The sequence below is a fragment of the Oryctolagus cuniculus genome, chromosome 1 (genome assembly GCF_051225735.1).
Source record: "Oryctolagus cuniculus isolate XC-2025 breed Fujian yellow rabbit chromosome 1, ASM5122573v1, whole genome shotgun sequence".
NCBI lineage: Eukaryota > Metazoa > Chordata > Mammalia > Lagomorpha > Leporidae > Oryctolagus > Oryctolagus cuniculus.
Window position 1 is genome coordinate 111,737,018 of NC_142867.1, and position 64,501 is coordinate 111,801,518.

General features: G+C 48.7%; 4 protein-coding genes across 16 annotated transcripts in view; 1 reads left to right on the plus strand and 3 right to left on the minus strand.

The window, feature by feature from the left end:
• Positions 1-1,893: 1,893 nt before the first annotated feature.
• Positions 1,894-37,914, minus strand: ARCN1 (archain 1 coat protein complex I subunit delta). The gene is made up of 10 exons (XM_008250462.5): positions 37,760-37,914; positions 22,777-23,040; positions 22,158-22,337; positions 21,829-22,034; positions 20,995-21,159; positions 15,331-15,496; positions 14,362-14,509; positions 13,592-13,700; positions 8,510-8,714; positions 1,894-3,797 (listed from the first exon to the last, which is right to left on the minus strand). The coding sequence occupies exons 1-10, from the start codon at positions 37,760-37,762 to the stop codon at positions 3,708-3,710; spliced, it is 1,536 nt and encodes a 511-aa protein (XP_008248684.3). The 5' UTR covers positions 37,763-37,914; the 3' UTR covers positions 1,894-3,707.
• A 5,047-nt stretch (positions 37,915-42,961) lies between these two features.
• On the plus strand, positions 42,962-57,290 carry IFT46 (intraflagellar transport 46). Of its 7 annotated transcripts, XM_089313409.1 has the most exons (13): positions 42,975-43,234; positions 43,754-43,836; positions 46,421-46,497; positions 46,681-46,734; positions 47,278-47,396; positions 49,856-49,930; positions 50,089-50,182; positions 51,667-51,795; positions 52,605-52,726; positions 53,060-53,126; positions 55,939-55,999; positions 56,204-56,289; positions 56,966-57,290. In XM_089313409.1, the coding sequence occupies exons 5-13, from the start codon at positions 47,278-47,280 to the stop codon at positions 57,059-57,061; spliced, it is 849 nt and encodes a 282-aa protein (XP_089169535.1). In that variant the 5' UTR covers positions 42,975-43,234; positions 43,754-43,836; positions 46,421-46,497; positions 46,681-46,734; the 3' UTR covers positions 57,062-57,290. The 7 variants fall into 7 exon arrangements, 4 of the variants coding, with proteins under 4 accessions (XP_008248682.3, XP_089169535.1, XP_069903287.2 ...); XM_008250460.5 differs by lacking the exon at positions 46,681-46,734 and having other exon boundaries at positions 42,962-43,234; XR_016220937.1 differs by lacking the exon at positions 46,681-46,734 and having other exon boundaries at positions 42,973-43,234; positions 51,667-52,247; positions 52,380-52,726.
• A 1,872-nt stretch (positions 57,291-59,162) lies between these two features.
• On the minus strand, positions 59,163-62,623 carry LOC100340032 (transmembrane protein 25). 7 transcript variants are annotated; one of them, XM_070047197.2, is made up of 6 exons: positions 62,287-62,623; positions 61,838-62,004; positions 61,514-61,544; positions 61,302-61,402; positions 61,070-61,149; positions 59,163-59,488 (listed from the first exon to the last, which is right to left on the minus strand). In XM_070047197.2, the coding sequence occupies exons 2-6, from the start codon at positions 61,905-61,907 to the stop codon at positions 59,306-59,308; spliced, it is 465 nt and encodes a 154-aa protein (XP_069903298.2). In that variant the 5' UTR covers positions 61,908-62,004; positions 62,287-62,623; the 3' UTR covers positions 59,163-59,305. The 7 variants fall into 7 exon arrangements, 6 of the variants coding, with proteins under 6 accessions (XP_069903298.2, XP_069903302.2, XP_069903301.2 ...); XM_070047201.2 differs by having other exon boundaries at positions 61,838-61,927; positions 62,287-62,439; XM_070047200.2 differs by having other exon boundaries at positions 61,838-61,930; positions 62,287-62,425.
• A 9-nt stretch (positions 62,624-62,632) lies between these two features.
• LOC127482690 (tetratricopeptide repeat protein 36) overlaps positions 62,633-64,501 on the minus strand; it is a 5,321-nt gene continuing 3,452 nt past the window's right edge. Inside the window, exon 3 of the mRNA XM_051835998.3 lies at positions 62,633-62,910. Within this exon, the coding sequence (XP_051691958.1) occupies positions 62,651-62,910 (260 nt within the window). The 3' untranslated portion in view covers positions 62,633-62,650. The remainder of the gene's footprint in view (positions 62,911-64,501) is intronic.

The following is a 64,501-nucleotide window of genomic DNA, read 5'->3' on the forward strand; positions in this document are numbered from 1 at the left end:
TTTGGATCAGCGCGGTGCGCCGGCCGTGGCGGCCATTGGAGGGTGAACCAATGGCAAAGGAGACCTTTCTCTCTGTCTCTCTCTCTCACTGTCCACTCTGTCAATTAAAAAAAAAAATAGACTTGGCTTCTTACCAGTCATTAACTCTCCAGGGTAAGATGTCAGACTGCCACCTGAAGAGATGCTGTTTGCCCTGGTAATCACAACACACTACCTCTGGGTCTTTATATAAGAATTTCATGCCGGCTCTCAGAGAAACTTTTTTGACAGGCAGAGTTAGAGAGAGAGAGAGAGAGAGAGAGAGAGAGAGAGAGAGAGAGAGAGAGAGGTCTTCCTTTTTCTGTTGGTTCACCCACCAAGTGGCTGGTATGGCCGGCGTGCTGTGCCGATCTGAAGCCAGGAACCAGGCACTTCTCCTGGTCTCCTATGCGGGTGCAGGGCCCAAGCACTTGGGCCATCCTCCACTGCCTTCCCAGGCCACAGCAGAGAGCTGGCCTGGAAGAGGAGCAACCAGGACAGAATCCGGCGCCCCCAGAGAAACTGAGTCACAAATAAACTTACCAAAGGCGTCAAGAAGCAGGAATGGGGATGGGGAGAATGGTTGCAGTAAGACAGTAAAAGGGAATCAAATCAGAACTTCTGCTTCGATTCCTCTAAGGCCTACAAAACAAGCCCTAGTTCCCTCTCACTGAGACCCAAGGACCGCTAGTTCTATCGCACTTGTCCACCTTAGGAAAAAACAGCTCTGTGGGGGCTGGTGTAGTGGTGCAGTGGGTAAAGCTGCTGCCTTTGATGCTGGTATCCCATGAACACAGGGTTCAAGACCTGGCTGCTCTGCCTTCCATCCAGCTCCCTGGCTCTCCCTCTAACTCTTTCAAATAACATATTTTAAAATTAAAAAGTTTTGTTAACTAGGTAGTCACTGCATCTAGTTTCCTACTTGACTCCTGTCAAATGTGAACTTTATTAAAGGCTATTCTATATCCACCCTGGAAATCTTAGATCCTACCCACTATGAACAACTTTAAATTAACTGGAGGACAAAGTTTCCTCGGTCAGATGCATGAGTTGAGATGTGGGGCTTGAAGCTACTGAATAAATGAAACATCTTTTTTAAGAGGACCTCCTGTCCAGAGGTGTGTTCCCTACATCCTCTACATGGAATGAACGAATCCAGAGGAGGAGCCACAGCCTCCTACGTGAAACAGAATGCTGAGTAGGACTTAATTCTTTTGCTAGTTGGCCTGGATGCCGCGGAGGGATCAGCAGCCAGTCAGGACAGTGGCATGGTTTTAGTGCTCTTCCTGTCACTGAAGTTAGTTTCAGAGAGGCAAGTATCATTAGATCAGGGATTCACTATTAAAACAAACTTTTTCATTCTACATATTATTCATCAGGGAGAGTGATTTGCCTTCCAATTTGTTGATACTCAGTAGTTTCTCAAAGTTAAAAAAAAAAAAAAAAGAGAGAGAGAGAGAGATCCAAAGGAGGCTTTTCTGAGGAAACTGATTCCTAAGTTATCTCATCCTTGGATCACTTACTCTTACCACCGTCTCAGGTGCAGAGAAGGCTCCAGGACATTACGCTGAATAGGAAACCTCATTTTATTGACTCTACCACTGCCCCTGATGAATTAAGACTGCAACCCCGCAAAAGGCCATAAGTAACATTCAACTCAAAAGCTGTGCAGTCAAGAGCACCTGTGTATGATGTGTGTGTTTAAATGCCGAAAAAAACAAGAGGGACAACATCAGGGAGAAGTAATACTGTTAGACAGAGATTACTTAAAAAAAAAAAAAGCCTGTATCATTAATTTTTAATCTAGGATCCCATTACAGCGTCCTCTATCAGCAAGCAGACACCTATGTGTGAGTCAAGAGTCCAATAAACATCTCATTTTATAATACTCTTTATTTGATTAAAGAATTTGCCTTCTGTGTGTACACTGGAATGTTATATTCCCTATGTATTTTACAGGGTTACAAAATGTCTCTCAGTTTAAATATTACCCCAAAAGTAATTTCAGAAAAAAAAAAGTTTTTGTGAAATTAAACTTCACTTTAAAAAATCAAATGGACAAGGAACTCTCAACAAAACTGGATTAATAAGATTTCTTGCCTACTTAGCTACATGACAGACTTCTTTTCCTAGTCCCCTTCTTCAGAAAAACCTCATGTGGAAACCAAGCTAGAGATAAGGACTCTACCTGATGCAATCAGGGAAAGGGAAAGGCCAGAAATTTCTTTGGCAAGCGATTCCATCCATGGCCATTTGTGTGAGACTGCTTTGCTCCAAGTACAGATGCCCCCCCTCAGAGCGGGAGTGGTACTCTCCAGCAGGCGCGGGGTGCAGCAGGTCACCTGCATCATCCGTCTTCCCGTTGCCAGTGCCCGCAGCCTCGCAGCAATGCTTCACTCACTCTCGTCAGTCAATACTGGGTTAAAAGTCAAGGCTGGGCTGGCTGCTTGAAAAAGTAATGGATGAGATGGAGCTGAGAAGCAACCACTACACGATACTCAGTGGGGAGGAAAAGAAAGGAGTTCAGAGCTAGGAAGAGACAGGTAGAAATTGTCAGGCAGTGTGGAAGAAAATGGGATATATATGGGTAATCCCTACATAGCAATATTACCAGCTGCCTCTTGAAATACGACGAATCTAGTGGTAGAAATGGAGTTTCTTTGATAGTTCAAAGGGCCAGTGGGATTGGTTACAGAAACTCACTGAACCGCAGCCTCCAAAATTATAACCTCAGTTCTGCCAGCAAGGATGGGACTGATGACTGAAAAGCCAGGAAGAGGCAGGTGGTGAACTTCAGGAATGTGAATGGGTTACAAAGAATGTGAACTATTATGTTTCAGCTTAAGTGTTCAAAATGTGGAGAACTGGAAGCCTGGGTAGCATTAGTAGAAGACATGATTGCAGATGTGTGTGAAGTCCCTATATGGACATAACCATTCTTCTTTAACACATCTTGAAGAGAGGGCTGTGTCATTTGAAAGCTACTTTTCAGCTATCTTGAATATTGACACAGTGGGAGACACAGTACTATTCTAAACTGGAGGGACAGGCCTTGAATGGAATACCTGGCAAAGAAATGGAGGGATGAATGGATAAGGGGAAATGACGAAACACAACTGTATCTTTGAATTTCTACACCTCATTCTCCTTAAAAGCAGTTCATTTGCAAAGTCCAAAAATCAAGAATGGGTTAAACTTGTTCTAGGAGTGCCAAACAATTACAATGTCTATATACAGATGATCCCAGTGCTTGATTGAATGTATGCAAAGAAAAAAAAACTGAAGGTACAGGAAAGGAGAATGAAAGATTAAAATCTTCTACAAAAAATCTTTTTTAAAACAAAGTATGAAATATAACTATATTTAGGAATTAAAATAAAGGAGCAACTTAGGCAAATGCAGAGGAGGTATTTAATTGGGGGCATTCTCTGGAGTTTGCTGGCCAGTAACATCTGCCAAAGAAATCAGCAGCCTTTCCCTTTATGTCTGTGTCATTTCTCTGTCAAAGAATGTCTCTATGACACTGAAACACTGGGGGCGAGTTGAGGGTCCTTGCATGCACAGAATTGTGCACTGTATCAGAAAAAAGGGGTCTCCGATGGCTTTAAATTTGGAAAAACTCTTCAGCCACTGTCAGCTTCTTCTTTATTAATTTCGAAATTTTCCTTTTCGGTTCCCTCTTCTTCATATTACAGAATTTCATACCTATCCACTAGGAAAGTGGTCTCTGTGGAAAATCTGACGGGGCTGTTTCCATCTACCTGGGTCACTTTGGTAACCTAGGAAAACAGAAAAAAGAGTTAGGTAAAGAAGGAGGTTGAGTCTCCAAGATGCTGATTACATTCTCATTACAGATTCCTTAAAAGCAGTATTAAACAACAATTCAGAAATATGGTCCAAGTCTTTGGGCCCCTGCACCCATGTGGGAGACCTGGAAGAAGCTCCTGGATCAGACCAACTCTGGCCGTTGTGGTCATTTAGGGAGTGAACAAGCAGATGGAGGACCTTTCTCTCTGTCTCTCCCTCTCTCTGTAACTCTATCACTCAAATAAAATTTTAAAAAAAGGAAAATCATTACTTCATATTTTCTAATGAGGATTTTTTTTTCTTGCTTTTTAAAAAGACAGAGGGGCCTGCGTTGTTGTGTAGTGGCTAAAGCCTCCATCTGCAATGCTGACATCTCATATGGTCGTTGGTTTCTGTCTTGGCTGCTCCACTTCTGATCCAGCTCCCTGCTAATGGCTTATAAAAAGCAGCTGAAGATTGCCCAAGTACTTGGGTCCCTGCTACCCATGTGGGAGACCCAGAAGAAGCTCCTGGCTCTTTGCTTCAGTCTGTCCAGCTCCAGCCTTTGAGGCCATCTGGGGAGTGAACCAACTTATGGCCACAAGGACAGGGGCTGGGCCAGGCCAAAGCCAGGAGCTTTTTCTGGGTCTTCCGTGTGCATGCAGGACCCCAAGGACCTGGGCCATCTTCTACTGCTGGCATCCCATATAGGTGCTGGTTTGAATCCTGGCTGCTCCACTTCTCATCCAGCTCTCTGCTAATGCATCAGAGGATAGCCCAAGGACTCCTGCACCCATGTGGGAGACCAGAAGAAGCTCCAGGCTTTGGATAGTCTCCCTCTCTCTCTCTGTCCTTCATTATCTCTCTATAACTCTACCTTTCAAATAAATAAAAAAAAATCTTAAAAAAAAAAAAGTGCAGCCAAACAGCAAACTCAGTTACTCAAACATGTGATGTAGGTGTCTTCACTGCTAGACCAAATGCCTGCCCTTCTTTCTTAAATTTATGTTTATGAAAGGCAAGTAACACAGAGAGAGGGAGAGACAGAGAACTCTCTTTCATCTACTGGTTTACTCCTCAAATGGCCATTATAATCAGAGCTGGGCCAGGCCAAAGCCAGGAGTTCCATCTGAGTGTCCTACATGGGTGGCAGGGGTCCAAGTATTTGGGCTATCTTCTACTGTTTTCTAGGCACTTTAGCAGGGAGTTAGATCAGAAGCAGATCAGCTGGGGTTTGAACCAGTACTCTGATACAGGATGCCAGTGTCACAGGCAGTGGATTAACCTGCAGCACAATAGCAGCCCCAAATGCTGCATTCCTAATGAGTTTTTTAAAAATAATTTATTTTTAAGATTTATTTATTTATTTGAAAGTCAGAGTTACACAGAGAGAGAAGCAGAGGCAGAGAGAGAGAGAGAGAAAGAGAGAGGTCTTCCATCTGCCAGTTCACTCCTCAATTAGCCACAACGACTGGAGCTGCACAGATATGAAGCCAGGAGCCAGGAGCTTCCTCTGAGTCAAACCACGTGGGTGCAGGGGCCCAAGGCCTTGGGCCATCTTCTACTACTTTTCCAGGCCATGGCAGAGAGCTGGATTGGAAGTGGAGCAGCTGGGACTCAAACTAGCACCCATATGGGATGCCGGCACTGAGGTGGTGGCTTTACCCACTACACCACTGTGCTGGCCCCTCTAATGAGGTTTTGAGAGAGCAATTGTGTTATCTTAATCTTTGAATGTTCCCAAACAGAAAAAATGTACCCATTTCTATCTAATGTCATAAGTTTGATAAATGGGTCCCAATACTGATGGTGTCATGCCACTAACAGAGAGAGAACTGTTCTTTGGAATCCTCTAATAGCTTCCAATAGCTTCCTCTGAAGCTATAACTTCCAAGCTGCCGCCTGCAGTGCTGGCATCCCATATGGACACGGCTGCTCCACTTCCGATCCAGCTCTCTGCTATGGCCCAGGAGAGCAGTAGAAGATGGCCCAAGTCCTTGGGCCCCTGAACCAGTGTGGGAGAGCCACAGGAAGCTCCTGGCTTCGGATCAGCACAGCTCTGGTAACTGCAGTCAATTGGGGAGTGAACCAGTGGATGGAAAGACCTCTTTCTCTCTCTCTCCGGCTCTCCTCTCTCTGTGTAACTCTAACTTTCAAATAAAATAAATAAATCTTTAGGGGCCGGTGCTGTGGTGCAGCGGGTTAACGCCCTGGCCTGAAGTGCCAGCATCCCATATGGGCGCCAGTTCAAGACCTGGCTGCTCCACTTCCGATCCAGTTCTCTGCTACGACCTGGGAAAGCAGTGGAAGATGGCCCAAGTGCTTGGGCCCCTGTACCCACATGGGAGACCTGGAAGAAGCTCCTGGCTCCAGATTGGCTCAGCTCCAGCTGTTGCGGCTATCTGGCGAGTGAACCAGCGGATGGAAGACCCCTCTCCCTTACTCTGACTTTCAAATAAATAAATGAATCTTAAAATAAATAAATCTTTAAAAAAGGGGGTGGGGGGACATGAGACTGGCATTGTGATGCAGCAGGTTAAGCTGCTGCCTACAACAGCTGATCCCATTTGGGCACCTGTCCAAGTCCCAGCTGTTCCACTTCCTATCCAGCTCCCTGCTAATGCACCTGGGATAGCAACAGAAGATGGTCCAAGTCCTTGGGCCCCTGCCCTCCATAGGGGAGACCTGGATGAAGCTTGTGGTTCCTGGATTTGGCCTGGCCCAGCCCCAGCTGTTTGCCCATTTGGGCAGTGATCAGCAGATGGAAAATCTCTTTGTCTCTCCTTCTCTAACTCTGCCTGTCAAATAAATAAATAAATCTTCATTCTTTAAAAAAAAAGATTTATATATTAATTTGACAGGCAGAGTTACACAGAGAGAGAAAGAGATACAGAAACATCTTCTATCCTCTGGTTCACTCCCTAAATGGCCACAATGGCTGGAGCTGGGCCAGGTAAAAGCCAGGAGCCAGGAGCTTCTTCTGTGTCTCCCACATGGGTGCAGAGACCCAAGCAGTTGGGCTATCTTTCACTGCCTTCCTAGGCGCATTAGCAGGGAGCTGGACTGGAAGTGGAACAGCCAACTGGCACCAATATGGATACTGGCACTACAGGCAATGGCTTTAACCCACTGTGCACAATGCTGGCCCCAATAAATAAATCTTAAAAAAAAAAAAAAAGAGGGGAAGACAGTAACAAAAATTGGGTTCCAGTAACACAATTCCAAAAACTGGAGGAACAGAGGCGGTGTTTGGCACAGCAGTTACGACACTGATAGGATGCCCCCATCCCATATCAGATGGCTACCTGGGTTTGAGCCCTGGCTCCGTTCCCAATTCCAGCTTCCTGCTAAAGCACACTGTGGATGGCATGATGGCTTATACAGCTGTATCCCTGCTACTCATATGGGAGACCCAAACTGAATTCCAGGTTCCTGAGTTTGGTCTAGCCCAGCCCTGGTTGTTGTAGGTATTTGGAGAATACACCAGCAGATGGGAAGTTGTGGCCATGCTGTTGTGCAGCAGGTTAAGCCACTGTTTGTAGCACTGGCATCCCAAATGGGTGCCAGTTTGAGTCCCAACTGTTCCACTTCCAATTCAGCTCCCTGCTAGTAGCCTGGGAGAGCAGTGGAGGATGGCCCAAGTCCTTGGCCCCCTGCCCACTTGGGAGACCTGGAAGAAGCTCCTGGCTCTCCTGGTTTCAGCCTGGCCCAGCCCCAACTATTGCAGCCATTTGGGGAGTGAATCAGTGGATGGAAGATCTGTCTCTCCTTCTCTCTCTCTCTCTCTCTCTCTGTGTGTAGCTCTTTCAAATAAATAAATCTTTTTTAAAAAAAAGAAAAGGTTAAAAAAACAGGCAACTGGGGCTGGTATTTGTGGCAGTGGGTTCAGCTGTTACCTGCAATGCCAGCATCCCAAATGAGTACCATTTTGAGTCTGATCCAGCTCCCTGTTAAGCACCTGGGAAAGCAGCAAAAGCTGGTCCAAGTCCTTGACCCCCTAACTCCATGTGGCAACCAGGATGGAGTTCAAGGCTCCTAGCTTCAGCCTGGCCCAGCCTGGGCTATTGTGGGCATTTGAAAAGTGAACCAGTCAATGGAAGATCTCTTTTTTTTTTTTTTTTAATATTTTAAAAAATTTATTTGACAGAGTTAGACAGTGAGAGAGAGACAGAGAGAAAGGTCTTCCTTCTGTTGGTTCACCCCCACAAATGGCTTCTATGGCTGGCACGCTGCACCGATCCAAAGCCAGGAGCCAGGTGCTTCCTCCTGGTTTCCCATGCGGGTGCAGGGCCCAAGCACTTGGACCATCCTCCACTGTACTCCTGGGCCACAGCAGAGAGCTGGACTGGAAGAGGAGCAACTGGGACTAGAACCCGGCACCCACATGGGATGCCGGTGCCACAGGCAGAGGATTAACCAAGTGAGCCACGGTGCTGGCCCAAGATCTCTCCTTAGTAACTCTGCCTTTCAAATAAATAAAATAAATCTTGAACATTATATAATCCATAAGTACTTTTATACATATGCAGATTGAATTCTTTGAGAGGAAAACTGAGGTAAGCAGGGAATTGAACACGATCATACAAGTCAGAAACAGCATACGCTGGGGATATATGCATATGATTTTGTACTGCTAAGCCATGCTATCTATCCAGCATCTACCTTAGTGCTTTCCCCATATATGCACTCTATTAAAATGGGTTACCTGTATATTGCAGTAATTTTTTTTGGAGATGAAGGAAACTTGAACAGGGAAGAAGTCATTGGGCTGTCCAGCAATGCTAAACTCCAAGCTGCCACTCTTATTTTTGGCATCAATCACTGGCAGGCACCACTCCAAGGTATTTCGTCGACTGTCATGTCGATATTCCCCATCGATCTCACCAATCACAGGTGCACCAACACCAGACCTGTCACAAGAAACATCAAGTTAACCGTCCGGAGCTAGAACTCCACACCAAGGAAAATCAATCCCAAATTCGATTATGCTCCTGAAATTCTGTCCTCTGGAACTGCAATTTTTGTGCAGTTCTAGAAAAAAATAGGCTTCCTAATAACTTCAAAGATCAAAGACCTGGCACTTTGGCTAAGGGTTCCACTCAATTCCCTTTGTAGACAGAAGATACAGGCAACTGCAGGTACTTAGCAGGTATGCTTGTGGGTTGTTCCAATTTAGACTAGATCTGGGAGCTGGCAGGGGACTGAGGTTGACAAATGTGTGAACTGGGGTATATTTCCAAAAACCCTGCATTAACAGTTTGCCACCTTTTTAAGAAATTCAGTTCATTTCATAAAGATGGTTGAAGAAAAAGCAGGTTGATAATATTAAGGGAAAACTTAAGTACCAATAAAGATCAATTTATGTCTTTAAGAGGATGTGTTTTCAAAAGATTTTAGAATGTTTTCAAACTGAATGAATGAAGTCCACGCCAGTGGGCTTATGTGATTTACAATCTAGTAAGTGGACTGCAGTAAATGAAAGCACAATTAATTACTCCTGGGCAAAAGAGAAACATGTCGGGAGAGAGATACATAAGTTGTCCTCAATCTGCAAAAGAACCAGGGCTGGTTAAGATGTACTTTGCACCCCAACATGGGGCTGAGAGGCAGTGTCACCTACTCCTACACATTCTAAATTTACCAACTTTTAATTCACTAGCGACACTCAATGCTTGTTTAGGGGCAGAGTAAATAAGGGAGACAAAACGTTAAGGTTGGCATAAGAATATTAACTCTTCCTTATAGATTTTAATGTCCTTTTTTTTTTTTATGGTCCTTTCTGTCCTTGCTCAAATTTCTCATTCTGATACGTCAGTCTTAGACAATAGTAAACGTCTTACAGTCTCTTCTGGTGACTACTGCAAAACTGAACTAAGACACAGGAAACCACCATAACCACAATTATGGGGTAGATGGAGAAGCCTAAAAATTGTGGAATCCTAAAAATAGTCTGGTAAAATAAATCTTGACAAACAAAACCCCACCTGTCACCAACACCCAAATCCTACAATAGTTCAAGGCAGCCTTCTGTTGTTCCGAAAGAACTGAGCTGTGCAGACTAAGATGGTTACTCCATTAAAGGAAAACTGGTGGAGCTGGTGCTGTGGCACATGTGGGTGAGGCTGTTGCCTACAGAGCCAGAATTCCATATGGGCCCAGTTCAAGTCCTGGCTGCACCACTTCTGATGCAATTCCCTGCTAATACGCCTGGAAAAGCATTGGAAGATCCCCCCAAGTGCAAGACCCAGAAGAAGCTCCTGGTTCCTGGCTCTGGATTGGCCCAGCTCTGGCCATTGTGGCCATTTGGCGTGTGAATCCCTGAACGGCAGATATCTCTCTCTGTGTGTAACCCTGCCTTTCACACAAATAAATAAATGTGCTTATTAAAACAAAAAGGGGGCAGCGCTGTGGCACAGGAGGTTAGACCTCTGCCTGCCAGAATCCCATATGGGCACCAGTTCATGTCCTGGCTGCTCTTCTTCTGATCCAGCTCTCTGCTATGGCCTAGGAAAGAGAAGATGGCACAAGTACTTGGGCCCCTGCCCTCATGTGAGAGACCCGGAGGAAGCTGTTGGCTCCTGGCTTGGGGTGGCTCAGCTCCGGCCGTTGCGGCCATTTGGGGAATGAGCCAGTGGATGGAAGACCTTTCTGTCTCTCCCTCCCTCTGTCTGTAACTCTACCTCTCAAATAAATAAAATCTTAAAAAAAAAGGAAAACTAGTAATAAAGCACATTTTTAAAAACAGAAGTAACAGTGACTAAAACCAGATCTGACAACATAAAGCCTTGAATTATTAAAAAGGGAAGAAAGGGGCAGACATCTTGTACAGCAGGTCAAGCCACTGCTTGGGATACACACATCTCATGAAGTTCTTGGGATCCAGTCTCAGATACTCTGCTTCAATCCAGTCTCCTGCTATTACCCCTGGGAGACAGCAGAAGATGGCGCAAGTACTTGGGCCCCTGCCATTCATGTGGGAGACCCGGATGGAGTTGTTGGTTCCTGGCTTGGGCCTGGCCCAGCTGTGGCTATTGCGGGCATTTGGGGAGTGAACCTATAGATGGAAGGTCTGTTTCTCACTCTTTCTCAGTCACTCTGCTTTCAGATTAATTATTTTTGAAAGTAATTTAAGGGTTCAGCGTTGTGGCATGGTGGGGTAAGTCACTGCTTACAATACCAGCGTCCTTTATCACAGTGCCAGTTTGAGTCCTGGCTACTCTGCTTCCAATCCAATACCATGCTAATGCACCTGGGAAGATAGCGGAAGATGACCCAGGTACCTGGCCTTCTGCCAGCTCACAAGGGAGATCTGGAAGAGTTCCAGGTTCCTGGCTTCCTTTGTGGCCATCTGGGAGTGAACCAGTGGATGGAAATCTCTTTCTCTGTTTTTTCCTCTCTGTCACTCTGCTTTTCAAATAATGAAATCTTTCATTTTTTAATTTTTATAGAGAGGGAGGGACATAGAGAGATATTCTCTTATCTGCTAGTTCACTTCCCAAATGGCGGCAATGGTTGAGGCTCAGCCAGGCCGAAACCAGGAACCAGAAGCTTCTTCTGGATCTCTCACGTGGGCAGGGGGCCAAGGACACGGGCCATCCTACACTGCTCTCCCAGGCCACTAGCAGGGAGCTAGATTGGAACTAGAGCAGCTGGGATTCAAACTGGTGCCCGTACAGGATGCTGGCACTGCAGATGGCATCTTAACCCCCTGTGCCACAGTGCATGCCCTCAAATAATCAAATCCCGTTTTAAAAAAATATTTTATGTATTTATTTATTTTTAAAGACTTATTCATTTGAAAGGTAGAGTTAAAAAGAGGCAGAGGCAGAGAGATAGAGAAGTCTTCCATCCACTGGTTTACTCCCCAAATGGCTGCAATGGTTGGAGCCAGCTTCTTCTGGGTCTCCCATGCAGGTACAGGGGCCCAAGCACTTGGGCCTTCCTCCACTGCTTTCCCAGGCCATAGCAGAGAGCTGGATCAGAAGTGGAGCAGCTGGGTCTCGAACCCATGCCTATACGGGATGCTGGCAGTGCAGGCAGTGGCTTTACCCACTATGCCACGGTGCTGACCCTTTATTTATTTATTTGCTAGGCAGAGTTACATAGAGAGAGAGGAAGAGACAGAGAGAATGGTTTTCCATCCACTGGTTTACTCCCTAAATGGCCACCAACAGCCAAAGCTGAGGTGACCCAAAGCCAGAAGCCAGGTGCTTCTTCCAGGTCTCCCACACGGGTTCAGGGGCCCACACACCTGGGCTATCATATACTGCTTCCCCAGGCAATAGTAGAGAGCTGATTCGGAAAAGGAGCATCTGGACTCAAACTGATGCCCATATGGGATGTCGGTGCCATAGGTAAAGGCTTAGCCTACTATGCCACAGCACCGGCACCAAATAATTAAATCTTAAAAGAAAACTTCTTAAATTTTAAGGGAACCGGCCTGTGCCATGGCTCAATAGGCTAATCCTCCGCCTGCGGCACTGGCACACCGGGTTCTAGTCCCGGTTGGGGCGCCAGATTCTGTCCCGGTTGCCCCTCTTCCAGGCCAGCTCTCTGCTGTGGCCAGGCAGTGCAGTGGAGGATGGCCCAAGTCCTTGGGCCCTGCACTTGCATGGGAGACCAGGAGAAGCACCTGGCTCCTGGCTTTGGATCAGCGCTATGCGCTGTCCGCAGTGCACCGTCCACAGTGGCCACTGGAGGGTGAACCAACGGTAAAGGAAGACCTTTCTCTCTGTCTCTCTCTCTCACTATCCACTCTTGCCTTTCACCAAAAAAATTTCAAGGGAACAAAACTACAAATTAAATTATTACCCTTTTTGGTCCTGCAACATAATTTTTTTCTGCAGAGCAATGTGACAGTAAAGGTGCACTAAGAGTACACTTGCAGGTACCCACAACTGCTCAATCTTGTGGGGGCTGGGAGATAATGAGTGGAGCTGGGAACTCACTGATGAACAGTGTACACTTACTGGAAACAGTACTGAGAAGATAAACCCAACACAGGGAGATTCCCTGTGATCCTAGACAGCAGGCCAGTTACGTGTACAACAGAACTTATGGCACTACATTTTTTAGGATGATAGACATTTTTGTTAGCATGATTGTACTGATGGTTTTACAGATCTATGTATGTCAATACTTACCAAGATACAATTTGTGTCGTTTACTCTATGTCAATTATACTTCAATAAAGCTGTTAGGAAATTTACTGAAACAAATGTAAATATCTTGTTCCCATAAGAATCAACAGTTCCCTTAACCACATACGCTCATCTTTAGTGAAAGTTTACAGAATAACTAAAAAGGGAAATTCAATCTAACAGACTTCATTTCTCTGAAAGTTGCTCAACAAAATAGAGCAAGTTTGACTGACAAGTGGCTCCTCCTTCTGGACATCTTCATTACTACACAAACATGCTGAGGACCAAAATCTGAAAACAGAGATGCAGAACTTACAATAGGCTTTTTGGTTTGGCTTGAAAGTCAATAAAAACTTGGCCTTTCCAAAGTGTACAGCCCAGTGCATTGTGACTAGGGTGTGCAGTCTTGCAGACATTATCAAAATCAAGTCATAAAACATTTCCATCATCCCCGCGTCCTGTGGCAATCAAGTACCTTCCTCTCTACCACCTGACTTCTGTTAGTCATAGGGAGAGAATCACATAGTGGGTAGCCTTTTGCGTCTGCCTTCTTTCACAATTGGCATTTTTAAGAGGCAAAAGGAGTTTCAAAACCAGTTCTGTAAGCCCACTGTAGGGAACACAACTACACTGAAGACACCACTTACGGAAGTGGGATGGTGATAACCACGTCATTCAGTTCTAAATTATCTTCTTGTAGTTCATATTCTATATTGACATCACAGCCACTTCCACTTTCTGAAGGCCAGCAATTAACTGAGGAGAAAAGCAAAGCCATCATTCCATAATTATTACAAAGAGTATAGAAAAGAAAGCAAATGAAATCTTATCGATAGGCTCACATCTAAAAAATTTTAATGTAAATTATATTTAAAACAAGTTTTAAAATTAAAAATTAGAGACTATGATTAAACACCAAATCCATTTTCAAAATCCTTCAAGGCTTCCATGGCCCACAATCTAAACTTAAAATAGGGTACTGAATTTCATCATTTATTTTCAAAGTCAGAATTACAGAGAGAGGGAGAGAGAGATATCTTCCAATCTCTGGTTCACTTCCCTGATGGCTGCAATGGCCAGCACTGAGCCAGGCTGAAGCCAGGAGCTCTCCCACATGGGTGGCAGGGGCGCAAACCCTTAGGTCATATCCCAGGCCATTAGCAGGGAGTTGGGTTGATGGAAGTAGAGCAGCTGGGATATGAACCATACGGGATGCTGGTGACACGGATGGCGGCTTTACCTGCTATGCCACAATGCCTGCCCCTACCTAATGAGATCCCAATTCTTTTGATTTTGATAAAAGATCATTTTGTCAAAAAGAACTTCACTATGGCAATGAAGATAAGAGGGTATAAGCCAGAGCTTTTTTTAGATCTCAATGCAGAGTAGCTTAGTCAAACAGGCCAGAGGCACTTACTTGTCAGTGGAATAAAAGATTCTTCTGTGGTTTGTAGTCTCCACTTTAGCACCCCTACATCACTGTTGACTGGAAATGACTTCTCTGGATTCTTCAAGCCAATCAGAGACTCTGCAGTGAAAAGTTTTTTATCCACATTTGGATGGGTCTGGAATGACAAGGCAAACTGAGGTTCAGACACAGTAGACAGGAAACAAACTCTGGGGACAGCAGTTAAAATGCTGGTTGGGGGGACCAGCGCTGTGGCGCAGCAGGTTAAGGCCCTGGCCTGAAGCACCGGCATCCCATATGGGCACTGGTTGGAGACCTGGCTGCTCCGCTTCCAATCCAGCTCTCTGCTATGGCCTGGGAAAGCAGTAGAGGATGGCCCAGGTTTTTGGACCCCTATACCCTCATGGGAGACCCAGAGGAGGCATCTGGCTCCTGGCTTCGGATCAGCACAGCTCTGGCCATTGTGGCCAATTGGGGAGTGGAGTGGACCAGTGGATGGAGGACCTCTCTCTTTCTTCCTCTCTTCTCTCTGTGTAACTCTTTCAAATAAATAAATAAATCTTTAAAAAAAAAAAAGAAGAAGAAGAATCAGGCACACTGAAATGGGATACAGACATCCCAAGTGATGGTTTAATTTGCTGCACCACAGCACCTATTCCAACTTTTTATCTTAAATTTATTAATTTATTTGAAAGGCAGGGTGAGAGAGAGAAGGGCTGAGAGAGGAAGAGGGAGAGGGAGAGGACGGGGACGAGGCAGAGAGATCGTCTATCCACTAATTCACTCCCCCAGAGGCTGAGATGGCCAGGGCTGGGCCAGGCTTCATCTGAGTCTCCTAAGTGGGTGGCAGAATGGCACTAGTTACATCACACAAATAATTTTATATTTATGTGGTAAATATAAGGAATGCTAGTTGAGACTGTGCTAGGTCTTTCATTAGCTAAGTCTTAATACTCTCAACCAGAAGACTCCACACACCTGCAGTTGTACCCCTCTCTTATCTTCGTTTTCTACATGAAGACGAATTCGGCCAAATTTGTCATCTGAGATCCTAAGCATGATCATTCCATGCAACTCCATATTCTGTAATCCTCCATCTCGTCCACAGGTTAGTGTGATCTTTTCTTCAATCTTCATATGTACACTATAAAGACAAAGTGATAAATTTGTTCAGAAAGGTAGAAGTCACAACAAACTCCCTTTCTTCAAGGATTAACAGTCAATAGCCATCAAAAAAAAATTTTTTTTTTTAATTTGGAAGGCAGAGACAGATGGAGAGTGATCTTGCATTTGCTGGTTCATTCACCAAATGCCTGCAATAGCAAGGGCTGGGCCAGGCCAAAGCAAAGAGCTACAACTCCATCTGGGTCTCCAACATGGATGGCAGGGACTCAACCACTTGAGTCGTCATTTACTGCCTCCCAGGGTGTGTAACAGCAGAAAGCTGGATGGAAAGTGGGTTAGCTGGGACTCAAACCAAGCACTGTAACATGAGATGCAGGAATCCCAAACGGCAACCCAACTGCTGCACCACACATGTATCAGAATTTTAAAACATTTTTTTGGTTATGAATTTCAGGGGCATGTGGAGGGGTAAGGTCTCAATATTTATCTTCTTTTTGTTTGACAGGCAGGGAGACAAAGAAAGAGAGACATAAAAAGAGTTCTCATTTGCTGGTTCAGTCTCTAATATTCACATCAGCCAGGGCTGGGCCAGGTAAAATCTGGGAGCAAGGAACTCAATCCAGGCCTTCTATAGGGGTGACAGGGATCCCATCACCTGTTGCCTCCTGAGGTGCCCATCAAAAGGAAGCTAGAGTTCAGAGTTCAGCAAAGACTTGAACTCAGGCACTTGAAATGGGATGTGGGCATTCCTGCTAAAGGTTTAACTGATAGGTGAAACACCTGTCCCTAAAAACTTTTTAAATTTTACTTATTCAAGAGGCAGAGAGACAGAAAGAGAGAAAGCTCCTATCTGTTAGTTTACTTCCCAAATTTCCAAAACAGCCAGAGCTAGGCCAGGTTCAAAGCCAGAAGCCAGGAACTCAATCCAGGTGTCCCACATGGGTGGCAAGACCCCACTACTTGAGCCATCACAGTTGCTCCCCAGGGTCTGTATTACCAGGAAGCTGGAGTCAGGAGCCAGAGACAGGAACTGAACCAAGGCATTCCAAACATGGAACAAAGGCATTCAAACCTGCAGCTTAACCACTAGGCCAAATGCCCACTCCCACAACTTTCAATTTTAAATGCTATTATATCTATCCAAATCAAAAACATTATACCCTTTGATCCAGTGGTTCTTCTCTAGAATTTATCCTATGGATCACTTCTCACCTATGTACAACACTGTACTAGATTATTCACTGAATAATTGTTTTGTAACAGCAAAAGCTTAGAAACAACTTCAGTACCCATTAATGAGGGCTGCTTAAATTAATGAAGGTATATCCGAGATCAGCACTGTGGTATAGCGGGTAAAGCCGCTGCCAGCAGTGTTCCATTACTGATCCAGCTCTCTGCTATGGCCTGGGAAAGCAGAAGAAGATGGCCCAAGTCCTTGGGCCCCTGCACCCTCCTGGGAGATCCAGAAGAAGCTCCTGGCTCCTGGCTTCAGATGGGCACAGCTCTGGCCATTGTGGCCATCCGGGGACTGAACCAGCAGACGGACGACCTCTCTCTCTGCCTCTCCTTCTTTCTCTGTGTAACTCTGACTTTCAAATAAATAAATACATTTTTTTTTTTTTTTAAAAAAAAGGGTATATCCAGGCTGGCGGCGCGGCTCACTAGGCTAATCCTCTGCCTGCGGCGCTGGCACAGGGGGTTCTAGTCCCAGTTGGGGCGCCGGTTCTGTCCCGGTTGCTCCTCTTCCAAGTCCAGCTCTCTGCTGTGGCCCAAGTGCATGGGCCCTACACCCGCATGGGAGACCAGGAGGAAGCACCTGGCTCCTGCCTTCAGATCAGTGCAGTGCGCCGGCCATAGCAGCCATTTGGGGGTGAACCAACAGAAGGAAGACCTTTCTCTCTGTCTCTCTCACTAACTCTGCCTGTCCAAAAAAAAAAAAAAAAAAAAAAATAGAGAATTGTGAGGAAAGATAGTTAGAACAACCTTCTATTTGAAGACAACTTCAAACTTTAAAAAATATAAACTTGCCACACATATCCTTTACTAGAATTTACCAGTTACCCATTTGTTTTATTATTCGCATCTGTATATTCTCTCTAAACATTACATAGATATGCATATATCTGACTGTTTCCCTCTCCAAGAACCATTAAGATGCAGGTTATATACTTGTAAATCATATCCCTTTATTTTTTTTTTAAGATTTATTTATTTATTTGAAAGGCAGAGTTAGAGAGAGGCAGAGGCAGAGGCAGAGAGAGAGAGAGAGAGAGAGAGAGAGAGAATGAGAATCTTCCATCCGCTGGTTTACTCCCCAAAGGCTGCAACAGACAGAGCTGCGCTGATCCAAAGCCAGGAGCCAGGAGCTTCTTCTTCTGGGTCTCCACATGGGTACAGGGGCCCTAGGACTTGGGCCCTCTTTCATTGTTTTCCCAGGCCATAGCAGAGAGCTGGATCGGAAGAGGAGCAACCAGGACTTTAACTGGAACTCATATGGGATGCCGGCACTGCAGGAGGCAGCATTACCTGCTGTGCCACAGCACTGGCCCTGTCCCTTTATACTTAAATATTTCAGTGTATACTAGTAAGAATAAAGATACTTCTTAATAACAACCACAGGGGCCAGCGCTGCAGTGCCAGCATCCCATATGGGCAACAGTTCGAGTCCCTGCTGCTCCACTTCCAATCTAGCTCTCTGCTATGGCCTGGGAAAGCAGTAGAAGATGGTCCAAGTCCTTGGGCCCCTGCACCCACGTGGGAGACCCAGAAGAAGAAGCTCCTGGCTCCTGGCTCTGGATTAGCTCAGCTCTGGCCGTGCAGCCTTTGGGGAATGAACCAGTGGATGGAAGATTCTCTCTCTCTCTCTGCCTCTGCCTCTCTGCAACTCTGCCTTTCAAACAAATAAATAAATCTTGAAAGAAAGAAAGAAACTATAGCTAAAGGAAGATGAACAAAATAACAGGAGAACATAAAGTTTAAAAAAAAAAAACAACCACAGTACATCATCACCTTCATAAATTTACATTGATGTAATACTTTTAGCTAATCTACCATCCATATGCCAATTTTATCAGCTGACCTACTCTTTTATGGTAGTACAGGATAGATCCAGCTAGGGTAGGGCACTGCATTTAGATATCACATCTCTACAGCTTCAAATAAGGAAATCTTTATCTCCAAAATAATTCAGTGTAAAAAAACTAGAAACAAAGGAACCAAACTTAAAACCACACAATTCTTTAAAAAGGGGGAGGGGAGGGCCAGCATGTGGCGCAGTGGGTTAAAGCCCCAGCCTGCAGCACCTGCATCCCACATGGGTGCCGGTTCAAGTTCTGGCTGTTCCTCTTCTGATCCAGCTCTCTGCTATGGCCTGGGAAAGCAGTAGAAGATGGCCCAAGTCCTTGGGCCTCTGCACCTGCGTGGGAGACCAGGAAGAAGCACCTGGCTCCTGGCTTCGGCTCAGCTCAGCTCTGGCCGTTGTGGTCATTTCGAGAGCGAACCAACGGAATGGAAGACCTCTCTCCCTCTAGCTCTGCTTTTCTTTATAACTCTGTCTTTCAAATAAATAATTCTTAAAAACAAATGAACAAAAAAACACAGAGGACTGTATCACAAGACAACACAAGGTCCCATTTTACTCTCACTCCAGTTTACTATGCACAAGAGGTATTTCATTACTCAGAAGGCTTTGTTTCATTCAATGCATAAGCAGAATAGCACAGAGCTTTAGCGAATCAAGAGACTTATCGTGATGTAACCCTGTTCATTTCATGAAGAGCAGGACATGTAAATAACTCCTCTTTTATGCACACCTGGTAAAGGTATCTTTCCAGACTCATCTTTCACTTGACCTCAAAACCAACAACCACAGTAGAACGTCTGGGCTTTAAGAAATCTGAGTCACTGGGGCGGGGGGTGTGGTGCAGCAGGTTAAGCCACCCCTTGCAGCACCAACATCCCTTATGGGTACTGGTTCGAGTCCTGGCTGTTCCACTTCTGATCCAACTCTGCTAATGTGCCCAGGAAAGCAGCAAAGGATGGTCCTAGTGCTTAGGCCCCTGCACCCATGTGGGAGACTCAGATGAAGCGCTTGGCTCCTGGCTTCAGCCTGGCCCAACTCAGGCCGTTATGGTATTTGGGGAATGAATCAATGAAAGATCTCTCTCTCTCTCTCTTGCTATAACTCTGGCTTTCAAATAAATAAATACATCTTAAAAAAATAAACAATCTGAGTCATACATATGTGAACTTGATAACTACCACCTAAAAATGTCACCAGTCATTCCCACAGTCCAGAGATAAAAGACAAACTATTCCACACCAAGTTCAAATATTTAAAAAGGAAAGCCTAATATGTTAATTTTTGGTTCAAGACATTTATAAATTTTAGATTAAAGGCTTAATTTGAACTCCTTATAGTTTAAGTAAAAAAAGATATGCTTGGGGCTGGTGCTGTGGCACAGCAGGTTAAAGCCCTAGCCTTAAGCGCCAGCATTCCAAATGGGCACCGGTTCTAGTCCTGGCTGCTCCTCTTCCAATTCCGCTCTCTGCTATGGCCTGGGAAAGCAGCAGAAGATGGCCCAAGTCCTTGGGCCTCTGCACCTATGTGGGAGACCTGGAAGAAGCTCCTGATTCCTGGCTTTGGATCAGCACAGTTCCAGCTGTTGCGGCCACCTAGGGAGTGAACCAGCAGATGGAAGACCTCTCTCTGTTACTACCCCTCTCTGTAACTCTTTCAAATAAAAAAAATAAATCTTAAAAAAAAAAAAAAAACAAACATATGCTAGTGGTTAGTGACATTCCATGTTGGAGTGCCAGTTCAAGTCCTGGCTTCTCTGCTTCCAGTCTTCCTGCTAATACCCCGGAAAGGCAGTGCGTCATAGTCCAAGTTCTTGGGACCTTGCCACCAATATCAAAGACCCGGATGGAGTTCCTGGTTCCTGGCTTCAGCCTGAACCAGATCTGGCTGTTGTGGCTATAGAAGAAGTCAGTCTGTCTGTCTGTCTCTCTTTCTGTCTCTCCTTCTACGTTGTTCTGTCTTTCAAATAAACACATTCACTAAAAAGAGAAAAACACACACAAAGAAAAGAGAAAAACACACCAAAATATAGTATGGAGCTTTAGCTCCCTGATTCAAGTCCATCTTAAGATAAGCTACTGGGGCTTGCGGTACAGGAGGTTAAGCCTCCACCTGGGATGCCGACATCCCATATGGGTACCAGTTTGAGTACTGGCTGTTCCATTTCTGACCCAACTCCCTGGTAATGTGCCTAGGAAGGCAGCAGAGGATGGCCCAAGTGCTTGGGCTCCTGCACCCACGTGGGAGACTCAGATGAAGCTCTTGGCTCCTGGCTTTGGTCTGGCCCAACACAGGCTGTTACAGACATTTGGGGAGTGAACCAGCAGATGGGTAATGTCTCTGTCTCTCTCTGCCTCTCCCTCTAACTCTTTCAAATAAATAAGTCTTCAAAAAATAAAATAACATGGTCTGTCCTTACTGAAAAAGTTACTGCTTACCTTTCCATATTAATAGGTGGAGCATGCACTTTGGTTGCTTCAGAGGCACGTTTGCCCATATTGGAGGACATGATAGTTTCCCCTTCAGATTTTAATTTGTCCACAAAATTATCTACTTCCTTTCCTTTGGCTCCAAGTTTCAAGGCTTTGCTGGGGCCTGAAGGCCTAAGTGGAAGAATACAAAAAAAAAAATTTTTTTAAAACCCAAAACATTAATTAACAACCCATATCAGTGAATTTCTCTACTTTAAGAGGAATGTAAACATCTCAAGGGAAAAACCCAAGCTTTTAGTGTTGGTAGGGAACTAGCCTATTCATGTTCTGACTTATAAATCTGTCCAAACTGCCAGCTGACAGGCACTATTAACATTCAAGCTTTGAGTACTCAAGGACCAATGGCATATTTTTATATTACATAGGATCTGAAGAAAATTCTTTACCTTCCATCCAGATAAATGTACCTGTGCACAAACAAAATTATGCATATAATTTTAAGTAGTTCACACATTCCCCCTGTAATCAATCCTTGAACATCAAAATTAAAACTTATCCCAGAAACAAGTTAAATACCCTTTCCCTTTCCAAAATAAGATATGTCTCATAGGAAATTGAGGTCACAGGATAATCTGTAAAAGAACTTCTTTTACACAAAAGGAAAAACATGATTTAGATTTCTCTTTTCTCCTTATATTCTGTGTAGTCAAATTTAACACTGCATCTGATTTCATCAAGTCTCATTATTTACAGCTTGCTTAGAAATCAGGTATCACTCCAGACACACACATACGGCCTTCACCCAGCATTTAGGGATACTGGTAATACACTGGGTTATACCTGGCTGGTGCAGGTGCCACCTTTGGTTTATCAGTTTCAATGATGGTCTCTGTGATCATGGCAGCTGTGCTGCCTCCAGACACTGCAGAGCTGCCAAATCCCCCAAATCCTGGAGCTTTTTTGCCCAGTCTCTCTGCATCTCTCCGGGCCTGTTGTAATTCCTTTGCTTTACGCCGCATCTCAGCCTTAGCTTCACGTTCTTGAGTCTATGGAAAGGGACATACACAGATGTAGTTTTGAGCACAATCTGTATTAGCAAGTAAAAACAAGAAACCCAGATTACAGAAGGCTAAGAGATAGACATTCAACCCAGCAGCCCCAAGATTTACCTCTCTGACTGCTCTGAAAACCTTCTCCTCATGAGAATCCATTTCTGTGAAGGTTCTGATCTGTGCCAGGTTAACATTCTCCCGATATCCCAGAGCAACAATTTCATCAAAAGCAAAAATCAAATCAAAACAGTGTTCAGATATTTCATTCTCTTCTAAGGCTCGGCAATATTCAGGGATCTAATCATGGACAGCAATGGAAAAGAATTACAATTTATCAGCATCTGTGTTTCCAAGTCTTATCCCTTTAAATATATAAATTCCAATAAACCTGAGTTCTTTTCTTAGCTCCTTTCTAGTCTTTATTTAAAGCAAGATTTTGGCATAAAGTCTTTGTGTTTCTGTGTATATCAGTAAGTTGTATCTAAAAAACATTAAAAACTATGCCAAATGCGTCAGATTAAGATAACTGCTTAAGAAGGGAGAAAAGAAGCAGTAGCTCCCATATTCTCTTCTGGGATACTTACAGACTAGAGGATATGCAATAAATGTCTGCTAAATGAACAAGGAGCTGCTAAAGAAATCTGCAAATTCATAAAAATAATCCATTTTAGGGGAAGAAAGTTTCACACAAAAACTGTCAGATAAAAAGTGGAAATGAAAATTACAGGACTCTTACCACTCTCGAGAAGAGCCTTAAAGTCTCCAAATCTTCCAGAATGTTGCTGTTTTTGGTAGTGATCAGTACCATGTACAGTTTCTCCATAGGCTGGTAGACATATCTCACACTCTCGGTCTCAACAAATGTATGTTGTTTTCCAGTGTTCATCAACTTTGGAAAAGCTGCTAATAAACCCTCAATCCGAGTTCGAGTCATTTCCACAAACTGTCGAGAAACAATAGCTTTTCCTGCTTTTGTGCAGACTGCTGCTGCCAACAGCACCTGCCAGGAACACATATATAAATAAGTACTAGTTAATTATTTCTTCACATTTGCTTTCTCAACTTCTCATCATCTTCCACAGAATGACACAATCGTTAGTGACATGACTACTAGCAGAGTGCTGACTCAGACTCCATCACTTTTCATTTCAGTTCATAAAACAAAGCAGAAGTAGAGGAAAATAAATCTATTCTTCCCATTTTTCAAAAATGTACCTAAAGAGAAGTTTGTAGTTTTTGTTCCAAGTCTGTATCTACAGAGGTCTGATTATACAAATTAAAGGCATACGGGGGAGTGGTGGCAGTGCTGTGGCACAGCGGGTTAAAGCCCCAGCCTGCAGCGCCAGCATCCCATATGGGTGCTGGTTTGAATTCCAGCTGCTCTAGTTCTGATCCAGCTCTGTGTTATGGCCTGGGAAAGCAGTACAAGATGCCCCAACTCCTTGGGCCCCTGCACTCATGTGGGAGACCCAAAAGAAGCTCCTGGCTTCTGGCTTCAGATCAGCTCAGCTCTGGCTGTTGTGGTCATGTGGGGAGTGAACCAGCGGAATGGAAGACTTCTTTCTCTCTCTCTGGCTCTACCTCTCTGTAACTCTTTCAAATAAATACATCTTTAAAAATTAAAAAAAAATTTCGTTAAAAGTAGACCTAAATCATAAACACTCTCATGAAGACACTTGTTTTCGTATAATCAGTTCCCTTTAAAAAGATCAGAAGGGGCCAGCATTGTGGTGTGGCTGGTAAAGCCACCGCCTGCAGTGCCAGCATCCCGTATGGGCAATGGTTCGAGTCCTGGCTGCTCGACTTCCGATCCAGCTCTCTGCTGTGGCCTGGGAAAACAGTAGAAGATGGCCCAAGTCCTTAGGCCCCTGCACCCGTGTGGGAGACCTGGAAGAAGCTCCTGGCTCCTGGCTTGGGACTAGCACAGCTCCAGCCATTGCAGCCAACTGGGGAGTGAACCAGCAGATGGAAGACCTCTCTCTCTCTGCCTCTCTGTCTAACTCTTTCAGATAAATAAATCTTTAAAAAAAAGAGAGAGATAAGAACATATATTAGGCATATAGAGAGGAACAGAACAAAAAAAATTATCAATTCTAATTGTTAAGACACCAGTTAAGATGCCTATATCCCACACTGGAATGCCTGGATTGGAGTTAAGACTCCAGATGTTTTTATTTTTTATTTATTTATTTATTTTGACAGGCAGAGTTAGACAGTGAGAGAGAGAGAGACAGAGAGAAAGGTCTTCCTTTTTCTATTGGTTCACCCCCACAAATGGCTGACATGGCCGGTGCGCTGCGGCCGGCGCACTGCACCTATCTGAAGCCAGGAGCCAGGTGCTTCCTTCTGGTCTCCCCTGTGGGTGCAGGGCCCAAGGACTTGGGCCATCCTCCACTGCCTTCCAGGGCCACAGCAGAGAGCTGGACTGGAAGAGGAGCAACTGGGACAGAATCCAGCGCCCTGACCGGGACTAGAACCCAGGGTGCCGGCGCCCCAGGTGGAGGATTAGCCAAGTGAGCTGCGGCGCCGGCCAAGACTCCAAATGTTAAGACTTCCTACTAACACAGGAAGCAACAGCACCATTGTCAAATAACAGGGTTCTTCCCACTTTTGTGGGAGACCGGACTGAGTTCCCAGGTCTTGAACTTAACCTAGCCCAGCCCCATCTATAGCAGTATTTGGGGCATGAACCAGTGGATAGGGGCTCTCTCTGACTCTCAAATACATGCATATTTTTAAAAAGTGAGGAGAACAGGCTGGCGCTGTGGCTCACTTGGCTAATCCTCTGCCTGAGGCACCGGCACCCCAGGTTCTAGTCCCAGTTGGGGTGCCGGTTCTGTCCCGGTTGCTCCTCTTCCAGGCCAGCTCTCTGCTGTGGCCCGGGAAGGCAGTGGAGGATGGCCCAAGTGTTTGGGCCTTGCACCCGCATGGGAGACCAGGAGGAAGCACCTGGTTCCTGGCTTTGGATTGGCACAGCGCACCAGTTGTGGCTGCCATTTTGGGGGGTGAACCAGCGGAAAAAAGAAGACCTTTCTCTCTTTCTCTCTCATTGTCTAACTGCCTGTCAAAAAAAAAAAAAGTGAGGAGAGTGGTCAACATTGTGGTACAGCATGTTAAGCTGCTACTTGGGATATCTATATCCTATACGGGAGTGCCTAGGACTGAGTCTCACCTCTGCTTCCAACCCAACTTCTTACTAATGTGCCTGGAAGGCAGTGGATGATGGCCTAAGTGCTTGGGTTCCTGCCACTGGCATGGAGACCTGGATAGAGTTATTGGCTCCTGGTTTCAAACTGGCATAACCCTCACTATTATGGACATTTGGGGAGTAAGCCAGTAGATGAAAGATCTCTCTGTGTCATTCTGCCTTTCAAATAAATAAATCTTTAAAAAGAAAATGAAAAAAGGGGGATTTTCCTTCTTTATAAAAAATAAAATTACCAGTTGGTTACTTTAAAGAGTAGCAAATAATTAATCCTCCGCCTAGTGGCGCCGGCACACCGGGTTCTAGTCCCGGTCAGGGCGCCGGATTCTGTCCCGGTTGCCCCTCTTCCAGGCCAGCCCTCTGCTGTGGCCAGGGAGTGCAGTGGAGGATGGCCCAGGTGCTTGGGCCCTGCACCCCATGGGAGACCAGGAAAAGCACCTGGCTCCTGGCTCCTGCCATCGGATCAGCGCGGTGCGCCGGCCGCAGCGGCCATTGGAGGGTGAACCAACGGCAAAGGAAGACCTTTCTGTCTCTCTCTCTCACTGTCCACTCTACCTGTCAAAAAAAAAAAAAAAAAAAAAAAAAAAGAGTAGCAAATAATTAAAACAAACACTTCTTTTATATATTTATAATTCTTTAAATAAATAAAATTTTAGTATTTGAGAAATATTTTCTTGTATCCTCACTATTTGGAGGTTTCTGCTATTACCCAGGTATGAAGCAAGAAGGTATATATTGAGGGCAACAAATGACCCAAGGAAAACAATAAAAGTATAAAAAAGTCATGATTTATATCTATTCCAGCTGTTTAGCCTGAATTAACAGTGTGAGACATTTATTTACATAAAGTCAAGGGGCCCTATAGTTTTTGGTACACAAATAATAATACCTTAATCCCCCAGGAGAAGAAATTGACCTAGAAGTATTTTTAAAATTTTTTAAAGGTTTATTTATTTATTTAAAAGTCAGAGTTACACACAGAGAGAGAAGGAGAGGCAGAGAGAGAGAGAGAGGCCTTCCATCTGCTGGTTCACTCCCCAATTGGCCGTAATGGCTGGAGCTGTGCTGATCTGAAGCCAGGAGCCAGGAGCTTCTTCCAGGTCTCCCATGTGGGTGCAGGGGCCTAAGGACTTGGGCCATTTTCTACTGCTTTCCTAGGCCACAGCAGAGAACTGGATCGGAAGTGGAGCAGCCAGGAAGAACCGGTGCCCATATGGGATGCTGGCACTGCAGGTGGCGGTTTAACCCGCTATGCCACAGCACTGGCCCTGAAGTATTTAAAATTTTATTTATTTCTGACAGGCAGAAAGAGAAAGAGACAGACAGAGGGACACATAAAGAGAGCACCCATTCACTGGCACACTCCTCAAATGGCTGCAATGACCAGAGATGGGCCAAGCCAAAGCCAGGAACTCAGTGCAGGTCTCCTAAGTGGGCAGCAGGGATTCAAGTACTTGAGCCGTCAACTGCTATCTCCCAGGGTACCCAGTAGCAGGAAGCTGGAATTGGGAGCCAAGCCAGGGCTCAAACCCAGGCACTCAAATATGGATATGGGTGTCCTAATTAGCATATTAACCACTAAGAAACTTGTTTTCACAAATTTTTATCATAGGAGGTTCATGTTTCTATCATCTACATGCGTCCAACAACAACAAAAGAAAAAAAAAGGAAAAAGGTTTAAGTGTTGTTGCTGATTCAGTTTTCCAATTACCAATGACAAGCAGGTAACTTTTTGATGATTCATTGCATGCCGTATCTGTCTGATCATAGGGTAAGATGATATAAGGGAAGACTTCTGCCAAGATTATCCCTCAGAAGAAGTATGCCACATAAAACTTGTACGTGAAAAGTCATAGTAGCATTATTCATAATAGCTAAAAACTGAAAACTCAACCGTCTATCATCAACTGAAGACTGGATAACAAAATGTGGTATACCATACAATGGAATATTTAATTGTAAGAAGGAATGAAGTACTGATATATGATGAAAATACTGAATGAAATAAACCAGAGGTTGGGGCCAGCAGGTTGGCACAGAGGGTAAAGCTTCCACCTGAGCTGCCTGCACTCATATGGGTACTGGTTTGAGTCCCATTTGCTACACTTCTGATCCAGCTCCTTGCTGATGGGAAAGGACTGCCCAAGTCTTTGGGCACCTGCGCCCACACAGGGGACCTGAATGGAGTTCCAGGCTCCTGGCTTTGGCTCGGCCCAGCCCTGACCATTGTGGCTGTCTGGAGAGTGAACCAGCAGATGAAAGATCTGTCTCTCCTCCTCTCTCTATAACTCTGCCTTTAATATAAATAAAAATTTTTAAAACAAACCAGATATCTTACATGAGTCTATTTGTATGAAATATCTAGAACAGACAGATCCGGAGTCAGAAGCAGACTTGTGGTTGCCAGGGGCTGGGAAGAGGGGAATTTGGTAGTGTATGAAGTTTCTTTTTAGGGTGATGCAGCGTCCTAAGTTTAGAATGTGGTTGGTTGCACAACACTGTGGATACTAAAAGTCACTTAATTGTGTACTTTAAAAGGCTATGTTTTGTGGTATGTTAATTATATCTCAATAATAATTTTAAAAAGGAATGGAGAACAAGTCCATATATTAAATGAGACTTGGACATATGAACCAACCACAATGTATTAATCAAATGTGAACAGTTAAGAACCGCTGATATTAAGGAGTTACTGGTAAATTTTAGCTGTAAAACTATGATAATGCATCATCGAAACATTTTTATAATAGAGACTACTTTATTTTATTTTTTATTTGAAAGAGTTATAGAGAGAGAGCGAGAGAGGAGAGGCAGAGAGAGAGGTCTTCCATCCGATGGTTCACTCCCCAACTGGCCGCAACGGCTGGAGCTGGGCTGATCCGAAGCCAGGAGCCAGGAGTTTCCTCCAGGACTCCCATGCGGGTACAGGGGCCCAAGGACTCTGGTCATCTTCCGCTGCTTTCCCAGGCCACAGCAGAGAACTGGATCGGAAGTGGAGCAGCCGGGTCTGGAACCGGCACCCACATGGGATGCCGGTGCTTCAGGCCAGGGTGTTAACCTGCTGCGCCACAGCACCGGCCCAGAGACTACTTTCTTTTAAAGTTATAGAGATTCTAATCCTTCTGCGATCCCCCATAATAAAGGTGTCCCTTGATTACTTTATATCGAACAACCAAATGAGTTGTCTGGGGTAGACATTATCTTCAATCTCCAACTATGCTAGTTCAGTGTTTACTTATAAAAGGTCATCTTATTTAGTAATTATTCTGGGGATCAGATCTCACATTTCACGTGTCAGATGTCAGTTATAAATACCCCTTTTAAAATCAACTGTCTTATGGCATATAAATGGGTTTTTATAAGCTGGAAAAACTTTCCAAAAGCACCAATACTACACACTGATTCAAAAGTGCTAAACAGCAAAAATAAAGTAACTCTAGTGATGATGATATTTGTGAAGACTCTGGATAAAATTGTTTCATGAATGTAAGAATGGAAAAAAGTTATTTCTCCATTAAAATCTTAGTTCTGTAACTCTAAACACCTATATATAAATGATTAAGTATTTTAAGAACACATTTGAACATTTTTGTTACATTCGTAAATGTTTATATATTCTAGGCAGGTGTTGTGTTACCTTCTGTAGCACCTGCATCCCATATGGGTGCTGGTTTGTTTCCGGACTCCTCCACTTTCAATTCAGTTCCCTGTAAATGAGCCTGGGAAAGCACCAGGAGATGGCCCAAGTGCTCGGGTCCCTGCACCCACACGGGAGACCAGGATGGAATTCCTGGCTCCTGGCTTTGGCTTGGTCTGCTCTGGCCGTTAGGGATATAAACCAGTGGATGGAAGATCTTTCTCTGTGTCTCTCCCTCTCTCTCTTTGTAATTTTGCCTTTCAAATAAATAAATAAAAAATTTTAAAAAGAAAGGCACCAATACAGAGGGAGAGAAGGAGAGAGGAAGAAAGATCTTCCATCTGCTGGTTCACTCCCCAAATGGTCACAATGGCTGGGGTTGGGTCAGGCTGAAGCCAGAAGGCAGGAGCTTCATCTGAGTCTCCAATACGAGTGCAGGGGCTGAAGCAGTTGGGCCCTCTTCCACTGCTTCCACAGGGGCATTAGCAGGGAGCTGGATTGGATAGGGAACAGCTGGGACTTAAACTGGCTTCCATATAGGATGCCAGTACTGCAGGCAGCGGCTAACCCACACTACAATGCTGGCAAAATAATAAATCTTTTAAAAAAGTTGATATATATCCCGGTTGACACAAAACTTTTCTTCTTAATATTCCCATCAAGAAAAATGGGAAATGTTCTTCTATTTGGACCACCTCACACTGATTTCTCCTTTTCCCAAAGACTAAGAAATAGTGCCATAAATTTGCAAACAACCAAGTAGATATACCAGAAAAACAACTGAGAGCAAGACAATCTGTATTCCGAGGCTGGCGCTGTGGTGTAGCAGGTAAAGCCGCTGCCTGCATGCCAGTATCCCAAAGGGCACCAGTTTGTGTCCTGGCTGCTCCAATTCCGATCTAGCTCTCTGCTATGGCCTGGGAAAGCAATGGAAGATGGCCCAACTCCTTGGGCCCCTGCACCTGCGTGGGAAACCCGGGAGAAGCTCCTGGCTCCTGCCTTGGGATCAGCACAGCTCTGGCCGTTGCGGCCAACTGGGGAGTGAACCAGCAGATGGAAGACCCCCCCCGCTTCTCCCCCTCTCTGAGGTAACTCTGCTTTTCAAATAAATGAATAAATCTTTAAAAAAAAATCCGTATTCTACCTTCTGTCCTTCTATTTACTATATGTCTGAATTTAAGTTACTCAACTTTGCTTAGCCTCAGTTTCTTTTCCTATCAAATGGACCATCATTTAATTACCTCACAAGCTACTATGAGGGCCAAATGACTATCGTGAAACAGTAAGCCAAAATACTATGGGATTTATGCCACATATATTTGATATGTAAAAAACAGTATCAGTATTAATGCATTTCATAAAAGAAATTTATGTCATTTCAAGGTAATGGATCTTAGCCTTATGGGTTTGTCAATTTTTTTCACATTAAAAACTTAAATTTTTTTTCATTTTTATTTGAAAGGCAGACACACACACACACACACACACACACACACACACAAAGGCTAGTTCACTCCCTAAAGGAAAGCAACAGCTAGGCCTGGAACAGGCCAAAGCCAGAAACTCACGTGAGTAGCAGGGACCCAAGTACTTGAGCCATATGCCGCTTCCCAGTGCATGCGTTAGCAGGAAGCTGGACTGGAAGCAGGGAGAGCAGGACTTAAGCCCAGGCACTCCAATAAGGGATGCTGGTAGGTGTCCCAAGCTGCAACTTAGCCACTATGCTACATGTTGACCCGAGTCCATCAATATTTGGCTTTCAAATGGTATCAACTCTCTAAAAAATTTTACTAATAATTTAAAGAAATTCATAGATCCTCTACAGCAACAATTCTCAAATGGCCCACAGAGAATCACTTCATGCACTGAAAATAATACTAACAAGTAGGAGTATATGGTAACTGTAATTCCTGTAGAGTCCATCCCCCAACAAGAAGTTGAAAATCATATCCCTGAAAAGTTATGATCCCCTTGGGGTCAGTGCTGTGGCATAGCAGGTAAAGCTGCTGCTCGCACTGCCAGCATCCCATATGGGCGCTGGTTCGAGTCCCAGCTGCTCCACTTCCGATCCAGCTCTCTGCTGTGGCCTGGGAAAGCAGTAGAAGATGGCCCAAATCCTTAGGCCCCTGCACCCATGTGAGAGACCTGGAAGAAGCTCCTGGCTCCTGGCTTCATACCAGCCCAGCTCCAGCCCTTGAAGCCACTTGGGGAGTGAACCAGTGGATGAAAGACCTCTCTCTCTCTGCCTCAGCTTCTCTGTAACTCTGCCTTTCAAATAAATATATAAATCTTAAAAAAAAGTTATGATCCCCTATATTGAATTTTTGGAACTTAGAGGAGTAAGTAGAAATAAATCAAACAGATATCTAGAAAAGATCAAAACTTCACACCTACACAAACATGGGTCTGATCCAGCTCCCTGCTAACGTGTCTGGGAAAGCAGCAGAAGATGGCCCAAGTGCTTGGGTCCCTGCCACCCATGCGGGAAACCCAGAAAGAGCTCCTAGTTCCTACTTCTGTCTTAGCCAGCCCTAGCCATTGTGGCCACTTGGGAAGTGAAGTAGCAGATAAAAGGTCTCTCTCTCTCTCTCTCTGTAGCTCTGCCTTTCAGATAAACAAAATAAATCTTAAAAAAAAAAAGTTAATGGGAAATGTGTATTACAAAAAAATCTGTGTTGGGGGCCAGCATTAGCAGGGAGCTGGATTGGAAGTGGCGTTCGTTTGGGATGTTGGCATCAAAGGCTGTGACTTTACCTACTATGCCACAATGCCAGCCCCAGATTTTATTATTTTATTTGTTTGAAAGGCAGAGTGACAGAGAGAGGGAGAGACAGAGATCTTCCATCTGCTGGTGCACTTCCCAGATGACTACAAATGGCTGGGGCTGGGCCAGGCTATAGTCAAGAACCTGGAACTCCGTCTGATTCTCCTACATGGGTGGCTGGGGCGCAAATATATGTTCCACAGCTTTCCCAAGTACATTAACAGGGAGCTGGATAGGAAGCTGAGCAGCCAGGAACAGAACTGGTGTGCTAATATGGGATGCCAGCATTGCAGGAAGAGGCTTAGCCCACTGTGCCACAACCCCAGTCCCCCTTTTTTTTTTTTATTTTGACAGGCAGAGTGGACAGTGAGAGAGAGAAAGAGACAGAGAGAAAGGTCTTCCTTTGCCGTTGGTTCACCCTCCAATGGCCGCCGCGGCGGCACACAGCGCTGATCCGATGGCAGGAGCCAGGTACTTATCCTGGTCTCCCATGGGGTGCAGGGCCCAAGCACTTGGGCCATCCTCCACTGCACTCCCTGGCCACAGCAGAGAGCTGGCCTGGAAGAGGGGCAACCGGGACAGAATCCGGTGCCCCAACCGGGACTAGAACCCGGTGTGCCGGTGCTGCAAGATGAAGGATTAGCCTGTTGAGCCACGGCGCCGGCCCCCAGTCCCTTTTACTACACTTTTTGAAGTACTCTCATATTAATGATTTATGGTTATATTAATTTCTATAGCTGCTATATAATATTATGTTGCCTTCTCTATTTATAGATAATTACAATTACAGATAAAATCCTAAGGAAAACTGCAATAAAATCCAGACCACATACAAAACCTAAAACTTCGAAAATAATTTACTCAGGGTTTCAAGTCTACCACGTTATTTTAGAACAAAAACTTGCAGAGAATTTTTAAAAAGAGACATCAGTTTCTGCATTGAACTTCCATTATGAAGACTAAGTAGATGGCAAATAAATGGAAACTCAAGAAAATAATTTTGTAAATGAAAAAATTGGTAAGATCCTAATTGAAAGGTGTTATTATTGATTGCAGTTATCTTCTATCATGCATAGATTAGCCACACAACCCCAAATTAGCTTTTTCTAAAAAACGACTTATTCATTTTATTTGAAAGGTAGAGTTAAAGAGGGAGAGAGAGAGATTTTCCATTCACCAGTTCCAACAGCTGGGGCTGGGAAGGCTGAAAGTAGGAGCTTCATTTGGGTTTCCCACATGGGTGGCAGGAGCCCAAGCATTTGGGCCATCTTCTGCTGCTTTCCTAGCTACATCAGCAGGGAGCTGGATTGGCAGTGGAACAGCAGAGTCTCAAACTGGCATCCATATGGGATGCCAGAGTTGCAGGCAGCTATGCTACAACACCAGCCCCTAAATGTAATTTCTAATAACTAAAGACTTTCAGGAATTGAACTTATGTACATTTATCATTCATTCACAGTAAGTTTACTAACCAATTATCTTAGAAAATAAAAGAACAGCATTCTATAGATAATAAAAGATTTTACAGAAGGGTACTATCATGAGACTCGATAATATCAAGTTTATTCAAATGTAAGCTTAATAAGTAAAATAATTAACTATATCTGACAAATGTTAATAAAATAAGAACATGTTCTCATTTACTTGCAAAAACTAGAAAAAGGAACAAACCAAAAGATGCCCTTTTTTGAGGGTGCGAATTGTGGTGTAGCAGGTTAAGTTCCTGTGGAAGTTTGAGTCCTGACTGGTCTGCTTCCAATGCAGTTTCCTGTAATGTGCCTGGAGAGGCAATGGAAGATGGCCCAAGTGGTTGGGACCCTGCTACCCACATGGGAGAGCTGGAGAGAGTACAAGACTCTTGGTTTTGGCCTGACCCAGACCTGGCTGTTGCCACCATTTGGGAAGTGAACCAGCAAATGAAGTCTCTGTCACTGTATCTTTCAAACACATAAATAAATAAATAAAAAAAATTTTTTTTAAAAAAAGATGCCTTTTTTAACTAATTTTATAAAGAAGTCATCATAAGTCATTCATTTTTACATTTGATCATTAATTTATCTATTGAGACTTTGCAGTCTAGAACATTCTGCATTTATTTTACCAATTAAAGCCAAATTTTATTTTCAAAGAGTACCTGGATTTGAGTCCCTGCTCCAATTTTTTTTAAGATGTATTTATCTTATTTAAAGTAAAGTATGTAAAGTCAGAGTTAACAAAAATAGAAGGAGAGACAGAGATGGTCCATCCACTGGTTTACTCCACAGAAGGCTGCAACAGTCAGGACTAAAGCCAGGAGCCAGAAGCCTCACTCAGGTCTCCCACATAGGTGGCAGGGGCCCAAACAACTGGACCAACCCCCGTTGCTTTTCCCAGGCCATCCGCAGGGAGCTGGAGTAACCCGGATACTGGTGCCCACATAGGATCCTGGTGTTGCAGGAGGCCCCCCACTCCGATTCTAATTGAACTGCTTGATGATGCACATCCCAGGAGGAAGTGGTAGCTCAAGTACTTGGGTCCCTGCTACCCACATGGGAGACCTGGATCAAGTTCCGGGTTCCCAGCTTCTGGAACTGGCTGGCTGTTGTGGGCATTTAGGAAGTGAACCAATGGATGGAAGAACTTATTTTTGCTTTCTCTCATTGCTCTGCCTTTCAACTAAATAAATTTCTAAAAAATCCTTCATTTATGTACTGATATCTGCAATTATTCTGACAGAGGCAGGCATTGTGGCCTTTGTCTGTGACACCAGCATGCTATGTGGGAGTCAGTTCGAGACCTGGCTGGCTGCTCCATTTCTGATCCAACTCCCTGCTACTGCACCTGAGAAAGCAGTGCAGGATGGCCCAAGTGCTTGGGTTCCTGAACCTAAGTGGGAGATCCGGAAGAAGCTCCTGGCTCCTGGTTTCAGCCTGGCCCAGACCTAGCCATTGTGGCCATTTAGGAAGTGAACCAGTAGATGGAAGATCTCTCTCTCTCTCTCTCTCTCTGTGTGTCTCCTCCTCTTTATAACTCTGCCTTTCAAATAAAACAAACAAAAAACTGTCACCCAGGATGTCCACATATCAAGAGTGTCCATTGAGTGGCTATTCTACTTCCAAGTCAGCTTCCTGCTAAAGCTTCCTGGAAGCCAGCAGATGATAACTCAGGTGCTTGGGGCCCTGCTATCCACACGAAAGACCAGAATTGAGTTCCCAGTCCCCGGCTTCAGCCTGGCCCAGCCCTGGCTGTTGTGGGCATTTGGGTGTGAACCAGCAGATGGAAGATCTTTTGTTGCTCTGCCTTTCAAGTAGATGAAAAAAGACAAACATTTGGGGCCAGGGCTGTGGCGTAGTGGGTAAAGCCGCTGCCTGTGGATCCTATATGGGCGCCGGTTCAAGTCCTGGCTGCTCCACTTCAGCTCTCTGCTATGGTCTGGGATAGCAGAAGATGGCCCAAGTCCTTGGGCCCCTGCACCCGCATGGGAGACCTGGAGAAAGCTCCTGGCTTCGGATCAGCGCAGCTTCAGCCATTACAGCCAGTCAGGGGGTGAACCAGCAGATGGAAGACCTCTCTCTCTCTCTGCCTTTCCTTCTCTCTGTGTAACTCTGGCTTTAAAATAAATAAATAAATCTTTAAAAAAAAAAAAAAAGAGAGCGAGAGAGAAAGAGATGAAGACAAAGATGGATGATTAGAGGGATGATACTTTAAGTATCAAAGTAAAATGTTAATCTAGCTAGTAGTTCTATGGGTATTCAGTGTATTTTCAATTTTTTCAGACATTTGAAAATTCTGCAATAAAATGTTGAGGAAAAATTAATCGACTTTCCGGGATTTAAAAAATTTTAATTTATTTATTTCTTTGAAAGGCAGAGAGACTTCCCATCTGCTAGCTCACTCCCCAAAAGCCTGCAACAGCTGGGCGGGGCTAGGCTGAAGCAGGGAACTTAGTCTGGGTTCCCACGTAGTGGCACGGACGCCAGGCACCCAACTACTTGAGCCATCATGTGCTGCCTACTAACGTGCACACTAGCAGGAAACTGGGACTGGGAGCAGAGGCAGAACTCGAACCCAACACTCAGATATGGAAGTCAGGACCCTAAGTATCATCCTAACGCTAGGCCTAACACCTGTCCCAACTTTTAGGAGTTTGGATACAACCGTTAGATCACAATTTCATCTCATTTGAACATTTCTATCATCTAGGGAATATGCTGTAAAGGGGTAATATCCAAAAACATTACACAAAATAAGACCAATGTCTTAAGCTTATACAGGGCAGAATGTACCTGGATAAGCTGTTCTCCAGAGTCCGCAAATCTGTGAGTGTCTAGATCACGCCAAGTCTCTAACAGTCCAGAAATGCATGACACAACTGCATGCATGTGCACACACGTTAAAATGACACTCAAAATTTACACACATCACTCAACAGCTAGAACTTTACCATCTTTTAGTTACCAATTAAAAGTACTAACTTCCAAGAACCTTTCAACAAACAAGATTTTTGTGAAAATTACCCATATTTACAAGGCTCTGTTATTAAAATGATAAATGTTTGAGTCTAAGACACTGGGGCACCCACATCCCGTATCAGAGTGCCTGATTCCTGTTCCAGCTACTCCACTTTGGATCCAGCTTCTTGTTAATGCACCTGGGAAAGGAGCAGACGATGGTCCAAGCATTTGTGCCCCTGCTACCATGTGGGACACCAGGACGGAGTTCCTTGCTCCTGGCTTTGGCCTGGCCCAGACCTGGCTGCTGCAGTCATTTGGGGAGTGAACCTGCAGAGGGAAGATTCTCTCTTTAACTAAAAAAATCTTTAATAAAAAACTAAAATCACTCTCCATGATGACTACACATTGTATATATATACTGAAATGTCACTTTGTAGCCTATATATACAATTAATATATAGCTATTACAATTGTTTAATCAAAAATATCACCATACGAATACTGAGCCTCCTAGTGAAACTGAAAAACGAATTTTGGGAATTTTCATGTGTAACACACAAGTTTTAGAGGGCGAATCTGCCTGATGCAATGTATAAACCCGATGACATTCTGTCATCTCTCACGTACATTGAAGATGCTTTAAATCAGATTATCTGTTGACAAAAGAATTCTTTTTTTAAAAAAAGAACAGTTCAAAAAATTAAAGGGTACAAGGTGCGCTGAAAAACAAACTACAAGCTCGTTTGAAACCCAAGACTTCCTTCTACTTCATGAAAATCGACAAATCGCAGCGATAAGGCAAGCGGAGTCAGCAGTTCTGTTTTCTCCCATCCTCACCCCCATTAAGTTTTTCTCTCTCTTAACAGCTGAGCACACGCAGATAAGGCGTCTGAGGGCGAGTAACAGGTCCCAGGCACCGCCCACCCCTCTCGGTCCTCCTGCGGGGCAGCGCAGGACCACTGGCCACATACACATCACACGTTCGGGTTCCCCTCCACGGTGGGTTCCTCGGCCACAGGAACCGTGTTCCCTCCAACTCGCTCCGATTTCCCAACCTCCTGCACACACGACGTACACGCACTGCCAAACTGACACGCCTAAGTTCTGCCCAAGTAGTGGAAGGTTCCGGGGACGCTCAGATCCTGCGGTTACAGTGTTACAAGTTACTCCGCCGCCGTCTAGGCCTCAGTCTCCCTCTTCTGAACAAACAAAAGCCAGAGTCCGGACCCCAGGGGATCTGGATTTCGAACCCCGGGGGTGGGAGACCGGGGACGAACGGGACGGGAACCTGCGGAAACGGGCCCGGCCGGCCGAGCCTCTGCGCCTGCGGGACCCGCGGCACCGCAGCGCCGAGCCCCGCAGCCTGGGGCCCTCGCGACAACCGCGACAAGGCTCTTGCAGTGCAGACACCCCCGGCCCGTCCCCTCGGAGGAAGGCGTCCAGCTGGTTGGGGGGTGGGGTGGGGCCTCGGCGACAGAGGGGCGGGGGTCAGCTCCTTCGGATCCCCCGGGAGGCCAGGCACGGAGCAGGGGAGGCCGTGAAGCTCCCCCGCCCCGAGAGAAGCAGCCGGCTCCAGACCCCCGAGGCTGGGCTCCGCCGGCTCCAGCTCCGCGCCAGCCGGCAGGGACAGCGGGCAAGCCAGGCCCGGCCCCCGGCGTTCAAACCTGGCTGGGATCTTACCATGGCGAGGGCGGTGGTGGGGCGCTCCCGCGCTCCGGTTCCACTGGGCCTAGGGCTGAGGTGAGAGGAAGGCGAGCACCGGCCTCCCCGGACCTGCCGCCCCCTGACAGGAGCCGCAGCCGCTTCGCCTCTAGCCAAGATGGCGGCCCCGAGCCACGTCTCCAACCGGAAACAGCGCGGGTCAAAGGGCGGAGGGCGGGCCGTGGGGGGCCGGAATTGTGGGTGCGGGGCTGGGCGCTGGCTTTGCGCTGGACGGGGAGGGGGCTCTGCCCGGCTGGGGAACCTCGCACTGCAGTCCTTTTACTCCCCGCACCGCCTTCTTTTGTGTATGCTGCGTCCAGCTTTGCAGTACATAAAGCCCCTCTCACAACCCCTGGGTCGTTCAATATTTTAAATAACCTGTGCGGGAAAGGGACTAGTATCCAGAATATAGAAAGAACTGTCACAACTCGGTAGTGCACACATATTCCAATCTAAAAATTGACAAAGGAAAGGATAGGAGTAGACATTTCTCCAAAGAAGACATAAAGACGGCTGATGAGAACGTTACAAAATGTGTAGACTTAGGGAAATGCGAGTCGATACTAACGTGCACCTGTACACCCCCGCTAGGGTGGCGGCTATAAAACAGTCAGTTGGCCGTGCCTTTGGCTCAACAGCTAAGACACCGCGTGGGGCACCTGCGTCCCATACTGGGGTGCCTGGGTTTGAGTCCCGGCTCCTCCACTTCCAAACAGGCTTCCTGCTCACGCACATCCTGGGAGGCAGCTGCTGATGGCTCAAGTTCGCGGATTCTCTAACCCACTTGGCAGATGGGGCGGGGCGGGGGAGGGGGGGCTCCAGGCTCCTGGCTTCAGCCTGGTCCAGCTCTGGCTGTTGCAAGCAGGCATTTGGTTCTGAAATACTCGATGGACGATCTCTCTCCATTTGTCTCTGTCTCTCTGCCCTTCAAGTAAGTAAGAATAAATAAATGTTTGAGATTAAGAAAAGTAATCAGTGTGAGGATGTGGAGAATGTAAAGCCTCATGCTTTGCCGGTAGTGGGAATGTACTATAGTGCAGCTCCTTTTGAAAAGCTTGCGATTTTCAAAAAGTTAAACGAAGTTAGCATATGACCCAGCAGTTCCACTCCTAGGTACACTCTCAAGAGAACTGGAAATATATGCGGGGTGGCATTGGGCTTAGCAGTTAAGACAAGGACATCCATGTTTGAGTGCCTGAGTTCGGATCCGCCTCTGCTCCTGACCCCAGCTTCCTGCTATTGGGCACCCTGGAGGTAGCGCGTGGTGGCTCAAGTAGTTGTATCGGCAGCATTCACACAGGAGACCTGGATTGCATTCCCGGCTCCTTGCTTCCACCTGGCCCAGCCCCAGCCTTCGCAAGCATGTGGGGAATGAACTGGAAGCTGGGAAGATGGGGTCTCTCTTCTGTCTGTGTTTCTCTCTTTCTGTCTCTTAAATAGACAAATAATTTCCTAAAAGAAAATCTGGGGCCGTCGCTGTGGCGTAGCGGGTGAAGCCACTGCCTGCAGTGCCGGCATCCCATATGGGCAATGGTTCGAGTCCTGGCTGCTCCACTTCCAATCCAGCTCCCTGCTGTGGCCTGGGAAAGCAGTACAAGATGGCCCAACTCCTTGGGTCCCTGCACCCACTTGGGAGACCTGGAAGAAGCTCCTGGCTCCTGGCTTTGGATCTGCACAGCTCCGACAGTTGCAGTCATCTGGAGAGTGAACCAGCAGATGGGAGACCTCTCTCTCTCTCTCTCTCTCTCTCTCTGCCTCTCCTTCTCTCTCTGTGTAACTATGACTTGCAAGTAAAATAAATAAATCTTTTTTTAAAAAAAGAAAATCTAACACAAAAATTTATAACCTAGTGTTCATAGCAGCATTATTTATAGTAGCCAAAAAGTGGAAGCAACTCAAAGAAACAAGATATATAAAGGAAAAAAGAGCTGGTACATGCTACAGCATGGATGAGCCTTGGAAATATATTAGGTAAAGGAAGCCAAATGCAGCAGGCCATAGCTTATGACCCCACTGGTATGAAATGTCCCAAATAGGCAAATCCATAGAGGCAGAAGGAATATTAGTGGTTTCTGGGGGCTCAGGAAGGTGAGGATTGTGAGTGACTGCTAACGGGTGTGAGGTATGTTTTTGAAGTAATGAAAATGCTTGGGGTTGGAGGGGCTGCATTGTGGGGCAGCAGGCTAAGCTGCTGCTTGCGACGCTGGCATCCCATATCGGAGTGCCCGTGTGAATCCCTGCTACTCAGCTTCTGAGCCAGCTCCCTGCCAGTGCTCTTGGAAAGGCGACAGAAGGCGGCCCGCGTGCTTGGGCCCCGCCACCTAAGTGGGAGATCCTGTTGGAGTTCTAGGCTCCTGGCTTTGTCCTGGCCCAGCCCTGGCTGCTGCAGCCATCTGGGGGAGTAAAGCAGAAGACGGATCATTCTCTCCCTCTCTCTCTGTCACTCTGCCTTTCAAATGAATAAATCATTTTTTTTTTTTTTCAAACGCTCAGAGCAGAGCAGTTATTGAGTTTAGGTCCATTTGTGGTGCATGAGTGGAATGATGGCAAGTTTAAAAGATGAACCCAAGGGGGCTGGCGCTGTGGTGCAGCGGGTTAATGCCCTGGCCTGGAGCGCCGGCGTCCCATATGGGCGTCAGTCCAAGTCCCGGCTGCTCCACTTCCAATCCAGCTCTCTGCTAATGCACCTGGGAAAGCAGTGGAGGATGGCCCCAATGCTTGGGCCCCTGCACCCACAGGGGAGACCCAGAAGAAGCATCTGGCTCCTGGCTTCAGCCTGGCCTAGTCCTAGCTGCTGTAGCCATTTGGGGAATGAACGAGTGGATGGAAGATCTCTCTCTTTTTCTCTCTCTCTTTCTCTTTCTTTCTCTCCTCTCTCTCTATAACTCTACCTTTCAAATAAATAAATCTTAATAAAAAAAAAAACCCTTCATGTCTGTGAGAAAAGATAACAACTGTTTTTCTTATGCAGCACTCATTTTGTGTCTGGTGTCTTACATGTTACCTCTAATCCTTTACAGCAATCCAGAGAAGGGCACTAAAGATCAAAGAAATTAAGCACCTGCCCAAACTCACAGTCAGTAAGTGGGAGAGCCAGGACTCAGACCCAGCTTTTCCCATTACAAGGCAATGCCTCTCCTTATGGCCTGTGTGTTCCTTAACATGTACTGAATACTTACGATGTCCCCGGCATTGCTGTCACTTCTTCACACCAAGCATCTCATTTAATCCACAAAAGAATCCTCAGAGGCGGGGACAATGATTATCTTCATTCCACCCATGAGGAAATCAAGCAACAGAGAGGAGACCTATTCTATCAAAGGTCTCCCGGCTAGAAAGTGGAAAAGCCAGTCATCAAAGAAAGCCTTCTCCCAACTTCAGAACCTATTGCCTTGAGCACTGCATTGCAGACATCTCATTCTTACCCGTATCAATTCCATTTCCAGTGGCTTCCTAATAGAATCTTTAGAAAGCACACAGATTTTCATGTCTGAAAGGATATATGTCAAACTGTAATTTTTATTTTTGTTAATAAAAAGCACACAGACTTTACGAAAGAAGAACAGTTTTTTTTTTTTCTACAAGGTAGAAATTCTGTTTGGAATTATTGCTTTCTTGTGCCAGCTTCCAGGGTCTCCAGTCTGGTCCTCAGAAACTCACAAATATCAACTGACACTGATTCCTTGAAAATAGGACATTACCTGAATTAAACTGCAAAAGAAGCCGCATTCCTGCAAGCATGCTGCGAGAGGAGTGCCTTAGAGGCCATGTGTCAGTATGGTTGAAGGCAGGGACCGGGGTGGGCATTGTAGCTCAGCAGGTTTAACTGCTGCTCCAGACACCCACATCGCATATGGGAGTGCCCGGTTCTTGGTTCTTGTTCCGGCTACTCCACTTCCTGCCAATTAGCTTCCTGGGAAGAGGAAGATGATGGCTCAAGAACTTGGGCCTCTGCCACCCGCATGGGGGATCTGGACAGAGTTCTAGGCTCCTGACTTGTCTGGCCCAGCCCTGGCTACGGTGAGAATTTGGGGCGTGAACTAATGGGTCTTTATATATAGTTCTGCCTTTCAATTAAAATGAAATGAACAAGCATTTAAAAAGTAAAATATTTGCCTCTTACTCATTTCATGATTCATCCACTCAGGGTCCACTTTTTTTTTTTTTTTGACAGGCAGAGTGGACAGTGAGAGAGAGAGACAGAGAGAAAGGTCTTCCTTTTGCCGTTGGTTCACCCTCCAATGGCCGCCGCGGCTGGCGCGCTGCGGCCAGCGCACCGCGCTGATCCGATGGCAGGAGCCAGGAGCCAGGTGCTTTTTCCTGGTCTCCCATGGGGTGCAGGGCCCAAGCACCTGGGCCATCCTCCACTGCACTCCCTGGCCACAGCAGAGAGCTGGCCTGGAAGAGGGGCAACCAGGACAGAATCCGGCGCCCCGACCGGGACTAGAACCCGGTGTCCCGGCGCCGCTAGGCAGAGGATTAGCCTAGTGAGCCGCGGCGCCGGCCTCAGGGTCCACTTTTTAAAAAATTTATTTGAGAGACAGAGAGAGCTCCCAGTTGCTGGTTCACTCTGCAGATGCCTTGTTGGTGTCAGTAGCCAGGAACCCAACGTGGTCGCCCAAGTGTGGCCAAGAGCACGGCTACTTGAGCCATCACTGCTGCTCCCCAGGGCACACAAACCCAGATACTTCTACGCGGAACGCAGGCAGCTTAACCACTAGGCTTCACGCTTGCCCCTCAATGACCATTTTTAAAGTGCCTAATTTAGGAAACATGCTAGCATGCCTAGAGAAAATTAGACACATACTCTGCCTTAAGGAAGCGCACAGTCTTTAGCAAAGAAACATATAGGACACAAAGTGAAGTTGAATCTCAGATAAGCAGGGATATCGTATGACTCATGCGATGGGACATTGTGGAGGGGGTTATATATATTTATATAATGTGATATAACTCCTACAGAAGGACATACAAGGCATTGTGGAATATTCTCTGGAGAGCACGTGTGAATTCTGATTAGACCGACCTAGGAGGACTCGCACGCCCGGCAATCCTTGTTCTGGGAGGGTGGAAAGGCATACCTATAGCCTTGCTTCTAAGTTGGAGGGCTAACTCTCCTGGAGCCGACATGAATCAGTCCGCGTTGCCAGACACGGCCGCTAGAGGGCGCAACAGCTGCATTTATTTAAAGCATAGACAAACCAGCGGCTCGGCGGCCCAGAGAGGCTTTCACTGACTCCTCGGGCCCTCCTTCCTGCGCCCAGAGATCCGGGCGAGTGGAGGTCTCACGAGAATGAAAGCAGATCTCGCGACTCGTTTCCTTTTTGCCTAGCGACGAACCCGCCGGTTGCTCCAAGTAGAATCCGTTAAGTGGCCAGAGCTGGTTGGAGTGAGCCCCTAGCCCTGGGCGGGGGTTCTTCTCCCGTAGAGGAGACGGATTCAGAGGGGCTACAGGTAATTCGTGCTCGTCGAGGAAGGAAACAGCCTTCCTCCCTCCCGAGAGGCGTTTGAGGGGTCGCCCTTCCCGCTGCTCCCATCTCCACGACAGCGGGCCGTTTCTGCGCCCCTTCCCCCCGTTGCTCCCCTCAACTGACATCCGGCCTGCGGAGCGGGGTGGACAGGGGCTGATGCTCCTGGGGACTCCCGGGTGGGACCTGGAGACTGGGGTTCGCCCCCTCTGCGGGGCGCCGCCCCAGGGCTGCCCCGGGACGGAGCTTTCCCAGAGCCAGCCTCGGGGAAGCTGCAGACGAATCCTGCTGTGTCCTTGTGCGGATCTGACGGCGCTGGGGAAGCTGCCCCCGAAGCTGACTGCCTCAACGCCGTGCCCTCTCGCTGCCGACAGTCCCTGCAGCAGAGTGACTGCGTTAACCGCGGGGTGGGCGGAGGAGAGGTTTGGCGTCCTGGGTAGGAAGGCGGGCCGAGTGCGCCCCGTGTCCCACGATGAGTCGGGTGAGCAGGTCTCCTTTTGCTTAGACCGAGATCGTTGAGAACCAGTCGTACGATGAGCGGCTAGAGATTAACGACTCGGAAGATGTTGCAAATGTTTATGCTCCAAGGTAAGAGGAAGGAAGAGGAAAGAAAACAAATGATCTTCAAAGAGCGAGATGGATTCATGGTTATCTTCAATGAGCTCGAGTCCCGGCTGCTCCACTTCCGACCCAGCTCTCTGCTATGACCTGGGAAAGCAGTGGGAGATCGCCCAAGTCCTTGGGCCCCTGCACCCACATGGGAGACCCGGAAGAAGCTCCTGGCTCCTGGCTTCGGAATGGCCCAGCTCCGGCTGTTGTGGCCATCTGGGGGGTGAACCAGTGGATAGAAGACCTCTCTCTCTGCCTCTGCCTCTCTAATAAATAAATACATCTTTTTTAAAAAGTTCCTATTTTGTAATGCAAATTCTGACTTTCAGAGTTACGTTACTCCACTTGCCACTGTGTGTTTTCTCAGTAGTTAAGAAAGAGAAATCATGGCAGATTCTTCTTCCAACCCAACCCTATCACCATTTTTTACCAAAAAAAAATTCTTAATGGTTTTATGTATTTTCACCTACTACTTGAAAGGCTGAGAGAGAGAGAGAGAGCGCACCCTTATACCCACTGGTTCACTCTCCCAATGCCAGCAGCAGCCAGGGCTGAGCTAGGCTGAAGCCGGGAGCCCAGAACTCCATTCAGGTCTCCCACATGGGTGACAGGAGCCCTAGCACTTGAGGCGTCATCTGTCTCCCAGGTTGCACGAGCAGGGAGCTGGCGCCTCAGTGGAGTAGCCAGGACTTGAACTGGCAATCTGATACGGGAGGTGGGCATCCCAAGCAGCTACAGTGCTCACCTCCCCATCACCAGTTACTTGGTGTTGCTGCTGTGTTCAGCGTCGGCTAGGAGTTCACTCTCTTAGTAGTTATTGTTGCTGTTTTTATTTTTACCAAAACTGTGCTTTGCTCAGCTTTGAAGATACTTCAGAGCTTGCCATTAACCTGCATCCCCAACCAAGAGCTCAATGGATGTCTTAGAGGACGTGATACGGTTCGCTTGTTCAACAGACATCTTTGGATGTCTGCTGTGTCCCAGCCTTTTGCCTGGCACTGGGAATACAATATCTTAGACAAAAGACACATTGTCCCTGCCATCCTGTTGCTTGGAATCATGGGAGACAGATGACAAATGAAAAAAAAAAAAAAAGATAATGGCAAATGTGATCAGTGCTTTGATAGAGACAAAAATTGTTTGCTGTTATGGAAAACAATGGTGGGGAGGGAGACCTATTTTTGATAGAATGGTGAGGCTTCGTATGGGATGCTGGTGTCGCAGGCGGCAGCTTAACCTGCTGCACCACAACGCCAGCCCCTCGCCACTCATTGCTTGGTGGACGCTTGGGTTGTTTGCACCTCTTGGCTGCCGTGAATAGTGCTGCTGTAAACAGGTATACGAGCGTCTGAGTCCCTGATTTCAGTTCTTTGGCGTGTACACCTCGCTACCAGATATGGTTTCTTTAAACGTTTATTTACTCAATGGGGCTGGCACTGTGGCGCAGCGGGTTAATGCCCTGGCCTGAAGCACTGGCATCTCATATGGGCACTGGTTCGAGTCCTGGCTGCTCCTCTTCTGATCCAGCTCTCTGCTGTGGCCTGGGAAAGCAGTGGAAGATGGCCCAAGTCCATGGGCCCCTGCACCCGCATGGGAGACCCAGAAGAAGCTCCTGGCTCCTGGCTTCAGATCAGCGCAGCTCCGGCCGTTGTAGCCATCTGGGGAGTGAACCAGCAGATGGAAGACCTCTCTCTGTCCCTACCTCTCTCTGTAACTCTGTCTTTCAAATAAATAAAACAAGTAAAACAAAACAAAACATTTATTTACTCGAAAGGCAGAGTGCCAGAGAGGGAGCGACACGGAGAGGTGTCTTCCATCTGCTGTTACACTCCAAATGCCTGTAACAGCTGGGGCTGGGCCGGGCTGAAGCCAGGAGCCAGAAAATTCATCCAGCTCTCCCATATGGGTAGCAAGAACCCAAATATGTGGGCCATCATTTGCTGTCTCCCAGCACGTTAGCAGGAAGCCGGATCAGAAGGATGGAAGTAGAGCAGCTGGGATTCAAAAATGAGCTCATATGGGACGCTGGCTTCACAGGTGGCAGCCATGGCTAGAAGTCAGTCTCCGGTCCTTTAGCTAGATGGACTTATTTTTATTTATTTATTTATTTTTTTTACAGGCAGAGTGGACAGTGAGAGAGAGAGAGACAGAGAGAAAGGTCTTCCTTTGCCGTTGGTTCACCCTCCAATAGCTGCCACGGCCAGCCCGCTGCGGCCGGTGTACCGCGCTGATCCGATGGCAGGAGCCAGGTGCTTCTCCTGGTCTCCCATGGGGTGCAGGGCCCAAGCACCTGGGCCATCCTCCACTGCACTCCCTGGCCACAGCAGAGAGCTGGCCTGGAAGAGGGGCAACCGGGACAGAATCCGGCGCCCCAACCGGCACTAGAACCTGGTGTGCTGGCGCCGCTAGGTGGAGGATTAGCCTATTGAGCTGCAGCGCCGGCTAGATGGACTTATAAACGCTGTTCCATAAAATGGCTGGGGCATAAAATATTATAAACCAGAAGTAGTCCTCCTTACAAGTCATCTTCACAACAACCTAAAGGGAAACCTTTTCTTCTAAGGACTTCCTTCTGCCCGCCTTCGCAGCAAGACCAGGGCTGATAATAACAGTGATCAGTACGAAGAGGAAAATAACAAGGTACAGTATAACCTGCGGGTTCCTGTGGGATTTCTGCCTGGGGGTCTTAGTAGCTAGTTTGAGATGGCACCAGGTCAACAGTGCACGTGTTCTTGAGCGCTGGTCTCCAGTGGTTGGGTGCCTTTGAGCTCATGCAGGAAACTCGTGCGGGAGTGGAGCTTTGTGATTTCTACTGCTCTTCAGGAATGAAGCCTGTCACTCAGCAGGTGGTACCTAGAGAGCCAGAAACTCAGAAAGGTAGGTTGTAATGCCAAGAACACGACCCTCGTGAGGCGGAAGCTACGCCTTGCATCTACCTTGGGGGGCCAGGGCAGGAGGAGAAATGTCAGTGAATGCAGACGGAAAACCCATCTTCTGGAACCACTGGCCGGAAGTCAGGCGCGGGCTCCATCCCGAGCTCTCTTCTCTCGATGGTTGCAAGCACCTTGCCCTGGGCAGCCTTGCAGATGGGAGACTAGCTGATCTTTGAGTCTCAAGATCCTCGAAAGTTCCCTGCTCCACCTTGCCCCGCTTCCTCCCCGAGTCATTACTGAGAGAGGTGCCGCTCAGCTTTGGGGTTGACGCTGTCGGGGTCGCGTCCACGCAGAGCTCTCAGGGTGGCCCCGGGTACAGGAGGGAGGACAGAGCAGCCTCGGGCGGAGGACTGGCACGTGCCTGGTCTGTGGCTGGACAGGAGCAGGAGGTGGCTTGCGGGCCGCTCTGGGCGGGGCGGGGAGCAGTGCGGGCCCAGGCTGGTGTGCTGCCCCTCTCTCACGTGGCCCCCTCCGCCCACCCTCCCAGATGACCCCCCTGCGGGGCTTCAGTGAGAACGACGACGAGGACTACGGGGACGACGACGACTCCTCCGAGACCGACTCTGACACGGACGAGGACGAAGAGCACGGGCCCCCTCCGGAAGGGTGAGGGAGGCCGCCTGGCACGCGCGCTCAGGCAGGAGGAGACTCCCTGTCCAGACCCGGGCTGGGAGGGCTTCGGGGGTAGCAGTGTGCCAGCGGCTCTCCTGAGCGCTTGTGTTTAGGGTTCTCAGATGTCTCCAACCCAGCACCGCCTCTCCCAGCCCCGTGCTCTCCCTTGCTCTCTCTGAGACTCGAGGGTTAGATGCTGTTCTTCAGGTAGCTCACGTTCTGAGCCGGAGAAAATGCATGTGTGCGCGGAGCGAAACGGGCCCTGTGCATCAGCCCCTGTGATTTAGGCTAGCTCCTTTTGGACCTCAGGAGCCCCCCATTCCTGCTGCCGCCTGGTGCCACATTAGTCATGACTCACCCCCAGGGGTTTTATTCAAAGTGGATTCTAAGTCCCATCTATTGACAGTGCAATTATGGGTTCAATAAATGATGGCACAGTTGGTCAGTGGCATTCTACCTAGCTGTTAGAAGCTAGGTGGCCACTTTCCATGCACCGGCAAGGAGCAGTTGCCAGGAGGAGCTGCTCAATTTTTAAAAGATATGAAAGCGTGTTTCTGCTGTGCTATCCTGTGTCTAACGCGAATGTCACACGGACTGTCTTTGGAGGACACACTAGGAACTGGTAATAATGGTCAGTTGGGGCGAGGAACCACTGGTGGCAAGGGGACAGGTAGGAGTAAGCCATAACTCTTCACTGTATTTATTTTGTATTTTTTACCAAGTGCATGTATCATAGTAACGTAGTTTAGTAACTATAAAAACAGTGAACCCTGGGTTTTCCACCTGCAGGTAGGGATGAAGTAAATTAAGCGGATGTTTAACCCCACACTGACGTCCACGGTTCCCACTGTGCTTCGTGATCATATTCTATAAGTCATATTCTAGGGAATGTAAACTTAAAAAGAGATCTATTTATTTGAAGGGCAGAGTTACAGAGAGAGAGGGAGAGGGAGAGAGAGAGAGAGAGAAAGAAAGGGAGAGAGATCTCCCATCCGCTGGTTCACTTTGGCCCTGGGCTGGGCCAGGCCAAAGCTGGGAGCCTGGAGCCCAAGTACTTGGGCCTTCTGCTGCTGCCTTCCAGGAGTATTAGAGGACGCTGGATCAGAAGTGGAGCAGCCAGGGTGTGAACCGACACTCTGATGTGGGTTGCCAGGGACAGGGTTGCAAGTGGCAGCGGAACCTGCTGTGCCACAGCACTAGCCCTGGGAAATGTAAATTTTAATTCATTAATATATTTAATTTTTTAGAGTAAGTCTCACCAGAAACACCTTATTAACAACCTTATAACCCACTTAATATTTGCCAATGTTTATTTCATTTTACTTTATTATGGTTAATACATATGCGCTACTGTTTTTTACTATATACATTGTCATAAATCAGTACTTTCTTTTTTTATTAATTAATTTATTTGAGAGGCAGTGAAACAGAGAATCCTCATCTACTAGTTCATCCTTCAAATGTCCACCATGACCAGGGCTGGGCCAGGCTGAAGCTGGGAGCCAAGGGGTGGCGGAGACTCGAGTATTTAGACCACCACCCGCCGCTCCCCAGGGTGTACACTCAGCAGGAAACTGGAATCAGCAGTGGAGCTGGGACAGGAGCCCGGGCACTCTGACACAGAATGCAGGCGCCCAAACCCATCTTTTATTTTTTTATTTATTTTTTTGACAGGCAGAGTTAGACAGTGAGAGAGAGAGAAAGGTCTTCCTTTTCCGTTGGTTCACCCTCCAAATAGCCACTACGGCCGGCGCGCTGTGGTGATCCAAAGCCAGGAGCCTGCTGCTTCTCCTGGTCTCCCATATGGGTGCAGGGCCCAAGCACTTGGGCCATCCTCCACTGCCTTCCCGGGCCACAGCAGAGAGCTGGCCTGGAAGAGGGGCAACCGGGACAGAATCTGGTGCCCCAACCGGGACTAGAACCCGGTGTGCTGGCGCCGCAGGTGGAGGATTAGCCTAGTGAGCCACGGTGCCAGCCCAAATGCGTCTTAACCATTAGGCCAAACGCCTGCCCCACACGAGGACTTGGTATTAACTGTGTAAAATGCAGTCTGACAAACCCAACCATCTTCCGAAGTTTGGATATTTCATTTGGTTCCAATGATTTTGCTTTCATAAACATCGTCAAAACATCATCTCTAAAACATTTTTTTGTTGGCGTGAAGTATTTCCATGTCAGAAATCAGAATCTCTTGTTCCACATTCTCTCATAATTCCTTCCATTCACAAAAAGGGAAGACGATTTTTGTTAGGGTTTGCCATAAAAAGAATTCTGTTTTGGATTTCCTGCAGTTGCGTCCTCCTTCACTGTCAGATGATGGAGAAGGAATTATCATCAGCTTTAAAGCTGCCTTTCACAGCCCTGGATCAGGGCCCGTCCCCGGGTCAGGGGACACACGCTCTGCCGCCTCGCTCTTCTCCGGGCACCTGACCAAGTGGTGTCCCCTTCCCCAGGGCCTACGATCCTGCGGACTATGAGCACCTGCCCGTTTCTGCCGAGATTAAGGAGCTCTTCCAGTACATCAGCAGGTGAGCGCTAGGACCTCGCCCTCCACCCGCCCTGGCTGCCTCACCCCGGACCTTGCCTACCTCTAGTCTGCAAGAGGGCCGTCTCCTTCTGTGTCTCAAGCCTGAACAGTAGAGTGGCTTTCTCTGACTGTCTCCACTTGGCCTTGACAATCCCCTAGGTACACACCTCAGTTGATCGAGCTGGATCACAAACTGAAACCCTTCATTCCGGATTTCATCCCAGCTGTCGGCGACATTGATGCATTCTTAAAGGTACAGGCAGTCCATCCTACAACTGGCTCCTTAGATGATTCTCCCGACTGCCTGCCCTCCCTCTAACAATTCCAGTAATTTCCTAGACTGCATTGGCTACTGTGATAACATATTCATTTCACCAGAACCCTTAACCTTGCTCTCTGTTCCAAATTATACTCATTGCTAGTAAGTAATACTTTATTATCTCATTATAAATGAAAATTTTGTCATATATTTGTCATCCTAATTATGAATCCAAGATTTATATTTAGGGTCCTATTGATCATATATTTTTTTCTTTTCTTTTTTAAAGATGTATTTATTTTTATTTGAAAGGCAGAGTTTACAGAGAAAGAGGGAGAGACAGAGAACTTCTATCCACTGGTTCACTCTGCACATGGCCACAACAGCCAGATCTGGGTCAGACCAAAGCCAGGAGCTTCTTCTGGGTCTCCAACATGGGTGGCAGGAGCCCAAGCACTTGGGCCATCTTCCTCTGCTTTCCCAGGCCATTTAACAAGGAGCTGGATTGTAATCGGAGCAGCCGGGACTCAAAATGGCGCCCATATGGGATGCTGGCGCTGTAGGCTGTGGCTTTACCTGCTATACTACAGCACCGACTCTGATAATATATTTTTGTCTACGTAGTATTTAGTCCATCATGATAACAATCATGCTTTTTTTTTTTTAAAAGATATATTTATTTGAAAGGCAGAGCATCAGAGAGAGAGAGAGAAAGGGAGAGAGAGAGAAAGAAATATCTTCCATTTGCTGGTTCACTCCCCAAATGGCCACAACAGCTAGGGCAGGGCCAGGCTGAAGCCAGGAGTGTAGAACTACATCTGAATCTCCTACGTGGGTGGCAGGGGCCCAAGTACCTGGGCCATCATCCAGTGCTTTCCAAGATGCATTTGCAGGGAGCTGATTACAAATGGAGCAACCAAGATTCCAACCGGCGCTCCCGGATGCGATGATAGGGGATGCTGGTGTCACAAGTGGCGGCTCAGTTCACTGCACCACAATGCCGGCCCCAGCATGCTTTATTTTTTTTAAAGATTTATTTTTATTTTACTTGAAAGGCAAAGTTACAGAGAAGAGGGAGAGACACAGAGAGACAGAGATCTTCCATGCGCTGGTTCACTCCCCAAATGGTCTCAATAGCAGGGGCTGTTCAGGCCAAAGCTAGGAGCCCAGAGCTTCATCTGGAACTTCCACGTGGATGCAGGGCCCAGATACTTGGACAGCCTTCCACTGCCTTCGCAGGTGCATTAGCAGGGAGCTAGATTGGAAGTGGAGCAGTTCCCATATGGGATGCTGGCATCGTAGGCAGCGGCTTAAACCCCTCCCTCCACGAGGACTCTGGCCCTGTCCCAGCATGCTTTCTAATACTGGGAACAAGGTGAGCCAGAGAGTTCTTCCTTTTCAGCTGATGGACGCAGCAGGTGTGACGCTGTGCGGCCCTCCCACTTTCCTTTCTGCTTCCTTCCCTTGTTCTTAACCAGGTCCCACGTCCTGACGGAAAGCCTGACAACCTTGGCCTGTTGGTGTTGGATGAACCTTCTACAAAGCAGTCTGACCCTACAGTGCTCTCCCTGTGGCTGACGGAGAATTCCAAGCAGCACAACGTCACGGTAAGAGACTGGCCCATCCCAGGCCCCGCTGCAGAGGGCCAGCGGGGCCATTTGTACCGTGCTTCCTGTCGAAAGGAGTAGCTGTGGCTTTGGGCCAGCTCTGCTTTCGCAGCGACAGTTTACTCGGGACATAATCCACATATCGTGTAGTTGACCCTTTACACTGTCCCACTCATTGGTGCTTGGTGGGTTCACAGAGTTGTACAGCCATGGTCACCTTCTAATTTAGACACATTCTCATCGTTCCAAATAGAAACACCACGCACATACGGAGTCACTCCTCATTCTCTCCCCCTCCTGCCCAGACGCCGGCAACCACTTCAGCCTCTTCTGGGGCCGCCTAGTGTTTAGTTGTTTGTGTTCACCACGTTTTGTTCACTCACTCACCACTCGTTTCCACATTGATGAGCGATGCTGTGGTGACTGTCAGGATAGCAGTTTTGCATGGGCAGGTACTGTTCTTCCTCTTAGATCCCTGGGTAAGAGTGGGACTGCCGGGCCACAGGCTGTCGCTAACGTTGTCCGCAGTGGCCGCACCGCCGTGCAGTCCCACAGCAGTAACGGAGGGTCTGGTTTCTCCACAGCCTCACCAGCACTTGCTCTCAGCAGTCTTGTGGTTCTGGCCCTCCTGTGGGTGCGAAGTGGTGTCTCACTGTGGTCAGTCCTGCCCGTGGACTTGCCTGGAGCCTTTGCTGGGCCGTGGTTAGGCTGCCCTTTTCCTCGACTCCCTTGTATGTGGTGAGTCGCCCCGTTACAAACCAGAGCGCCGCTTCAGGACTGTCAGCCAGGGTCTCTCCTTGTTTTCCCAGCAACATGTGAAAGTAAAGAGCGTGGAAGACGCGGAAAAGAATCCCAAAGCCATTGACACGTGGATCGAGAGTATCTGCGAGTTGCACCGGTCCAAGCCTCCTGCCACTGTGCACTACACCAGGTAAGAGTGCACGCGCTGTGGCATGCCTCACCCTCGCCACCTTTGCCACCTTTGCCCCACTGCTCCCGAGAAGAGGCCCAAAGCCTGGGGACCAGTTTGGTCAGCTGCTGGCTGGGATTGCAGACAGAAGGATGCTGATTTCTCTGGTGTCATTACGGGGCCAGCTCCTCTGAGCCCCAGGCCCTGGGGGAATTTGGTTGGCACAGCCGAGGTTCTCCTGCATTCCTCATGGGCCAGAGTGAGGCCCTCTCCTCCCTCTAGGCACGTCCCAGTCCAGGGCCTGCTGCTGCCCTGGATCCAGCTTTCTCATCACTGTTACCTCTGTATTTCCAGGCCCATGCCCAACATCGACACCCTGATGCAGGAATGGTCCCCAGAATTTGAGGAACTTTTGGGGAAGGTGAGTGGAAAGGAACAAGAAGTAAGAGATGTGGCCCTCATGCCATGGTCCAGTGTTTTGTCCCTTACGGTATTATTAACGTTTTAGAAATGGAAGTATGGGGGCTGGCGTTGTGGCTTAGCAGGTAAAGCCAGTTCCTGTTCTGGCTGCTCCGCTTCCAATCCAGCTCTCTGCTAATGACCTGGGGAAAGCAGCGGAAGATGGCCCAAGTGCTTGGGCCCCTGCGACCTGTGTGGGAGACCGGGATGAAGCTCCTGGATCCTGGCTCCTGGCATTGGCCTGGCTCAGCCCAGCCCCAGCCATTGTGGCCAACAGATGGAAGATCTCTCTCTGCAACTCTGACTTTCAAATAAATCATTTTTAAAAAATAAAAGAAAAATTGAAGTACACCACCCAGTCAGAAGTGTGCACATGCGGTGAGTAGTGGTGCTGCTTTGGCCACTGAGCCCGCTGTGTGCGTTAGGTCAGTGTGCAGAACGCTGCCAGCTTCCTTGGAAGGCCTCAGGCCCCCACCTCCCAAGGCAGCCACCATCCTGATTTCTGATGGCATACATGAGCTTTGCCTGCAGGTGTTTTGTACTTTTTCTAAATTTTTTCAGGATTTTTGTTGTTTTTGGTTTTGTTTTTAAGGATTTATTTGTTTATATGTAAGGCAGAGTAACAGAGAGGGAGGGAAGGAAATCTTCCATCTGCTGGCCCACTCCCCAGATGCCCACAACAACCAGTGCTGGCTGAAACCAGGAGCCAGGAACTCCATTCTGCTCTCCCACGTGGGTGCAGGGGCCCAAGCCCTCGGACCATCTTCTGCTGCCTTCCCATGGATATCAGCAGGGAAGTGGCTCAGAAGTGGAGCAGCTGAGATTTGAACCCGGGCTCCTATATGGTCTGCAGGCATTGCAATGACAGTTTAGCTTGCTGTGCCACAATGCCAACCCCTATATTATTTCAACTTAATCACGCTTTGGTGTCCTCTTTAGCCCAGTATTTTGGGATATTTGTCTATATTTTTCTGTGTGATTGTTCATTTGTTCTTGTTTCTATATAGCATTTTATCATTTGAATACTTAACAATTTATCCATACTATGATGGCATGTGGGAAGTTTCTAGTTTTTGGTTGTAACAATAGTGCAACTAGGACATTCATTTTTTGTTTTTTAAGATTTATTTATTTACTTGAAAGAGTTACACACAGAGAGAAGGAGAGGCAAAGAGAGAGAGAGAGGGGGGTCTTCCATCAGCTGGTTCACTTTCGAATTAGTTGCAATGGCTGTAGCTGTGCTGATCTGAAGGCAGGAGCCAGGAGCTTCTACCGGGTCTCCCACGTGGGTGCAGGGGCCCAAGGGCTTGGGCCATCTTCTACTGCTTTCCCAGGTCATAGCAGAGAGCTGGATCGGAAGTGGAGCAGCCGGGACTTGAACTGGTGCCCATATGGGATACTGGCACTGCAGATGGCGGCTTTACCTGCTACGCCACAGCACCAGTCCCAGGAACATTCTAACATATCTTTTGGTGAACATATGCACTTCTTTTATTTTATTAATTTATTTATATTTTATTTTTTTAAAGATTTATTTATTTAGGTAGAGTTACAGAGAGGCAGAGGCAGAGGCAGAACCATCTGTTGGTTCACTCCCCAAATGCCACAATGACCGGAGCTGGGCTGATCCAAAGCCAGGAGCCTCCCCCAGGTCTCCCATGTAGGTGCAGGGCTCAAGCACTTGGGCCATCCTCCACTGCTTTCCCAGGCCACAGCAGAGAGCTGGATTGGAAGTGGAGCAGATGGGACTAGAACCAGTGCCCATATGGGATGCTGGTACCATAGGTGGCAGCTTTACCCCCTACGCCACAGTGCTGGCCCCAATCCTTATGTTCTACTATGCTATCTATACCTCGGTGGCTTTTTTCTCCCTGCTAAAATGTAGGCTCCATGAAGACAGAGTTTTTAGTAGTTTCTTGAAGAAACAATGTCTTTCTTCATGACACTTTAAAAGTGTGACTAGGGGACTGGACAGCTAGATTACAGGACATCCCTCAGTGAATACTGTGCCAGGGAACCATGGCAGGGATTATTTTGGCAGTATTAACAGACAGAAGTGGTACACTGTTAAATTGGGAAAAAAGCAGGTGAGCAAATTTCAGAACTGTATGCACTGTTTTTGGTGGAGAGAGAAAAAGTTTTATGAAGGCTGTAGTTTTAAACTTGCCATGTGACTTGTCTTGATCCAGCGCCTGTCACCGGGGTACGACGCCATGTCTGTTTTCTCTGTCCCCATGGGGGTCTTAGGACCGTTAGGGATTACAACATCAAGTAATTCCTTGGCCATAGCCAGCCACTTCTTCACAGATCCACACAGGAAGACAACACGGCCGTCTAGTTTAGTTACCAAACCCTTTGGTCTGACGGGTCACCCGCCACTCCGGTAGTCACTGAGTGTGACCAGTCTGCCTCCCTGGGGGCAGGGGAAGCGTGTGGAATGAGTTGGCCATGGCTGCTGTGTGAAGTGCCGCAGGCCAGGAGTGCAAGGTCAAGTTGTGGGCAGGGCTGGTTCCCTGAGGCCTCTCTGCTTGGCCATTTCCCTTCTTCACGTGGCTGTCCTCAGTGTGTGTCTGCCCTGGACGCCGATTGTGGTAAGACCACCGCTCGGACGGCACTGACGGTCTCAGGGTCACTCAGTGATCTCTCCACATACACTCACATTCTGCGGTGCAATCAACACAGAATCGGGGGGCCGGGGTGGGGGGACACGGTTCAGGCTGGGAGCCCTGGGGCTTGAGCCTTTTGACTTCTGATTGAACCTGCGCCCCGTGCAGGTGAGCCTGCCCACGGCCGAGATCGACTGCAGCCTGGCGGAGTACATTGACATGATCTGTGGTGAGTGCTCTCCCGCTCCCCGCCCCTGCACAGATCCCGGCCAGGCTTTTGAAAGGCCGTGGGTGTGGGTACTGCCTCCAGTTGAGCCAGCACTCAAGGGTGATGCCTGGGTGCACATGGCTGCTTGCTGGGGACACACGCACGTGCCTGTCACCCCCGAGTTTGTTTGCTTCTGTTTCTAGGAAGTGTGTTTGTTTGTTTTAGCCATCCTGGACATCCCTGTCTACAAGAGCCGGATTCAGTCCCTGCACCTGCTCTTTTCCCTCTACTCGGAGTTCAAGAATTCACAGGTGGGCCAGGCATGGAGCTCACCGTGGTCCCCCTGGGCTCACTGTGGCCGTGTCCCAGGGCTCTGTCTGCAGTTCCCACTGCCCTTCCGAGAGCAGCGGGGGAGGGGGAGGGTGGGAGGGTGTGCGCCTCGGGAAGCTGGGGGAGGGTCTCTGGAGGACTGTGTTCTCACAGCAGAACCAAGGGCCTCATGAGTGGAAGCAGGGAGGAGGTAAAAGAGGCCTCGTCTGTGAATCTGTATTTATTTATTTTCATTGGAGAAGCCGAGTGACAGATTCACTGATGGAGATCTTCCATCTGCTGGTTCACTCCCCACATACCCACACCGGTCAGGGATGGGCCAGGCCGAAGCCAGGAACTCAGTCCCATCCAGGTCTCCCATGGCGGTGGCGGGGACCTACGCACTTGAGCCATCATTGCTGCCCGCAGGGCTCACCAGCAGGAAGCTGGGACTGGACCGCAGACTCCCTGATGTGGGGTGCGCATGTCCCAGACTGTGGCTGAACAGCTGCTGCGCCAGACGCTCAGCCCTCGAGGCGCTTTACACAGCCACCAGCAGGATGCTGTTTTGGAAGCAGAATTAGGAGACACTAGGAGCTGACGGGTTTGCGAGAGGTTGGTTCTTGCTAAAATGCAGCAACTATGTGCGTACCCTAACTTCCCTCTCTTTCCTCACAGCACTTTAAGGCTCTCGCTGAGGGCAAGAAAGCGTTCACCCCTCCATCCAACTCCACCTCCCAAGCCGGGGATGCCGAGACACCGGCCTTCAGCTGAGCCGCTTCCCGGGCAGCGAGGGCACGGCCGGCCCGCAGGCTGCCTTCCTGGGGAGGTGCGCAGCTTCACCGCTGCGGAGACGGGGACGAGAAGAACTGGAATTTGCTGAGGGATCCGTGGAGCTCGGGCTGGGAGGAAAGCTTAAAAAGATACTTTGTCTGGGATAGGAATGCAATTACCTTCAAGTTCACTGACAAAGATTTTCTAAATAAAATACCCTACCTATTGTTTTTTCCTGCTTTTCTTTGAAATGAAAGAGAAAAGGCTGTTGGAGCAGAAGGCGGAGGCAAAGAAGGTGGCCTGCTAATAATGAGGTCACGTGCAGGCAGTGTCATCAACCAGCTTTGCCCACGGAGGCCACCCCAGAGCGGGCGTGGAGGGACCCGTTTTGCTCGGGGTCCCTGTCCAGAGAATGCCGGCCTCCGGCAGGCCCCGTCTGGCTGTGCGCTCCCCGCCTCGCTGTTGCAGGAATCCAGGCAGGTGGCTGTGGCTGGGGTCAGGGCAGAAGTTGGAGAGACCGACAGATTTGGGGAATGTTTTGGAGTTAAAGCAAACTCTGGTCAGGAAATCTGAAACTGCACTGCTTCTTTTTCGATTTTTTTAAAAGTTTATTTATTTGAAAAGTACAGTTACAGAGAGGGAGGGAGAGCTAGGGACTGAACCGACCCCCATCTGGGTGCCAGAGTCACAGGCAGTGGCTGTACCTGCCCCACCACAGTGCCGGCCCTGGTGACTCCAGGTTCTCCCTGCTCTGAAGCACATCCCAAACCCTGCGAGGGGTGACCTGGGGATTACACGAAGTGTTACGTGGCTGAATCCACGCCCAGAGACTGCGAATAGCGCGGGTGAGCTGCACTTCCTGTCTGAGCTCCTGGCTGTGCCTGGGCTTTTGAGTATCCCTTCTGCTCTCCACCCTGGCCTGAGCCACTGCTTCCAGTCTCCGCTGTCCCCCATCTCCAGCTGCTCCCTCCTGGTTGCCTGCCCTGCGCCCTGGGAGAGGTCAGTTACCTTCTCTGCCTCCTTAACCCAGCTGTCAAACAGAATGAACACCAGCTCACCTCTTCGGCTCTTCCGAGGGTAACAGATAGGTGAGAAGATGAAGTGCCACCAAGCGTAAATCTGCAGTTTGGCTCTTTAGATTTTCCATTTGGCTGCTCTGTCTCCACCCCAAGACCCTCACGTCCACAGTTCCCAGATGTGGACCGCAAAACCCAGCTGCTTGCCGCACTCCAAACAGGGCTTGGGAGTTCTCTTCTGACTCAGCCTTTATGGAGGCTGTTTCTCGTGTTGGAAATGTCCCTCCCCGTCTCTGCTGATCCGAGGTCCTTAACACTTCTACAACAAAAGTCAAGCCCAAGTAGTTACATCTTTACGCCTTCCTTTAATCTTACTAAAAAAAAAAAGGACACATAAGAGTTTTAATTTTTTGAAAGGCAGAGTAACAGAGAAGGAGAGTTTGAGAAAGAGCTGTCCCGGGGGCTGGCACTGTGGCATACACCACCTGTGATGCTGGCATCCCACATGGGCACCAGTTCAAGTCCTGGGTGATTTACTTCCGATCCAGCTGCCTGCTAATGTGCCTGGGAAAGCAGTGTAAAATAGCCCAAGCGCTTGGGCCCCTGCATCTATGTGGGAGACCTGGAAGAGGCTCCTGGCTTCGGCCTGGCCCATGGCTGGCTGTTGTGGTCATCTGAGGAGTGAACTAGAGGATGAAGGGTCTCTCCCTCTATCTCTGTGACTCTTTTGAGAATAAATAAATATTTTAAAAAAAAAATAGAGAAAGCTTTTTCATCTGCTGGTTTATTCCCCAAGTGACTGCAACAGCCAGGGCTGGGTCAGGCCAAAGCCAGGGACATGGAACTTGGCTAAAGTCTCCCAAGTGGGTGGCAGGGATCCAAGCACTTGGGCCATCCTCTGCTGCTTTTCCAGGCACGTTAGCAGGGAAGTGGATTGGAATCAGAGCAGCTGGGACTTGAACTGGCACTCAGATATTAAATGCCAACATTTCAAGCAGCAGCTTAACCTGCTGTGCCATTATGCCTGTCTCAAGAATTTTTGTTTTAAAAAAACCATAAACCAGTTAGGACAGATAACAGAAGAAAATGACCACCGACTATATAAGCAACATAATTTTGGAATGTGGACAAGAGTAACTGATTTGGGGTGGGCAGTTGGGGAAGCAGAGAAGAACTCTGAAACCGTGGAGGAGAGAGCCCAGAACGGAAGCTGCTGGACACCGGAACCCTAGAAAGTGCCAGGAATGGAAGGTGCCAGGCATTTCTGACGGCAGGTGTGCCGTGTGCGGCTGAGAGCAGGCCTGGTGAAGGGCTGTGGACGGAGTGGGGTCCCAGAAACTTCCCCACCTACCTCCTTGCCCCAACAGAAGATGGACAGCTCTGACCGCGGAGGCTCTGGGCAGGAGCACCTCTGAGGACAGAAGGAAGGGGCCGTATTTAAAATAAGAATCGTGGGGCCGGCGCTGCAGCAGTAGGCTGATGCTCCGCCCGCGGCGACGGCGTCCCACGTGGGCGCGGGTTGATGGAACAGAGCCGAGCGTGGGTGCGTGGGTGCTCGCTATTTATTTTCTCCACTGTGTGATTCAGAGATTTCATTTAGAAGGCATTTGAAGAAATGAAGCAAAGACATGGAACTCCGTTCAGTCAAGTTTATTGAATTTACTTTGTGCTTCGCACTGTCCTAGGCAGTAACATGAGAAAAATTATAAAATATAAGACCTCAACAGGGGAGAAACACACTGCACCTGGTGCTCTCCTGTCGTCGCCACGTTGCTTTTTACAGCATTCTTAGGTTGCTTTGGGGGGTTTGTGGGCTCCCTCTCTCTCCACAACCCCCGGAACTGCTGGCACCACTGCGTTCTGTGCCTGTGGGGACCAGCCCCTAAAGTGCAGAGGGTGGGGCAGCCAGGGCGTGGCCGGAGCCGGGGTCCCACCGAGGGGAAGACATGCAGAGAGAGAAAGCCACCATCGATCCTGAGCCTCAGTCGCTCACAGTGAATGCCAGAGAGGTCAAACTCGGGGCTCTGGGGCCCTCGCTCACCCCCTTCCCTGGGGGCTGTGCTTAAAGTGCCAACACTGTAAAAGTGATGCATAGCTACATGCTGTCCTGAGTGCCACAGACTTGTCACCTCCTCCTTCTACCCTGACTTGTGCTAACACCAGGCACTGGCACTGCCAGGGGCCAGGCCTTTGGGGTCGTCTAGGGCCCCGTGGAGTAAGTCCAGTGTATAATCTTTGATGCCCGGGAGGAGGCAGGGCAAGGGGACAGAGGACAGAGAGGTGTGCAGCAAAAGGGACCAGGCTGTGCTTGGCCAGGGCCCCGGGGCCAGGGGCCGGCTCCTGTGTGGAGGGCAGATGGGCTGGGCAGCTGGGGGGGGGGTCCTACATTTCCCTGAGGGAACAAAGCTACATAGCACAGGAAGGTCCAGAACGTGCAGGGCCCTCCCTGTCCCCCCACGCAGGCAGCCCCATGCCTGCTGTACAGGTGCAGAGGAGGAACGGGACGGGGGCCTTGCAGGCCACGCCACACCTGGATGCCGGGTGATGAGGGAACTCACCTGACGGAAGAGCCCCCCCTGCCTGGGCCCAGCCATCTCGTCCGGTCCCCAGCCTGAGTGAGCACAAGGGCTCAGGCAAGAGAACATCTGTGCCCCTGTGCGTCAGGGCCCAGTGAAACGCATCAGAGGGCACAGCAGCCAGGAGGCAGCCAAGTGGCGGTGGCGTGGCCAGGCCCGGGATGCCTTGGAGCAGGAGTGGGAGGGTGCAGCGGGGCCAGGAGGGCACTTGTCCCATCCTCAGCTCAGAGCCAGATCTCATCGCTGCTCACGCTGGACACTCGATAGATGTAGCCCAGCATTGGGAGGCGGATGAAGCCTGGGGACGGGGGACAATCAGGGACCCTTGATCCTTGGGGGCCTCTCTGCCCCTGGTACTCAGGATAAGCATGGGAGGGGAGCAGAGAGGCAGCAGCAGGCCCCTCCCTCCCCAGTACCTCGGCTGGTGAGGAGGCCGCCGGGCTCTGGGTCCAGAAGCTGCTATTCTGAGCCATCTGCTGGTCTGCTGGTTTCCCTGCTGGATGACAGAGAGGTTGGGGCCAGGATGAGGCCCGCGCCTGATGGGGCCGAGCCCTGCTGGGTAGCAAGCTCTCCCTCTGTCTCCCAAGCACTTCTGATGCTTTTAAAGCAGGAGCAGTGGGGGCAGGGGGAGAGGAGGGCTGGGCATACCTCTGCAATCCGGAGTGAGGTCGTTGAGCTGCAGGTTGGACGGGAGGGACATGTTCTCCCGCGGCAGGCGCACGTTGTTGAGTTTCAGGTTGTTGGAGTCACTACAGGGCAGACAGAGGCTTCAGTGCGCGCTGGCACCAGCAGCCTGGGCTCCAGTCCCCACCTGCCTCCAGGTCCAAACCATCCGTCCACCCAGCCCCAGGGAGAGTTACCTAGAGATCAGAGATGGGCGCCGGGAGGGGCCTGAGGAGAAAGAAACCAGGCCGTGACTGCCAGTGCACCCCCCCCCCAACACCGGGCTCCACCCCTGCCCTGTCAGAGCCGGGACCTCAGAGCAACGGCCTCAAATGCCCAGCAGAGATGGGGCTCCCAGTGCCTGCCCCTGCCACCTGGGACTGGCTGGACCCATGGCAGGTGAGAGAGGGAAACCTAGCCCAGAGCCCAGGGCTTGGAGTGGGCACCCAGGGCATCGTGCACGCAGCGAGGGGGCGCTGGCCCCAAGAAGCGCTCTGCCAAAGAACGAACAGGGTGAGTACCTGAGCTCAGGAGGCCTGGCACGAGCAGCAGTGAGTGCAGGAGGGCAGCTGGGTCTGGGGGCAGCGCCATGGCCCTGCCAGGGCCCCGGACTGCTGAGAGAAGGGGCGAGCCGCGCTGTGAGCCAGGTGGGAGCTGACAGGCCCAGCAGTTCCTCCAGGAATTCACTCTCCAGGAACCAGGCATGGAAACACAAATGCAGAATAGCCCACAATAGAGCCCGAAGCCACAATGCACTCACACACGCACACACACACACACCCAGCAGGTGCCCGGACGCGCGTGGGAGCAGAATCCAGCACTGACTCCAGGGGTACAAACCGCACACACCCGCAAGCTTACAGAAGCAGCGAGAGCAATCGGACGCACACACGCGCACACGAACCTCACCCCCAGAGGACTCGCCTTCCCCCCGGCCCGGACCTCCCTCCTGCCCCATATCCCATCCCACCTTTCCCAATCCTGGTTGCTGGGGTGGATTGGAGCCGAGCCGGGAAAATCGCAGGCGCGGGGGTCGCCGCAGCGTGCTCCCTCCGCCCCGCCCACTCCCGGACCGCTCACCTGGCTGCCGCCCCGAGCGCAGCCCGAGCGACTGCTCAGGTCTGAAGGGCGCCGCAGTCCGCAGCAAGGGCGGGGGCCGCGCCAGGCAGGGCCAATCAATGCCCGACCGCGGGCGCCACGGGCCCTCCCTCCCCAGGCAGGTGGTGGCCGGCCCCGGGCGGGCCTCCTTGCCGCGCTCCCCCGAGCGTCCCTGCCCCTGTGCGTGGCGCGTGGGCCCGACGCAGAAGCAGGCGGAGTCGGTGAGCCCGGCAGCATTATTGGTTCGGGGCGCCGCGCAGCTGCCCCATCATGTCGGCCAGCATGCGGTTGCACAGAGCGGCGTAGGGGTTGAGCAGCACCAGCTGGCGCCGCGCGAAGGGGCTGCCCAGCCGCGCCGCCCGCTCGAAGTCCCCGCGGGCGTCGTCGTCCCGGCCCTGCAGTCGCGCCAGCAGCCCACGCTGCACGAAGCCCTGGCGGGCGGCGCGGCCCCGGCCGCCGCTCAGCGCCAAGGCGCGCTCCAGGTCGTCCAGGGCGCCTGCGGGAGAGGCCGGGCGGGCGGGGTCAGCGGCGCGCGGGGATGCGGGGATGCCCGGTGCCCGGTCCCCCGCGCCTCCGCGGCTAAGCCCGGCGCCGCAGGCCGTGCGGGTCCCTGAGGCGCCGAGCCGGGCCATTTGCACGCGCGGGTTTGCCCATGGAGGTGCGGGCCGTGGTTCCCCTTTGACGGATGCAGACTGGGCTGCACAGCCGCTTAGAGGCAGAGCTGGGACCAAAGGTCAGGCCTCGCCGCGCCCCGCTGACTGTCCACCACGAACACACCGAGACACGCACGTTGCGGGAAGGACCCTGCCCCGCTGTCCCTGCAGGTGGCGGCAGGCCATTCCCCTTAATAGTTATGCTTTTAGGCCGGCGCCATAGCTCACTAGGCTAATCCTCTGCCTTGCGGCACCGGCACACCGGGTTCTAGTCCTGGTCAGGGCGCCGGATTCTGTCCCGGTTGTCCCTCTTCCAGGCCAGCTCTCTGCTATGGCCCGGGAGTGCAGTGGAGGATGGCCCAAGTACTTGGGCCCTGCACCCCATGGGAGACCAGGAGAAGCACCTGGCTCCTGCCATCGGATCAGCGCGGTGCGCCGGCAGCAGCATGCCGGCCACGGGGCCATTGGAGAGTGAACCAACGGCAAAGGAAGACCTTTCTCTCTCTCTCTCTCTCTCTCACTGTCCACTCTGCCTGTCAAAAAAAAAAAAAAAAAGTTATGCTTTTACTGTGTTCCACGTGACTCATGCTGAATCTCAGTTAACCAGGTTATACTTAGGGCTGGGGTACAGTGGGTTAAGCCGGGGCTTGGGTCGCCAGTAGCCTCTATGGGCACTGGTCCTGCCTGCCCCTCTTCCGATCCAGCTCCCTGCCAATGTGCCTGGGAAAGCAGGAGAGGATGAACCAAGGGCTTGTGACCCTGCACCCACGTGGAAACTCTGGTGGTGTTCCTGACTCTGATTAAGGCCATCCGGGGAGCTGAAATGGCAGATGAAAGATCTCTCACTCCAACTCTGCCTTTCAAATAAATAAGTAATTTTTTTTAAATTATGCTTAGCTGCACAGTCCTTGCAAATGCAGTAAAGTCAGCTTTTCATTCTTTTCCTTTTCAGGGTTTTTTTTTTCCCCCTTCCATGCCTTAGAAGTTCTCTGTTCCCTATGGTCCGCACTGATGGCCTCTCCTCATTCTCCCATTGTCTCCTGGATCTTCCGTATTTCCTGTACAGTACTTGAGGTGGGCCTCTGCGGAGGTCTTCAGTAAGATCCCCGACAGCTTCCTCCCTGTCTTCGCCTCAGTTCACTTCCGGTCTGGATTCCTTGGGGCGCTCCAGCACCACCCTGGAGCAAGGCCGCCTTCCCCCAGCAGGAGCTGTGCTCCCCGCCCCACCCACACTGCCCAGAGGCTCCGGGATTGCTGGACTGGAGGAGCCCAGGGCCTCCCGGAGGAATCACCTTGCTTCTCTACAGGGTTTCAGTCAGCGGCTTGTCCCCGGCTGCCTGGAACAGTGGCGCCTGCAGAAGGGCCTCAGGTCTCCATTATTCCCAGAAAGGAGCGTGAACTCCAGCCTGGAGTCCCACCACCACTGCTAGTCCT

What these genes read in the sequence shown, in the direction of transcription:
- ARCN1 (XM_008250462.5), bottom strand. An exon ending in TTTTCAGAGCAGTCAGAGAG is followed by an intron (nt 22,035 to 22,157) that starts GTAAATCTTGGG and finishes CCCTTTCCATAG; the next exon opens with ACTCAAGAACGTGAAGCTAA. An exon ending in AAAATTACTGCAATATACAG is followed by an intron (nt 3,798 to 8,509) that starts GTAACCCATTTT and finishes CTGTTTTCCTAG; the next exon opens with GTTACCAAAGTGACCCAGGT.
- IFT46 (XM_008250460.5), top strand. Translation starts at nt 43,812, where the DNA reads ATGTTGCAAATGTTTATGCTCCAAG. An exon ending in ACGAAGAGGAAAATAACAAG is followed by an intron (nt 46,498 to 47,277) that starts GTACAGTATAAC and finishes CCACCCTCCCAG; the next exon opens with ATGACCCCCCTGCGGGGCTT. An exon ending in CCAAGCAGCACAACGTCACG is followed by an intron (nt 51,796 to 52,604) that starts GTAAGAGACTGG and finishes TTGTTTTCCCAG; the next exon opens with CAACATGTGAAAGTAAAGAG.
- LOC100340032 (XM_070047193.2), bottom strand. Translation starts at nt 62,021, where the DNA reads ATGCCTGGTTCCTGGAGAGTGAATTCCTGGAGGAACTGCTGGGCCTGT. An exon ending in CGCCCATCTCTGATCTCTAG is followed by an intron (nt 61,403 to 61,513) that starts GTAACTCTCCCT and finishes TCTGCCCTGTAG; the next exon opens with TGACTCCAACAACCTGAAAC. An exon ending in CCTCACTCCGGATTGCAGAG is followed by an intron (nt 61,150 to 61,301) that starts GTATGCCCAGCC and finishes TCTGTCATCCAG; the next exon opens with CAGGGAAACCAGCAGACCAG.